The 72,089-nt window shown below is 33.5% G+C and overlaps 1 protein-coding gene across 2 annotated transcripts; it reads left to right on the top strand.

Moving 5' to 3' along the window:
- Positions 1-16,659: 16,659 nt before the first annotated feature.
- On the top strand, positions 16,660-43,790 carry LOC123551832 (uncharacterized). 2 transcript variants are annotated; one of them, XM_053541389.1, is made up of 5 exons: positions 16,660-16,684; positions 39,225-39,429; positions 40,036-40,176; positions 41,209-41,327; positions 43,258-43,790. In XM_053541389.1, the coding sequence occupies exons 2-5, from the start codon at positions 39,265-39,267 to the stop codon at positions 43,331-43,333; spliced, it is 501 nt and encodes a 166-aa protein (XP_053397364.1). In that variant the 5' UTR covers positions 16,660-16,684; positions 39,225-39,264; the 3' UTR covers positions 43,334-43,790. The 2 variants fall into 2 exon arrangements, with proteins under 2 accessions (XP_053397364.1, XP_053397363.1); XM_053541388.1 differs by lacking the exon at positions 16,660-16,684 and adding an exon at positions 26,620-26,731 and having other exon boundaries at positions 43,258-43,780.
- The last annotated feature ends 28,299 nt before the right edge of the window (positions 43,791-72,089 follow it).

Raw genomic sequence — 72,089 nt, 5'->3', positions numbered from 1 at the left:
CATCAAATAATACTACTTATTGATTTTTCTGATTCAAGATCCTCACAAGGTTCAATTTGTATGATCAGCTGAATATTCAAGTATTTCATTTGGATCAACTTAAATATACTTTTTCAATTAGGTTAAATGTATAATTAACTCCTGATAATATATTGTTCCTCGGTTATTAGCCAAAAAATTATAATTTATCATAATGTAATAAGAGTTTTTCGAAGTATATCATTAAAGTATTTGTTTTTCCATATCCAGACTATCCACAAAATAACCAATCTAAAACATAATCAGGCATAAAAGGATAAAATTGTTTAAAGTTATTGGATTTATCAATTTTGTATCAAAATTTGGGAATTCCATTTATATAATATAACAATATATAACATTAATTTACAATATCTTACATTAAATTTTCTCATTATTTTACATTATCTTATATAATTATAAAAATCAATCAAACTTATTGAAATAAGAAAAAAGAAAAAAACATAGTCGGGCAAAAGATGAGAGCTCTTAGAGAAGAAATAATGAAGAAAAAATAAGAAAAGCTACAAATCGGATATGAATACTGAAATTATAAGCCAATTACAGAAAAAATAGAAAGACAAAAAGAACAATTATCAAGTCAGTTTAAAAGCATTACCTGAATAAAACAACATTATTGTTACTTCCAAAAAGTATATCAGAATAATTTGACACACGTATTGCTGAATTAACTAAAGGAATGCACGAAGAATCTAAAAAACAACAAGCTTAAACCGACTCCTAAACATCAATAGATTGGGGAGATGAACCAGTTGATGGGTTCCTCAAGATGAACTTAAAGATAGAAGATTACGGAAGAGAAAAAAGGGACTAACTGAAGAATCATAAGAATTTCCTGAAATTGGTAGAGCCAGACCCGAAAGAAAAGGAATTACCAAAAGTAGATTTAATGCTTTCTGGCTAATGATGTTTTAAAGAATTATAAATATTCAACCGACTGAATAATTTGACTTTTTTAACTGCAGATGAATCAATCAGATAAAATAAGTAAAGACGATCTTGAAGCTACAATAGATAAGGTTACAGAAAATATAAGAAAATTAAATGTAGATCAATAACTGGCAAATCAAATTCAAAATATCCAAATAAACAAGAAAAAGTAAAAAAAATTAAAACATGATCGAGATGAACTCATAAAGTACAAGACAGGTTAATAATATTTTTGGTATGGCTCCTACATATGGACAAGGAATAAAACATCATAACCCATAAAAAGTTTCCACCAATGGACAATATTGTAATTTAATTATTAACTTAAATAAAACTTTAATCTCAAAACAAATTAATTGCTAAAGGATAGAATAACAGGAAAGGAAGTAATTAACACTAAAGTAGCTGGATGATTTAATTGATTTGATTAATAAAAGAATAACAATAAAAAAAAAACATCAATTCATTCAAGAAAAATATTCAAAGAAAAACAAAAAACAGGCTTACCTAACAAATAAAAGATCTAAGAAATTTAAAAAAGTATTTAGGGACAAGGATATGACTTTTGGTCCATGTAATCCTAAAGAATTGGTTGATGGACTTGGGAGTTAATTTGTGGTTCAATTGATGCTTGGAAATAAATATGCAGAACTAAAAAATGAAGGGATTAGAATAAATTGATGACTATTTAAAAATGAATTCACCTTACCAGAAACAACATGAAAAGTTATATAAAATTAATTTTTCTTGAATTTAGATTTTAATAAAAAGATATGTTTGATAATTATATAAATGGAACAAAAAATAGTATAAGTATCTGAAACAGTTAAAGATTAATAAAAATAAACCGAGTGAATTTACAATAAAATTCAGATAAAAAAAAATTTAGACGTTCTTTAATTTCAATAAAAAATAAAACTTTATGTTGTTTATGGTTTGGAAATAGTATTAACACAATGACCTATTCTTGCATAATATAAGTTATAATATGATAATAAAAGAAATCGTTATAATAATGTAAGGAATGGAAAGATAATTAAATTTAACAAATGGTTCTTACAGTTACACAGATAATATAAATTATATTATGGAACCATGAAAAAGTAATGTGATTATGAATTTGATAAAACAGAAATTGCTCCAATAAGTTTGGAATTTGATTTAAGTAGTTTTAAGATTTTGATTTCAATTAACAGATTATTTTCAGTTGGATGCTAGAATGTCAAATTTTCACACATTGCTTGTGTTTGAGAAAAAAGTACATTGAGAATACTGAATGGGGAACTAAATACACCAGATGTAACTAACTCAGTGGATACAATTTACATTCATGTGATTCTTATTGATAATTCACTTGTTGATGGGAAGTGTTTTATATTTTCGTGATATTATCTATGCTTTAATTACAGCAGAATTAACAAGACTTAACCATTTACAAAAGAACCAAAAAGAGTTTATATTCTGAAATTAATAAATTAATTATAAAAACAAATAGAATATATATTACAGAAGAAATTGGTAGAATACATAATTTTGAATGAGGTTGAAACAAGATTACACTAATTTAAAAAGAAATATGAAATTATAAATTTAGTTTTAAATAATGTTACAAAAAGTTTATGAAAAAATAAAGGAATATTACTAATTGTTGATGCTCACACAGAGAAGAAATCATACCGGACCAGGTATCTTTGACACTTTAACGAAATTGTTTTTCAAGCGAAGTTGCATCTTCAATAAGCACAGCTGGAAAAAAAGCTTTTGGAAACAGCAGGAAAAGCAGCACTTGAAATGAACAAAAAAGGTTGGAACAAAGTTGAAAATTTAGCTTGCAGCTAAAATTTTTGAAAAACATAAAAAGAAACCTCTCCCGCAGTTGGTAATTTAATTGCCAAGGATTACAAGAAAAGAATAATAGTAAAAATAATATAAAAGATATAATAGATAAAGAGGAGGATATTAATATGAACTAAAAAGAATATTGTCAGAATCTGGAGCTTTAGCTCGTGCTGGAACTTCAGCTCAACAAAAACGTATTAACCATTAATTTATAAAAAATAGAATAAAAGATAGAATAAAAAATAAAATATATAAAATAATATACATGTTTAAGAACAAAAAAAAATTGTGAAAGATATGAATTAACACCTATTCAATTAATACAGCTTTAATATCTGTCCCTGGGAAATAATGTTTAAACAACAAAAAAAACGGATATCACTTTACAATTATGAAAGAAGTGCATATTTTATGTTTAATGGTTATTTTGAAGTAAGTTTTAAAGTAAATAAGTTGCTAATGGTCTGATATTGATGAGGCTCAAAATGCTCTAATTAATATTGCCGCATCATTACATGATCATGTTAGATGGTTAATCAGAATGGAAAAATTGTTTATGATATGTAATAATTTATACAAATTAATAAATGTAAAAGAGTTTGGTTGAAACTATCTGAAGATTAAGCAAAAATCAACTGGAACAATGAATTTACTCTATTAGATACTACTGCTACTTGCTGCTGCTGATGTTAATTCGGGTTATGCATATTAAAAGGATTTAAGTCATAAAAAAATGAGGTTATGCTAAAATTCCATTAAAAAAATATTCATTTTTCAGTTTTAGAAACAAATATATTACCATCCAAGTAAATTCAAATACACTGCAGCTGCAGATGATATGAATTCATGTTTAGAGCTAAATGCTGCTGATCCAGGTAGAGTAAATTGTAACAAAATAATTCTATGGGGTTCCACATTGTTTTTTTAATGAATTTTGGACTATACCTAATTCTGAAGATTCACAACAGCAAGATGGTCATACCTTAGGGAAATGATGACGCAATCAACCTGATACACAACAGCTAATAACAACTTTAGAATAACGGCTGGTGTTACAAAACCACAACATGTATTTGTTTATTACAACGACTGATGATAAAAGTAATAATCAAGAAATGAAAATCCACATTATATTAGATACATTTAAAGTTAATGCAGCAGAAGAGATAATAATAGTATTTTGAGATTCTTGTCGTCTCGAAAGTTGTATGGTGTTTTTAATCCAAAACAGAATACCCCACGTATATCAAGAATATATGATGATGTAATAAATTATATATAAACAAAATCATAAGACTACTGGAAGTCTGCTAATAGATCAAACTTAATAGTTGTATGGATTTTGTTCATGGTTAACTTGGCAAAAAAAAAAGGAATAACTACAAGAAGATCCTAAGCAGATGTTCCATTAACAATTAAGTTAACTGCACTTCCCGCTGCAAAATATCGAATTTACGCAATGTATATGTATGAAGAAACAGTTGAAATAAATACAAAGGAAATGAACTTGTTATGGTTTAAATAAATAAATAAAAATAATATATAATGAGTATTAAAACACTGGGTTGTAAACAACCACACATCAAATTATATTAATATAAAATTAACCTTACAAATGGACAAAAAGCAAAATTTAGCACAAGCATATAATAATATAAAATTCCACATACTTATAGATTAAAACATGAACAATTACATTGAAACATTCCATTACTTTTAACAAAAAACACAAATTAATCAAATTAAAAAGCTGTTGGAATATAAGAAGGGATTAGAAATTACAATTTCAAAAAAAAACAAATGTCCATCAAGGTCAAAATGGTGGATTTTTAGAGCTTTTGGCTGGTTTGTTAGGAAAAACAATCTTCCAATGCAGCACAAATAGCTCCAAAAAATATTAGCCCCTCTAGCATTGTGCTTTGTCTGGGTTAGCCATTACTGGTGTTAGTAAAATACTTGGAAATGGTAATTATTTACAGTAGCTAATGATAAGAGGAAAAATGATATTCACCAAATCTTACACCTAAACAAAGAAATCACTAGTAGGATCTGGAGAGGAGATTAAATTAACACAAAAACAAAAAACAAGACGGTGGGGTTTTAAGGTATGTTGGCTGCTAGTCTAGGAAATACCTAATGATTACATCTTTGTTAAGCGGAAAAGGACAGGCAGGTAGACAGATTGATTCACAACGGAGGGACCTTACAGACGACTACCTATAGTAAAAAAAAAAATAAAAATTATAAACAAACCTATTCTAACCTTTGAAATTGAACCAATGGTAAAACAATTAAAAATTAAAAACAATAGGTGTGTAAAAGTAGAAAATAATTTATAAAAATTAAAAAAGAAAAGGTTGAATGTGGAATTATAAATTTTGGAACGACTCGGTTGTCCTGAACACATTGGGTAAGTTACTTTAATACTTTGTATTTCGATCGTTTGGACTTCCTCCACCAAAAGAAGTAATTCAGTATATACCAAATGTAAAATACCACAATTTCAATATCAAGACAAAACAAGTATGCTTTGCGGATATTATTGTTTATTTTTTATTAAAATGATACAAGATAACGTACGGGTGAGGGCGTTGTATGATTTATGAATACGAAATACTAAAAATTCAAAATCAAAGAGTAAATGAACAAACTATATAAATTATTAACTAATAAGGACATTTTATTAACTGGAATAATTAAATATAATGGAATAATCAGATAAAAATCAATGAAAAAGTAAATAAAAAAGAAAAAACAAATAGAAAGGCAATTTAAAAAGGAAAACACCATTGTTTTAAACAAGTTATAACCCAATATACCGATGGTGGATTATATCAATGGAAAACTTAAATGCAAGACCTGGTTTGGTTCAAAATGGTAATACAGTAAGAATTAATTTTAATTGCATTTTAATATTCTAGTTGATTGCAATTAAATCAGATAAAGGAGAAGCTAAATTACAATAAAAAATAAAGAAAATGTAACTACTTCAAGTACGATGTAAAAAATAACAGAAAAATGAATCTATTTCTATCATTCTTCTAATTTTATTTAAAATAAATGATGTTATTTATATAATTCTTTAAACGTTAAAAAAAATTCAGTTAACAATTTATGTTCTATAAAAAAAATTTAAGAGTAAAGCAAATGTAACAAATCATTATCAAACTATACTTTTATCGTCCATACACATGATAAACGATGTTTTATTTATAACATAACTGGGAAAGATTACTTAACAGAACGAATAACTTTAAAGGTGTGATTACTTTGGGTTGAATTAAACAAAGTATCTTTATAAATTTTATGAACTATTGTTTTACCATAACCACAATTTTTTAAATACCTTTACAATTTTTAATGTTAACTTCATTTTCTATAAATAAGATACATTTAAACTTCTAATCCGACAAATTCAACAATGGGAATGGCCCCGGGGGCAGCTTCATCTTAAATTTTCCAATTAACTTTTTTATTATTATCAAATAAAATTTTGAGTTGTTATCGTAATCACTATTATCAAATAAATCTTTGTCCTTATAAAAATCCTCATACATCTTTGGTTTTTATTTCATAACATAATGAATCAGTGTCAGTGAATAGTAATTTACAATTACCCTCGTACTTTTTCTTTAATGTAATTATAATGAAAATCATACATTAAATATTTTGATAAATCTAGAATGCACATTCCAACATAACAAGGTCTGTTTAATAACAAACTTTCTTTTATTCTATGAATACCAAAAAGGTTAGAGTTAAACATCGTTGAACTAACAAATGAAGGTTTGGCTATGTATTTTAATAAAATATTTTCATCATGAGTTAATTTAATATTAACCCTTTTGCGTAAATTCTCCATCGTCTTACCGAATACAGAATTGTTCATTAATTTAAAAAAGTCCTTTTCAAATGAATTTTTTGCTTTAGATCTTTTTTGAGTATTAAAATCAATATACTTTTTTAACCAAGGACTTTCGTCAAAAGTTAATATTTTATGTATTTTTGTTACTTTTAACCCAAATTGTGTATATAGTTCAAGATTTTTATAATGAACTACATAATTTTGTTTTTTCATTAAAGTTGGAACTAATTTTTTTACGTTACTTTTTCCTATTTCAAATTCTGTTTTAATATTTTTACTATAATCAGAAAGCCATTGATCTGGTACTTTAATTTTTTCAGGAGCTAAAGGATAATCATTGTGAGTTTTATGTAATTCTTTTGGATATTCAAGATTACATTCAACTATAAAGTTACTTTTACCTTTTGCAATTAATTTCTTAAATTGTTTTTCGGATATAAATTTAAAGTTTCCAGAGGTTAAAGGTTGACACATAGCCCAACCGTAAAGGTTATTGGCGTCGAGGTACATAATGTATTTGCTTTCTTCTTTTGAATTATAATCCTTCATATATTTATTGTTTGCTTTACTGTATCTGTTTGAAATATAACTTATTCCTCCTCTCAGTCCCTTTTCAATAAAAAGATACATATCAATATCAGTTATTAAATCTAACTTAATTCCAGTCATTTTTAACATTGCATCCCAAGCTAAACCAGGACTACTAAAATAATGACAAGGATCTAATTTGTAGTACTCTAAACATAGTTTTCTAAAATTTTCGAATACATCAGCTAAAAGTAATACGTCAGTTTTTAAATATTAGATCATGATATTCTCCCATTGTTTTAATTTTAAATTTATTCCAAACATTTTTACATGTTCATATTCGTTGTCAGATATATGTGTTTCATTTAAAATTGAATAAAACTCTTCTTTAGAAGGTAATTTTGTTTCTTTGAATTTTTTAAATGAATCCATGTAATCATATGGATAAACACCTTTTGTTTTTAATAAATTAATGCTTTCACAATCAAATTCTTGAGATAAATATTTAAATTCTGGAATATTTTTTACTAAGTTATCCGATGATTGAGACATAAATTGGAATGAATCAATAAAAACCAAGTCAGAAATCATAAATGCCATATTTTCTTTCCATATTGTTAGGAATAACATTAATTTCTTTTTTAAATTTCCCTATTTGTTGCATAATAAAATGACCGTCATAACCTCTTAAATTATGAAAAATAACAGGAATTTATGTGTTAGTTTAAAATTAATATTACATTCTGAGTGAGCACTTCCTCTGAATTTTCCTGTTATATGACAATGATCCCGGACAGGATTTTCATTTTCCTTATATTCTTTTTCACAGATATGACAAAACTTTTGTTTTTTAAATTCACTTTCATCTTTTTTAGACATTCTCAAATCTTTGTTAAAATGTTCTTTAAATATTTCTTTACAATATTCCTCTTCCTCGAGCATTTTTTCAATAAACTTATAAACTGCATTAGGGCCTCTATAAATCTGGGTTGGTTTAGTATATTTATCGTCATAACAACAAACAACTTTATAGCCGTAACCACAATCTATATGATTTTGATATGGTTCAGTAAATGAAGATTCAGTTGATGGTAAAGCAGTTAAAACTTTTTTAGTTATTGATTCAAAATCAGCATAGATTACAAAAGGTACTGCTAAACCTTTATGATAATTTTTAAATTGTACTTTACTTCCCTCTTTTGGCATTTTTACACCTTGGATACCATTAATAGCTAAACAATTTGGAATATGTTCATTTAATATTCTTTCTTGAGTAAAATGTTGTAAGCAACTCTTACAAAAATGTTTCTTGTTTGTATTTTTTGTTTTGTTATTCATTAATCTATTAAAGTCTTTTATCCAAACATAATGTTGGACTACAGTGGTTTTAACCCTCTTACAGTCATCATCAGTTATTTTATCATTTATTTTATCATTAGTAATTAGCAACATGTCACAGTGTTCTTCGTATTGATATTTTGATATGTACAATGGATAAATTCCCGTAGGTTCTTCATATCCAAATATATTAAATGATATTTCATTTAAAACTTCTATTTTAGATATTTGATTTAATGTAACAGGAAATTTAATCCCAGTATAATCAAGATCGTTTATATGTTTTTTTATATTTCGAAACTCTATGAGGGTTTTCTTTAACAGGAAATTTATAAGCTAAATGACACCATCTAAAACATTCATTATCATCGTTCTTTATATTTATTAATCCTTTCATTGAATTTTGTAGTTTATTTGGTAATTCTAAATAACTTGAAGCAGCCAATGGACTATACTTATATCTATTTATATAATGAGCATCAACTGACTCTATTCTCCAGCCACTTCCTTCAGAAATCCAATTACCAATTCTATTTATTATTTCATCAAAAGCTTGATGTAAAGTTTTTTTTATTTCGTTTGTGTTAATAATTTCTAAAGCCTTTGATTGAAAATAAGCTGATTTATATATTGTATCAGTTTTATCCATTTTTGCAAATGTTATTTTTAAAACAACATTTATTTTTATACCTTTTAAAGTTTTAAGTTCAGATTTAAGTATTTCCTAAGAGTCGTTTATAGTTAAATATAATTGATTTTTTGGATCTTGTCTATATGTAATTTTAATTTCAAATTTCTTATAATATTGTTTTGTGGATCTCTCGATTTCCATCTATATATTATATTTAGAAAAAAAATCTTCAAGCAAAAAAGAATAAAAAAATAATTAAAAAAGTAATAAAAAAAATAATTAAAAAAAAATAATAAAATAAATAAAGTTTTTAAATTATCTTTAAGAAGAAATAAAATATTTAAATTTATATCTTTTTCCATTAACTTTTGATATTCCACATTTTACTCGGTTTGTCCCTTCACAACACATTTTATTAACCCAGCATTTATACCAAATTCTTTAGATGCTTTGTAAGTGCTTTTTATGTTTTTTTCTTCATTAGTATCACAATCGGTTACAAAAAACTTTTTTAGGATTGTTTCGATAATTATTTGGTCTGGAACAATCACATAATCTTTCATCATTTTCTTCTTCAGTTAATAGACAACCACAGTCCCATTCAAATAAATTTTTTTTTTAAAGATAAGGATCTATAACATTTTGTAATTTATCAATAACGTGATTTTTATATTCATCGCTAACTATTTGATCAAGTTTTGATTTAATAACATTTCTTCTTTTAAGAACTTTCTTATATGAATTTTTATCTGGATTCATTATTTCTCCTAAAGTGCTAGATAATTTTGGCAAAAATCATTCTATCTACCTTTCTATTAACCATCTATATATAATATACTTATAGAAAAAAATCTTTTAAAAACGCACCTAATGAAATATTTTGGGATTTGAGAAATTTGTTTATATTATCTATATCTTTTGAATAAGATTTTAAAGTCATTTTTTCTAAATTGTTATCAACTGTTAAAATTTAAATACCTTTTTGAAACATTCTGTTTAACCATTCTTCGTGTAATTTGTATAGTTTTTCTAAATAATCTAAACCAACTTTGTTTTCTTCCGTTCTGTTTCTTTTTTGAAGTCTTTTAAAACATATTTCTGGGTCGGTTTTAACATAAACAAATCCATCAATTGGATTTTTCCGTATGGTTTTATAATATGATCAGTTAAGAAAAGATTGTATACTGCCCACTCGGGGTCATTTATAACACCGTTGTCGTGATGTTGTTTTGTTAAAAACGTTACTGTTAGTTAAATAACAACGTTCAAGGACAGAAACACCATCAAACTGTTTAGCAGAAGATAACATTTTTATATGACTGTTTAAAGTTGTTAGCTGAAAAAGGAAATAATATTTGGAAGGTTCTTGAGCAGCAAGTTCAAAAGGTTATATGAATTATAATTTGCCCAAGCTGGAACCTTCGGTTGCACGTGGATCCATAACATTTTGCCATTCGTGAATTGGTTCTGGAATTATATTAAAATTAGGATTATATTCTTTAATAATATCTAAAAACGTACTTTTTCCTGATGCAATATTACCTTCAACTGATATAATTTTTCTCATTTATATAAAATACTTATAGAAAAAATCTTTTTAAATTTAAAGTTAATACAGCTCTTCTTCTTTTTTACTTTTATATCCGTTAAGTTTAAATTCCTTCATATGCATTTCAAGAGGTGTTGAATAATTTTTTTCTTTCTGCATTTCTAATAGTATTGTAAAAATATCCTGAATAACTTTATTTGGATCTTCTTTATTTACTTTTCCAATCCGTGCTTTTGTTATAAGTTGTTTTATTTTTTTGATGATGTGTTTTTAAAATAAATTTCTTGTCGTCAAGTTTTAGTCTGTTAGTAAATATGGTAATTACTGATGGAACAGCACCAGCAACTGCTACAAATATAGGAATAGCTGGAACAAGTACTAATGCAGCTGAACAACCAAAAATACCTGCTGTAATATATAATCCAGTACTTACTCTTCCGCAAAACATTATAACTTTTTCTGTAAGCAGCAGCTAGTTTAGTTAAGTGAATAATTAATTGATCTATTGTTTCTATTCCATTATTATTAGAAATAAGATTTTTTATTACTCATTTATATAATTAAACTTTTTATTTTCTAAATTAAATTTGTTCAAGATCGCTAAACGGAACCCAACTATTAAATTTTTCATTGTAACCTTTCCATTTTACTAAAGCTTGTTTTTTCTTATAGCCTCGTCTGATAACTTTTTCTATTCTAAAAACTTCTTGTGTAGTAGGTAAAAGTTCTTGTTCATAAAATGAACCTTGAATTATTTCATCATTTAAATCTTTAATAGTGTATGTTCTGGGATTTGTATTATTAATTTTATAAATTATAAATATTTCCTCTGTCCAATTTGGTGTATATCCTTTTTCAAAATGTCTTTTAAGTTTACTTAAGCGAACTCGATCACCAATTTTAAATTTTGCTTTACTCTTTGGTATCTTTAAATCACCATATAAATTAAAGTAAACAGTACCTTTATTTAAGTTTTTACTAGCTTCGGTTGGTGCCATTTTTATACTAGAATGTTTTGTTTTGTTATATTTATTAACCATATCCTGTAAATTATCTAAATAAGTATAAGTATTATTTGCTGTAAAATATTTCCACATTATTCTTTTTAAACTTCTATTAAATCTTTCTATTACTACAGCCTTTCCTTCATTAAATGTATGATACATATTAATCTTATTTTTATTCAAAAATGATTCAAACTTTTTATTATAAAATTCTTTTCCTTCATCCACCCATAAATTTATTGGTAATCGCCCTTTTAAAATTATTTTTTTCAAATGCTTCTGTAACAGATTCTCCGGTTTTATTCTTTAATGGAATAACCCAGCATATTTACTGAATATATCAATAACGGTTAACAAGTACTTACACTCCTTTATTGTATTTTGAAAAAGCTTGCATGTCAAAATAAATCAGCTGACCAAGTATCATCAGTGTCATTAACTATTACCCTTCGTTTTTTGAAATTTTCGTTTAATAGGTTTGTGTAATTCTTCTGCTAATTCATCACTCCAGCGGTAGCTTGGTACAGTGATTCCGGGGGTATACTCTACCCCCTTTTCCCGTTTTTTGACTTTCGTTTTTGTCCGAGACCAAGTTTGTATTTCGTTTTGATAGCTGGTTTTACAACTAAATGTTTTGCAATCTTTTCTCCAAATGTTTTTGATTTAGTGTTATTTAAATTGGAAAGCATTTGCTTATCACATGTACTCTTTTTTACATCACTATCATAGCAAAATTCATGGTCCATACATACTGCATCCAGTTCGTGACAGGAGGTCCGTTATCTAAAGGATTTCCTGGTCCACAATAGTTATATCCTGGAAGTGTTAAACCTTTCTTAGGTAATAAAGGTAACATTGCTTTGTGAATATCTAAATTACCTGCTTTGATAGTATTTTTAACAAATTTTGATTTCGTTTTTCCGCAAGACGAACAGGTAGCTTTTATTATTTTTCTCCCATTTTTTGTTGTAATATAATGGGGGTTTATATTATCAGTAAATCTTCTTTCTTTCAAACAATATATTTTATTTTGTAAACTCATTTTATATTATATATGTTTAAAATTTTTTAGTTGGTTTAAAACCTGTGGATTTTAAATTGGCCGGCATTGACCAGTCCTGACCAAGGGTCAAAAGGTCAAATGGGGTTATACTGTTTTCGCACAAACAATTACTTTACTACTCAGGCCGTCGTCAGCATTTCTTCTGCATCATTTTCTAATCTTTAGCACTGTTTTCAGTCAGTCAACTAGTTTTCCACCGTCCGACCTTTTGACTTGTGAGAGATGTCTCACGTAAAGCTCGTGCGGCTTTGAGTGATTAATGCACTAAAGTTGAAATGGATACAATTCAATGAATGTATTTAAGCCTCTGGGGTTTTTTTTGTTGTTTTGTAATCAAGGTCATAATAAAGTGTGCATTCACGTCAACATAACACAAAACGCAACATTAAAATAAGTATCGGGGTCTTTACATCAAGATATTATATAGGTCTCAAAATTCATATCTAACGTTCTCTTTAAAGACGTGCCACAAAATATCTGTATTCTTTTGTATTTCCACGATGTTAATTATACATGATTTGCATGAAAAAAAGAAGAGAAATACAAGTAACTATTTACAAATTAACAGTGACATCTATAAGGCCAAGACGATGTTTTAATGTCTAAATATATTATTGCATTAATGTGGCAGTATGCACAATAACTTGATATTAAGGTGAATTTAGACCACACTTTGTTTCTACAGTGTAAGATAATTATTAGTCTATGCCGTCTTTAAAACTATACTCAAAAAGATTGACTGAATAAGTTGCTGATGAAGTTGGGAAAACACATTAATTCAGGGAGGGCCTAAAATTATCCGAATGATTTGCACGAAGATCACGCGGGAAAAGTAGGTCACTAGGTTGTGGTGGGTATTTAACGAAACATACATATGTTTTTGATATAAGTTGTTTCTTCTTTTTTCGAGGTGGGGAGGGTAGTGTGTGTGTGTGTGTGTGTGTGTGTGTGTGTGTCTGTGTGTGTGTGTGTGTGGAGTGGGGGGGGGAGGTAGAAATATAACAGTACATATAGTAGATGCCTGGTATCGTATCCTCGGTCCAATACTCTTTAACTGGGAGTTTTCAGACCTGTCTCAAAATGCTTCCGTATGGCACTGATAAATTTAAAAGCCGTTATAAACAGCCACGATGGCCACCGTTGACGGACTCATAAATTTGGCGCACTGTGCCTCACGCGCCATAATCATAATGGCCCTGGCTGACCGGAATTTCATTTCCATCCACACCAAATTGTATGGTGTACAGTGAGTTAGGTATTATGCCTTTAACTCTGCAGACCAAATCTCGAGTATTATGTTATTGGAGCAACTTATTAAATGCTAAAGATGATAAAATTTGTAAAAAAGTGTATCATATGAAAACTATTCTGTATTTGCATAATAGCAATATACTTACTTCTCCTTGGATATCTTTTGTTAAGACTAATCTTGACAAGCTTGGTTTGTCTGAATAATTTATTAACCAAAATGTTGCAAACTTTTTAATTCACTGGTTAAGACTAGTTTGCAAGATCACTTTGTACAAAATTTGAATAACTCTGTTGACATCTCTCCTAAATGCCTTGTATATCTTATGTATACAAAAAGTATATTGTTTTGAAAAGTATTTGGATATTTTTCCATATTATTTGCAAATTTCGAACTATGAATCATTCTTTACCTATTGAGAGAGGAAGGCATTATAACATTGAACGATGTGAAAGAAAATCTACATTGTGACAAAAATTTAATTGGGGATGAATTTCACTATTTGAATGTGACTATCTCCTTGTTCTCAGTGTCAGTAGAAAACCACCCTAGTTCATTCAAATTAGATGATCTTATGAATTGCAAAATTAAGACAAAACCAGCATTATTTTGTAAGACCATTTTGTCTCAATTCAAATAATTTCATTCTCCGTAAAATATACTGATCTCATAATTGGATGCACATGTACTGTGTAACTTCTAGAAATGTAGTAACATGATATAACTATATAACTCTATTTTCAGATATACAGTATGCTGCATTGCTGTTTTGTACACTTAGCAATGTCTTTATAAATACTGGTTCAATATGTGTATCAATGTTTTCATCCCATGCATATTATAAACCCTTATGTGGAAAATAAACTTGAAAATCTAAACTTGAGTGTCAGCACGTGCTGACGTGGACGTCACGAAGCATCGTCATTATGGCCGGTGGAAGGGAGCTGAATCATTTTCAGATCGATTGTCAAAATCAATAATAATGGCACCGTTGTCGTGTTGATGAAACAACAACAAAAAAAAAAAAAAAAAAAAAAAAATAAATGATGCTTACTAATTTGTGGAAAATATGTAAAATGAAAACACCAAGATAAATTTGAAGCGAAGGGTCATAATAAAAAGGTCAATAAACGGCTGGTGTGTGCTTCTATCCACACCTAATTTCATAATGGTCCCTGGGCAATTGTGACACAAGGTGGACCATATGGCTAAAAGGCACAAACAAGTCGTATTTTAACCTCTTAGTAAGAAGTTACTAAGTCTAAACTAGATCTAGTCTAAGTCTTGATTAGGAGAACTTTTAGAAAATCTAGTCTTAATTAGGACTTAAGTATGTAGTAACTTCTGACTAGAAAATACTTACTAAAGACGAGTAAAGTCCTAATTCGGAGTAACTAAATCCTAATGAGTTGTTATATAAGTCAATCTCCTAATTAAAAATACTAGTTTCATAGGCGTAGGAGCGAGTTTAACTTTGTGGGGTGGGGGGGGGGGGGCTTGCAAACCTTTTCGACCAGCGCCGGGGGGGGGGGGGGGGTGGGCAAGGTATCCCCGGTGCATTATTCATGACAAAGCCTCAAAGCCTTGTACAAGGGCCAAATGGGCCATAGGCCCCCTCAAGCCCCTATGTTTTAGCAATCATTGAGTTATTCTGATGAGACACATACGACTGGGCACTGAACTGTCTTAATCAGTCATATTATGTATTGTTCTAATTAAGTGTGCCATTTTTTTACATTCTTCTGTTGAAGCCCTGGACATACAATCAATTAGCGCTGCATTTGTCTAATTGTGATATAAAGTTGTGGAAATATCATTTCCCTTGAATGGACAATGAAAAACAAAAAAAAAAGATACATAACGTTTACATGCGTAAAAGGCTTAATAGTTACATAGATTTTGCAGACGCTCAAACCGGAACTGTAGTGATTTTTTGCGCTCAATGATATATTATTTTTATAAAATGTAATCAAACAATCCTTGGCGTGGCGCGTACAGATTTCAGTACTCACACTACGGAAAGAGACAAGTCAGAATACAAGGGAAGGCCAAATGCAAATCAGAAATCAGGTTGAAAAGAATTATATGATGCTAAGTAAATGTTATATTAGACTGCAAGTTATATCTCTTTTCCAAAAATATTTGGGGGGGGGGGGGGGGGCAAACTATAGTTTGGCCACCCCCTCCTAGCTTTGGAGGGGCCTGGCCCCCGCTGCCCCCCATTCCCCCCCCCCACCCCCTGCTCCTACGCCTAGGAGTTTATACTCATGTCATATATCTCATAATATTGATATTTTATTATGTAAATAGTAATCTTAAATTTACCTTAAAACTGCTATGTGACGTGGCCTAGTTTGGGGTCTTCAGCAACCGCCTCTGTTTAAAGTTTGCTGTTACTAGTGCGAATGATAATTCTACATGCATTTTCGCAAGCTGTAATTTACACCTAAATGGGCATATTACGTCATACCCATGACGTTGTGTAAGTTTATTTATAGTCGCCAAAGGTAACCAACACAGGTTCCCGGCGTCACTGTGGGGAACCCACGTGGCCAGAAGGTAAGTTACGGAGCCCACTCTGATCACCTCGGCCTTTATGCTACGCAATAGACTAACGGAGATTCCGGAGATGGCCGAGGCTCACTTCAGGTATTATTTTTGGTCATAACTTTGTTAATACTCGATGGAATTTCATGAAAAAGACGAATGCCTTCCCCTTTAAAGGACGAACTCTCGATGCTGGTGAAATTTACTCTAGCATTAATCTACCATTCTGCCGAAATGAATGAAAACGATAGACCTTTTTCGTGGCAGTTTATCCTGGAGTTTAACAGTTATGCCGTTTGTCCAAACACTCCAGCACAGTGCGGCGTAGCCTTACTCATTTGGCTTATGGGGATGACTTATTTTATGATCTGATATTTTATAGTTGTCATCCCTCTGGCGAAGGGACGGAGACAGTCAAAAGTTATCACGCTGTCCCGAAACTTCCTGTTATTTGGACTAAGTACGGCGGGGAAGGGATACTTTTCAAAGAGTTACTTCCATAGACAAAGCAACCATATTTTTATAATACTATCAGGGTTTATTCCTAAATAAATTAATTTAAAACAGTTCCGAGTGAGTCGCTATGCAACGTATTTATGTGGATACTACCCCGTTGCCTAATTCCTAATATAAGGTGTCTGCTATTATTCTTCTTGGTTGCATTCTTTGCTTCCTAAGGATCTTTTTACAGTTTTTATTAACTATCATAACAGCAATCTTTAAGTGCCATGTGGCGGCTGTAAAAAGTCTCCCCGTACTTGGATTCAGTGTTGTTATATTTTCTGGTCCTTTGGGATCATGGAGTCCATTCAACATATGTGTAATAGAGTTCCGCTTTTTGGTTTTCTTCTTGGTTGCATTCTTTGCTTCCAAAGGATCTTTTTTACAGATTTTATTGTACATTGTACATCGTCTTCAACATTCAATATTTTCATATAGTAAACATATATGCAATTATATGAAATATATGTATTGTATGAGCATAAGAAACTATATAAAGCATGGTATACAAATCAAATATTAATACTAAGGTTATACGATTAACCAAACTTAACCATGAGTCATATTAGTTCTGTGAGACATTGCTGCTTTAATATAATAAGCTACATCAGAAAGGTCTAATACGTATCAGTTGTTCCAGGCTAAATTAAGTAAGGGCTTCTTATTATCACGTGCCAACAGTTCAATAAATTATAACATACTTGGCTTTACGTAGTAGTATTTTTAATATATTTTTACGTATATCTGCGTATGTTTCCTTTCTTTTTTTTTTTCTTTACTTAAACATTGTATGAGTTTATCACGTGACCATGAAATTATTATATAAAATTGTATGTATGTAACGAGATACTATATATGTATAAGTTACTGAAATAAAATTATGTTCTTCTATATCATTGTAGAGTGGACATATCAAAACAAAATGATATCCAGCCTCAATATCATTCAACTCGCAATATCTACAATACTTTCATTTCTAACAATTCTGTTTACACCATAGCGTCCTGTCTGTACAAATAATGCGTGAGAGGACATAATAGCTCATTCTAGTATTAAATGTTCTTAAACTACATGGTATTATTATGATAAGACGGAAGTCGTGAATTGGATTTGGGGATGGGAGCACTTACATAGTATTGGATCTAGGCCTTTAAGTTCCGAAAAGAAATTTAATATACAATTCATATAAAAAATTATTTATTATGGCCCATTTTTTTTGCTCAAATTTTCAAAATTTCGGCGCTAATCGAAATCACTGCGGGCACTATCTAATGTAAAAATCAAAATTTCAACACATGGGCAACGCGTAGAAATTCCTTATGAATAATACGTTTGTATCACAAGAGCATATATAAGTTGTTGCTCATTAGTCATATTATCAGCTAATTACTTTTCAGTTCTTAAATAACATTGAATTTGTTATTTTGGCAATTACCAATCTGCCGGTCTTTTATATATATTGAAAAGTTATTTTCTTCTTCTTCCTCTTAAGCATGTTATTGATTTAGAAACAGCCAGGTGAAGTTTTTCCTATTTGATGTTTGCTTTTGTTTTCAATAATTTAAAACACACCTCTAGATTGGAGTTTGAAGAATTTAAATCATGGAAGTGTTTTTCCTGCGGGTAAATCAATAAGCTGTCGAGATTTCACAGGACAGTCTTTTAAATAATGGAAATGTACGACAGTCGATCAATGCTGTCCTATACTGTAAAATCATTTAATTTCGTGGGCATGAAATTTCGTGGTTTTGGTCAAAACGGCAATTTCGTGGGGATATGAATTCGTGGATTTCTAACTTTGAACATTAAATTAATGGGAATTTTACTTGTTCGTTGGGATTAAATTTCGTGGATTGACTCAGTCATGAAATCCATGAAAATTAGCCCCCCCCCCCCCCCACGAATATTAATTATTTCACAGTATTTCATTAGTATGGTGGCTGATTTCTGCCATTTCGTGTGTTCTTGTCGGCGAGGCGAAATGTCGAAGTAATGAAAACACGAAAGGTCGAAATAATGCATATTTGTTCCTGTCAGCGGGTCGAAATATCTAAGATACGAAAACACGAAAGGTCTAAATATTACACGAATACACGAAGTAACGAAACATTGAAGGCGAAATAACGAAGTCTTAATACCCGCCGACACGAAAAGTGATTAATACAAAAGTTCGTGTGTTCGCCTCTGAAATTTCGTTATTTCGCCTTCAATGTTTCGTTACTTCGTGTATTCGCCTCGAAAGTCGAAAGGCGAACACACGACAAATAAGCACTATTTCGACCTTTCGTGTTTTCGTTACTTCGACATTTCGACCCGCCGACACGAACACACGAAATGGCAGAAATCAGCCACCGTAATAACCATGGCATAACCTTTAGTCAGTATATTATAAATATTATACACTAAATGCGTGCGGTCATGCAATAATATGGTGGTATATTTCTGCCACGAGATAGCTTGGTAGCTATCGCGATACATAAAAAGATAACTTGATAAAGTTTTCTGAAAAGATTATCTCAATAGTCGAAAGTTTCGTGTAAATCTTATTGCGATAATTTACATTAGTATCTCTATATTTTTTACGTATGTGCCCACTACGGAAACGTTTATGGGCCTCGCAATGTCGCGTTAGATAACGCAAATATCGACATATTTTCGCGAGAAATCATCATATTATCACAACAAGTCGATATATTTTATTGACTTATTGTATTCATTTTTTCAATGTTTAATAGTTTTGCTCGAGATCCGCGTAAGCTATAAAGATATCTCGACATAGTATGACGATATAAAACGCCCCTTTCTTGATTTACTAAAGTGAGTTCTCGTAATATATTCTAGCATAAAACTGCTGTTCTTGTCACTTTTTGGGGGTGTTTTAACAAGAGAGAAGACGTGTGTTAACAGAGAGATTTTCGCGCTCACGTGCTGCTATAACACCTTTTTATATATGCGCGTTCCGTGGCAAAGCGTAAACGTATTACGGCTCCAAACGAATAATTCAAATGGAAATGACGTCAACGTGAAAAAACAACCCAGATATTCCCGCGCTTTTCATGGAAATTTAATGACGTTGAGGTATAATGTATTCATTTATTAGGTTTTTCCGCGTTTTATGCTAGAATAGCGTTAGCGCATGTTCATTTCGTGTTATAACATCTTCAGAATCCCTCGGGATACGTTGGTACCCTCGCCCTACGGGCTCGGGCACCAAACAATCCCTAGGGATTCTGCAAACGTTATAATACGAAAAACATGCGTTATCCCTACATAGTAATTGCTCTCTTTAGAAATATGAAATTTGGGTTTACAGGCCCGTAGGAAGTATTTTCATATTGGGCGGGCATTTTCAATACCATGCTAGTAAGACAAAAGGCCTGGTGCACAGTAAAGTGCCCAATTGGGTTAGCATCTAAGTCAAAAAATAAAGTTTTTACTTTGCTTTGAAAAATACCTTTTTTCTACACTTCAACATGTTGTGCACAAGGATCAGTACCCAAATAGATAACTTTTTGTGAATTTTTTTCAAAAAAGTGGATTTAAGTTGCCATGTCGGGTTGGGGACGGACATTACACCTTCATTTAAATTAGATTCCTACTGTAAATGTTTTATACAAAACCAGTTCTTTTACGTGTATTTTCTAATAGTTTGAGGTCACAGATCAAGAAAAAATAAGCCTTAACTCTTTGCTTTTCCATTTTTAAAAAAAAATAGCTAATTTCTTTGAAATTACGATTATTTTCTGTTAATCGTAAAATTCACTTTAATATAAAATTTGGAAAATGGAACATTTACAGCAGGAAAACACCTTTAAAGCAATTAATTAATACAAACAACAAAGTAGAAACATAAATACTCTTATTTATATTACATTTAAGCAGAAAATATCATAAATAAATAGTGCCGGAAACGGGGGACGGACATTACATAAAATGACTGGTTCAGCTTTTATAACTACTTTGGAACATAAATTACTCTGAAATTCAAATTTCTTAACTAAGGGAACATTTGTGTCATTTCAATAGGTAATATGTCTATAAATATAGTAAATGGTTTTACTAAATGATAAAGGAGATTCATTTCAGACATTCATTGAAATAGCAGTTAAAAAGCGAGCGAGATTGAAGTATTTCATTTTTACTTATTTGCAAAAAGTATTCTACTAGTATTAAGCAATATTTGGCAAAATCAGCTTTACAATCAATTCTTCACTGCATATTATCATATATATGCAAGTACTGTTCTGTTTCAAAGAAAAAAACATACGTACAGTACAAGCATTCCCATAAAACTAATCCATACCTAACAACCTTCAGTAGAATAAAAGCATATTAAATGTAGATGACCATAACATTACTGTATCAGTTTAGCTTTCTATCAGTGCTGTGTTAATGGTACAAAATGAAATAATGATAACATAATAATGTTCTATGATTGAAAAAATATAACACTTTAACAATTTTTATTTTTTTATTTATTTTTTTTTTGTATACTTGTACCAGTCTTTTATTTTTCACGGTTTAATTTAATATATGCTTTTTTTTTAAAGGGGGAAGTCCTTGGCAAAAAAGGCAAAATATATCCTTACTAAGGGTTTTAATTTTATACAATACACAGGATTATAACACTTACATCAGAGAGTGTTGTTTTAGGTAAAGATTCCATAATGATCAATTAAGATCCAGTTTAGGGGTTTTATGGTCCCTTGTATATTGGCACCCTGTTGAGAAAGTGTGATTTTGTGATCTTCTATGGCCACCTGTGTTTTATGGCATGTTGTTGCCATCTCAATAGGTCACTAATTAATTATGTTGTTTTAATTAAGGAATGATTATGATGCATCTTATGACCATTTATTGTGTAGATGAAATTATAAGAGAAAATATAAGAGATAAGAAATATACAGTAGGGCACTAGGGGAGGGGGATCAAGTGTTAATGGTAGCATTTCAAAACGTTTTTGTAATTACTAAGGGACAAAAGAGGGGCATAGTTTTCTCGATATGATGTTAAAACCTATAAATTACAACACTATAAATTTCAAGATGACAGAAGACTAAAACTCTACTTACTTTTTTCAACATGTAGTTTTAGTACAAAAATGTAATGTCCGTCCCCCAACACTTTAAATGTGCTTATAGATAATATTTGGCAAAGTTTTACCTTATATATATACTCATTAGTCTTTTTTCATGTTTTTGCACGAGTTCTTTATATGAAAGTAAAATTCATGTATGAAACTGATTCATTTTGCTGAAGATTTCAACAAATTTTGACATTTTTTTACACACACTGTGTTTTTAAGAAAAAATATCACAAAATAATGTATTTTACTGATTTTAAATGCATTTTTTTTAAAAATTTCAGTTCTTATTGGTAAATCAGAAATAAAAGGAATTGAATTTGATAGAAAATAACAATATATATACAGCATTCAAAATCAATGATAAGTGGGGACGGACATTACGGGGACGGACATTACAGATAACTTTTACACTTTGTCAATATCTAAAAAACTGCTTGATGGATTTCAACAACTTTTGGAAATGTTACTCATGTCATCATATGTAATAAAAATGTGCTGCAAATTTCTAGTTTTATAACACTTAATGAAGTTTATGGTAGGGGGACGGACATTACGGATTTTTTGTCACAAACTAACTTTTGATGAGATATTCGGCTATATTTATTTACAGACTTGATGTACAGAAATGATACTTTGACTATTTCAACTTGCATATTTTCAAACTTTTCAAGGCCATCTCACATGTTCTAGCACCAAAAGATACTACTTTTTTCTTCACTTTTTTAAGTATAGCATTTTCAGATTTCTAGGGCGTTACATCCATACAACTTTGGTTCAAACCATGATTCTCAGAACAAGAATTACAGAAGAACATGATGTTATATATCAAATGAAAGCAAAGATATTTTTCTTTCACAAAATTTAATAGTGAAGATGTAAAAAAGAACAGAATTTCTGTGAGACAGCTTACAAAAATGATGAAATTTTAGATGCTAACCCGTTACATGCAAAAATGGCTAATTTTTGCCTACTTAAACTTGTTGCACTACTTTATTTCTAAATTTTCATGATAAATGTTCACCTCCACATCTACATCTGTATCATACCTTACTTATAAACTTTATTTCATAGTTCTATCATGTATTGTTTGAAAGATGGGGCTATGTACATGATTTTTTGCTGAATTGGGCACTTTACTGTGCACCAGGCCAAATCAAATAGCTGGAAGTTTAATTAGTAGAATAAACGCAATTTTGGAAATTATTTTGGGAATTGTAGCACTGACCCTGTTCCTAGAAGCCTGGCTTACCACCAATATAAAGTGACCGTAGTGCAGTTTAAACTGTACTTTAACAATTACAGCACTTAGTTTGCAATTTTTGGGAGCGCAATGTCCTAAGAAGCGGTTCCTAAAAACCACAGTAACGTTACCATGATTCGTTTGAATTCTGACAACACACAAAAGATATATAAATGTACACAAAAACAAGTTCCATATTTCCTGCCATGAATAAAAGTATACACTATTCAAGTTGACCACTTATAGTATGTAAGTTCCTAATCCATGTGAGGTGACAGATAGCAGACAGTGTTACAAACACATTGGTCCGTCAAATGCAATGCTACAGATATTTTAGGATATCCAAGCAGTCTTAATTTTCTTCAGATAAAAACATCAACATTTTATTTATTTATTTCCTTTAATCAATTTTTTAAGGAAATCCGACTGTATTCTAGATGAACTTATTTATATTTTTAATTAAAAAAAATTGTTGTTATTTTCGGACGTTTTTTAATGAAATCCATTCATAAAACATAATCATTGTATTTCTTTTAATTTGAATATTTACTTTTTCTTATGAAATCCATGTTTAACCTAGATCTACTTTATGAAAAACATCATTTTTGTTATTTAATACAAAGGTTTCTTGGTGTTCATTTATGAAATCCATAAAAATAGAAAAAAAAAATTCAAAGAATTGCTTCTCTTTCACAACATCTGACGGACGTCTGTTGTGAAAGTAAAACTGTAGATATTTTACTGTGAGGTTGTTTTCTTTTTTAATTTTCTTTATCTGTTTAGTTTGTTTGCTTTTGCTGTTTTGGAAAAAAATATGCACTCAGAAAATATTTATAAAAATGTGTTATGTACTAGTGATATGTTATTTGTTCACAGACAAACCAAACTGTGTATGCAGTTATTCTCTGCTTCATACTATCTGTCAACGAGTAGCATTAAAGCACTTACAAATTGCCGTAAACCAGAAATAAATTTTTAGTCTTGCTATAACTAGCAGCTTTACCGAATCCCTTTATAGAAAGGCAAAGGATCCGCCGAGTGAATATTTGGTGCCTAAGTACTCGTAAACTGCCTATACACAGTGAATCCGCATTTTATTCTGGAATTACTATACGTTTTTATTTTATATTTATGTTCAATGTTTACTCTGCTTGACAGTCCGCCAGCTTAGCTCAGTAGGGAGAGCGCAGATCTACGGAACGTTGGGTCGTGAGTTCGAGCCTTGGGCGAGGCGTATGTTCTCCGTGACGATTTGATAAAAGACATTGTGTCTGAAATCATTCGTCCTCCACCTCTGATTCATGTGGGGAAGTTGGCAGTTACTTGCGGAGAACAGGTTTGTACTGGTACAGAATCCAGGAACACTGGTTAGGTTAACTGCCCGCCGTTACCTAACTGAAATACTGTTGAAAAACGGCGTTAAATCCAAAACAAACAAAACTCTGCTTGACGAGACCCAAGATCCACGCATACATACTGAATCCTTAACCCAACCTCACCTTTCCTACGCCCCTGGTCACTGTCATTGAAGTGACTTTGTTTATATATAGTCGGGTTAAGACGAGAACTTGCGTTAGAAAATCAAGAAAGGGATGGTTTATATCGACATAATATGTCGAGATATCATTACAGCTTACGCGGATCTCGAGCAAAAATGATTAAACATTGAAAGAAGGAATGCAACATGTCAATAAGATATATCGACTTGTTGTGATAATATGTTGATTTCTCGCGAAAATATGTCGAAATCTGCGTTATCTAACACGACATTGCGAGGCCCATAAACGTTTCCGTAGCCCACAGTTTCCATTTATTGGCAAGATAGCTATCTCGATACTTTCAGCGGTTATCTTAATATTTCCAACTTTTCTGTGAAACTTTTCTCAATTAGACTAAAGTTTCCTGGAAATAAAAAAAACATATCTTGATAACAATAATTTATTGCGATAATGTTTTCAGAAAAATGCACTTTTAGTTTAGAATATTATCGTGATTGCTATCAAGTGAGTTTCGAAAATGATATTATCAAGACTGCAACAGACAAACACTTTCGCTTAGTTTGCCACAGAGAAAGTTTATAGATTAATCAAGTTATCTCATTCTAAACTAAAGTCGTTGATCAAAAACCGTTTTTCTTTTTTCTTTTTTTGGTTACAAAGACATTGACTGTCACCCGATTGACCCCCAATTACATTCCCAACTTTGTGTCTGATAAAAACTATCTACACACCAAGTTTGCTAATAATAGGTGTACACAAACTTTAGATATTGAGTGGAAACCATTTTTGGTGATTACAGTGAGAAGAAAAATCTGCTTTAGTAACTCTGACCTTGACCTTGTTCCAATGATATCAAAATGACTTTTTCATCACAAAAACAGTTAGGCATTGACCGGTATTTGAACTGCGACTTATCCGTTCTACATTAGGGAAGGTAACTTTGGACCAACGTTCTAGGGATTTTCAAAGTATTCAGAATGATTAAGTTATGCTGACCTTGAACTTGACCCCACTGAATCCATATGCATTCAAAACCTTGGGTTTCCTATAAGCTATATTAATACATACGTATATTATTGAGCAGAATCCGTATTGTAGTTGGAATCCGTAAGCCGAAGAAAATAGACTGCTGCCGACATGGACACTGAATGAGAAAATGGGATATTGTTTACCGACCTGGCAATATACTGTTTTTGTAATTTATTAATTTAATGACAGTGTTTGCTGGACTGTACATGAATATACCCCAAACTGAGTACAAGAAGACTTACAGACGGGCCCTTTCACTATGTTATCGGATAGAATTATTGGTAAGTCCAAAACATTCTAAAATTTTATTTCTGTTTCTTTAAATGCATGTAGAATAGCGAGGTTGGAGCTAAAACTAAGGACGTCTTGGCGCTATGTCTGTTTGAGGCACCCTAAGGGGAAATTATTTTAAATAGTCTAAAGTGGCAATATATCTCATACTGTAAAATTATCAAATATATTTTTCATATTTCGTATCAGAATATTTGACGGACATACATTTTCAACGCATATATATGTGTAACTGGGGGAAGAACGGGTAATATGTATTTTAGTGAAACCCAAATTTACCAAATTTACAATAAACCAGAACTAAGTATTGGTTGTCACTCTGCCCCTTGAGTGCTTTCCAAATATCTCGTTACAGCAATGCTACGTAATACATAATGCATGAAAAGAAACTGAAGCAGTAATGCATGAAATTAACGAAACGAGACATTTCTTCTCTTTAAGAAGAAACACTAAAACTTTTGCGATACGCAGTAAACGTGGAGAAGGCTAACATTAGAAGAAGGGTAAGTTTAATTTTTGTTGTATAAAAATATATGTTTTACATCATAATTGTAAAATACTGTAAAAATATCCTCCTACGTTTGAATTGTTTCTTCTAAATGGTTATTCTTATACGATGCTTTAACAGGCAATTAAGCTAACGGTCGAATAACTTTTATGATTATATTTCGACATGTTAGAATATGTTTGAGCTACTGAACATTTAAAAGTTTTAGCAGTAAAATCAAAACACCATACGAGTGATAAATATTTTGAATGAAAGTTAAACTGTTTCAAAGCTGGTTAAAGTTTGGAACAACTAAGCTGTGAATACATGTCAATGTAAATCACTTTTACTGTAGAATTAAATATTTTTCTTGTGTTCATGCATGTGTAGACCCTGCTGAATGACGTACACATTGATAAAATCCCCAAATTCTTGCATGTGTAAGAAACTCCACAGGTCGCATAAGAAGACAAAAATGAAAATGTTTCAGGCTCGGTTTGATTGAGCCTGTTCATGGAAACAAACCAAGCCGGAAAAAGACACACATTGAATAATGCAAAGAAGGTTTATTCATACATTAAAGGCAAAGTTTATATATGCACATACACACACAAAATAAATACATTTTAATCTTTATAATTGCACGTTAATATGTTTCCGTACCAAATGGTTTGGTATTTGCATAAATAACGTTTAATTACATTTTCATTCGAAAATATGTCCACCGGATAGGAAATGATCTAACTAAGAAACTGAGTACATATAAGTACATGTTTCATTCAAGAATAAGAAAATGAATGCTTTCAAATAATCCTGCTTTCAATTTCGGACTTGACGAGTACACTAAAATACGCGCACGAATGCAAAATGATAAAGAATGGGTTCGCCAATATATGAAAGTCTCGGCTAAACTAGACAAATTGCTTGAAACAGCAGATACTGGTATTGTATTAATCAAACAAATATCCTCTATATGTAGAAAGAAAATTTAGACACTATTTTCAATCGATTTCTAGTTAAAGCATTGCCTTACTTCAATCCACTTTTGAACCGGCAGTAATTTGATAGCCAGATCAATCTACGTAACAACATCGTTTGTAATAATTGAACAAATTCTTTTGAATGCACTGCGCTGCTTTTCTCAAGAGTTTCGCCATCTAATGTCACTGTACATTAAAAATGTTAACAACATTTTTCGTCGCGCTCCCTATTGGAACAACCCCATTTTTTTGTAAAGTAAGGCATTTTAAAAACAAATCAATAAAAGAACATATCAAAATAGATTGATACGAACGTATGAGTAATAATGCAATTACATGTTGGCAGTGTACTCCGCCAGTGAAATAGAACTTTGTAGAAAATGAACTGAGAAGTAAAAATTGATGAAGTTTCATTTTGTTATCCAACTTACGTATATATTATCATACATAACATGGTAAAATGTACTTCTACATAAGTATCTAGCGCGGACTCGATTTCATTGACAGTAGTTTTTTCATAATCGGTGTTGTGCCGCGTTATTTGTTCTTTATTTTTTCTAATTTGTTCTTACTGACTGTAGTTTTTCTTCCATCCTTCCAGATATCCCAGTTTGTTTCATATATATAATCGCATTAATCAATGTATTAATGTGTCTGTCATCATTATATCCGAAACAATACAACAAATTGAAAAGCAGAATCACAGATGTTGGCTTATTTTAACGGTTAGTCCAGTTTCCTATTCAAGAGTCCTGTTGGCAGCAAAGTAAAAGTCCTTTCGCAAATAGATCCCTTTTGAAATTTTCATTTTTTTTTAAATATAGAGAACCCCACATTTGACATCATAGTGTTTTCCATGGTATATCACGGACAAACGAGCTATCTTATTTCAAACTGGATTCCAATAAAAAAAAACTGGTCAAAGGTTTAAATTTTCTTGATCTAATATTTTAGCTGAAAGAAACTTAGTTCTGGGTGAGCTATTAGCGTGGGTAGATTGTCCGTCGTCCACATTTTCACAACATTTTCACTTTCATATTTTTTCAGTAACATCAAAACTTTATTACCCGCCTACCAGCCAAAGATGACTTCGGCTATATCGATGTTTCGATGTGCGACATTTTCCCTTGGTCTCGACGAAGTCGAGATATTGAGATTTGACTGTATTTCATGACCTGCAAAGTTTGATGTTATTCAGAGTTCAAGTTCTGCATACCTTAAACAATTTCCACTGTCAATATCTTGTGTTCGACCGTGTATCAATCAAATATGTAAAACCAATGTGGCATGCGCTGTAAGGGCGAAATACGAAGTGGTTGCTACATGAAATATTTGTCTTCTTGAAATACATTGTTGCTAAGGTTAATGTTAGATATAATATAGGTAAAGTAAGATCAGTTTCAAAATTTGAAACTGGTGACTTTTCATCCAGAAGTTGTATCAAATTGAGCTATTTTCAGTGAGATACACATACACTGCTTTGGCAATGCTTATACAAAGAACTCGCAAAACAAATTAAAACCTCTTAAAGCACCTTTAGGAACATTTAGGAATTTTCAATACGCTAACAGGCATATGGGAATTAAACATAGCACACTACATGGCAATTAGTGTCATACAGATAAAATAGCAAAACATGTATTCCAAGAACACATCTCCAACAAATAGAAATCCTACAGCACTTATCATGACAAAAAAAAAAACGAAACAAGTTCTTATGATCCATTTCTTTCATACTTAAGTAGTGTATAAGAAAGTCATTACAGCCAGATGTCAATGAAATATTTTTACTTCTCTTAACTACATGCATTGCGCTTTATCAATAACCGTCTCCTTTAAATATCAATCTGTAAAATGCACGTTATGCTCATTGTTGAATTTTTTTCATTGCCACAAGAACTTTTCTGATTTGAAGACAGCTTGTAAAAGTCCATTTAAATTTGTAGAGACTAAGAGAGAGAGAGAGAGAGAGAGAGAGAGAGAGAGACATTTCGTGCCCGGAGCATAACATTTAAACCATTCAAGGTATTGGCTTCAAACTTGAGATGTAGGTAGGTGGTGATAAGTCAATGTGCAAAAACATAAACCTGGTCTATAGGTTTAGGGACAAGGTCACAAATTCAGCTCAATTTCAGATATGTCCGTCATATCTAGTGTCCGGAGCATAACTTATCAATCATTCAAGGTATTGACTTCAAACTTGGGATGTAGGTAGGTGGTGATGAGGCGATGTGCAAATTGCATAAACCAGGGTGGTAAGTCAAAAGTCCAGGTCAAATCTGCCCATTATATTTCGTGTCCAGAGCATGACTTAAAAACTGTCGCAGGTATTGTCTTAAAACTTGAAATGTAGGCAGGTGGTGATGAGACGATGTGCAGAATGCAACAGTTTATATTTACAACCCCCGCCCCATGCAAAAGAATCATCTATTTTGTTGCCCTTTAGTACAATGTCACCACCACCGCACACACATCCTGCTCCCATCCTTTCACGCCACCACCAAAATACTAGATCATTGATTTTTGCCTATTCTTTAAACTTTATCTTCACTCCTCTATAATAACCATTCAGGCGTATATTGTCCCGCTTGATGGAGCTCTTGTTATATTTTACATGTTTGCCTTTCTAATTCTTGATGGTTTGATTTGCACCTTCCTACGTTGGTATGTTAAGGACATGCATTTATTTATCTATCTCGAGCGCACGATATCTTATATCCAGCGCATGACATCTTATCTTGAGCACACGAAATCTTATCTCCAGCGTTCGACATCTTAGCTAGCTATTTTTAAACATTAATTTTTTTTTCTGCATTCTCAAGGTTGACGTCTGTAGGTGTTCGTTTGTTATTGATCAGAAACCATTTTCAGTCTCAAGTTAACTGTGACCTTTATCCCTGATCTACAGACCCCTAAAACAATGAGGCTCATCCAATTAAAGGAGGAAATCATTCTTTGAATTCGGACGCCTGATGGTTAATAGTGGTAAACATGAACGGTGGTGGCTAATCCCTATGCTATTATCTGTTTTTAAGCTTAAACGGATGATTGACTAAGTAACATGCTTTACGTCTGATACTACTGCAGGTTTTCTAAAAAAAAACAAAAAAAAAAAAAAACAACAATGTATTTTGGTCAAAAGTGGAAATCATGCAACACTAAAATTTAACAATAACTACCAATAACTTGATTTAGGAGAGAAAAAAAATGCAATGAAATTTGTTTTATAGGTAACTGCTTGTAGGCGGATTTCAGGGTTGCATATTAGGTCACTAGAGTCAAGGTCACTGTTGCTAAAAGTAGAAAATACGGTTTCCGCTTAATAATTAGTGTGCATTGATGTATTGAAAATAAACCTGTCATGAAGCTTATCTGCATACTAATGCCATGTGCAAAATCTATCGCTTGTAAACATACCAATACATATGTTAGTTAGCATTGCGCACCGGCCTTCCATAATTTGCATTAAATATTTAGTAAACTGTTGACTATCAATAAGGTTAGAAGGTACTAAATGCTTCCGCTAATATTTATTTTATGTAAAACTGATAATGTATAGAATGTTTCTATCAGCATTCACAGCGTTTTGATTCTTGCGACACTATATTGTCTTGAAGTTCTGCCTTTATCCAATCGCAAAATACCAGAAAATATTGGATGCAATGAAACCCTGGTCAAGTGTGTGACACAAGCGATAAAAACGCTAATATTGCGTAGGTGGTCTCCAGGAAATATCTGCTTTCATTTTTATTTTACTCAGCAGCTTCAACACAATATAGTATGCACTTAACGCATCTTAAAATAAAAAGAAGGGATCACACCATATAAAATCATGAGCTTGCAATTATATATATACATATGCACACATCTTCTGTGCATGTACAATGCAGATTTAGCTTCGCTTATGCACAAGTTTAAAGTTAATTTTTTAACAATATTAAAATTACATCTACAAATATTTGCTCATTCAGTGCTTAATTCATGTTAGATATTCTCTTATATGGCGTGTAGTGTGTTGCAATATTATATCTTGTATAATTTTTGCCTTTCCTATATACTTATTCTGTGTCTTAAAATATTTATTGTACAAACAAAATATTTTTTCAATGTTTTCATATTTTTTTTTCTATCCTTTGAATATTTATTGTAAAACTGTAAAACGTCTGCAATGCAACAAAACATGTATTCAATGTTTTCAAATTATTTTTTCAATCCTACAAAATATTTATGGCAAAATAATAATAATTTTGAGTAAAAAATAAATATTTATTCTATATACTTAAAATAATTGTCTGGGTAAATTGCTATTTGCGGCCAATCTGCGGACAACCGCGGCACATTTTATTAATACGCCGGTTTAAAAAAAAACGGACGTATTATGTGATGTTGCCTGCGTTCGTCTTTTCGTCAGCCCGTGCCCGCGAAATGATGGTTAAGTGACTGCATAACGGTACTTTCTCTTTGATGTCATTCATTCCGTTCTGTTTATGTGACCTTTTTCTTTTTATGTGACTGTTAGAACAATAGAGAGAACAATGGGGGTGTCACATAAATACCGTTTCGTTAGAACGTCCGTCTGTCCGCCCGTCATGTCCGGAGCATAGCTGAATAACCTTGCAAGGTATTGACTTCAAACTTGGCATGTTCATATGTGGCGATGAGACAATATATAGAGCACATAAATCGGCTCTGAAGATCAAAGGTCAATGTCATAAATTGAGCTCAAAGATCAAATTTGTAAGTTTAATTTCGTATCCGGAACAAAATTATTAACCTTTCAAGGTATCGACTTCAAACTTTGGGTGTAGGTATGTGGTGATAAGACGATATGCAGAGTGCTAAAACCAAGGTGAAAGGTCAAAAGTTAAGGTCACAGCAAGGTCAAATCTCCTCATCATTTTTCATGTCCAGAGCATATACATCCCCGGCCCACTAAAAACATACTTTTCATTTACACCCCCACCCCAATCTACATTGTACCCCCGTTCCCTGTCGCACCAACTTCCCGCCCAATCAGTTTTTTTTTCATTTAGCTTCATGCTCTTTAGTATTCTGTCACAGCCAAACCCAAACGACTCCCGCATCCTTTTTTGTAGTTCCTTGCTCTTTAGTAAACTATCTAAACTATTCTTTAATTTTGCTTTCCTCCTTCCCTGAAAAAACATTTTGGGCAACTATTGCCCTGCTAGGCGAAGTTCTTGTTTGGTATATTTCTGTTATCGATGATATGATCTATACCCTCTAACGTTTTTTACTGATAAAATAAGTGATAAGCATAAAATACATGTAACTTTTTTCATTGAGGTAATAAAATTTGGTCGCATGGCCGCGGAATAGGGATGTCCGCAAAATAGCAATTTACACAGAATTCTTTCGAACAAATACTTTTAAGCAGAATGAATATTTACGTTTTACACAAAATTATTATCGTTGCATCGGATAAAGTTTTTGTAGGATTTAACAAAAAAAATTGGAAACGTTGAATAAACATTTTGTCACATTGCACTTTTGTTTTTAATTTCACAATACATATTTAAAAAGATAGAAAAATATATATAAAAACATTGAAAAAATATTTCTGTTTTACAATAAATATTTATATATTTGAAAACATTGAATAAGTATATGCAATAATTATAGAAGATATAATATTGCAACACATTACACGCCATACTTTTAAGATACTTTTAGTATTTGATATTCCTTTTCTAAATGAACAACTAGATGCTCTTGTCTAACTAGCTTGCTGTTATATTAAGCTAAATTTTCATATTAGAGTGTGGTAATAACTTGTCAACATATAGTGTTATTATGTCAATATATCATGTTATTTTGTCCAATTGTTATGTTAACTTGTCCGAATAGTCTCTTGTTATGTTAATTAAGTAGGCATGTTATCATATCAATGTGTGGTGTTACTTTGCCAAAACAATGTCTTATTATGTCAAAAAAGATAAGTTATCTTGTAAAAGTATCATTTGACCTTGTCTAGCTCTTTAAGATAATTAAATGTACGCTTTGTTAACAAGATCACATGGTACTTTGACATGATGAAATAGCTTTGTGACATAAGAAAGCAATTTTTTTCGGACAAGTTAACACCACATTTTGACAGGATAACATCACTAGTTTACTTTTGAAAAGTTATAACCCCCAAGAAAAGTCCCCACATAAGACAGCTACGGCGTTCATAAGTGTTTATGCCTTTTTCATGTACACAAATGAAAATGTTCTTTGAAGTCCAAAGCATTTAAGGCAGTTCTGCCCGTTTGGTAAACCGGAAGAAATGGCGTTACGTCATTTATCCGAAAAACGTAGAATAAAGCCTGGATTCAGCGTACGGAAATGAAAATCATTTTATGAATTAATGGTAACCCGTGAGTAAATTTATTACAATGTCACTGTTACTATCTGTCTGAAGTTAATATATGATATTAAAACATCTGACACGTTAAATAATTCAAAATAATGTCTTTAATGTCTTGAAATTAGCTTGAAAATTGCGTTTCACTTTAATTATGAGTAAATATATAAAAAATAAGCACACGGACCTATACATTTTATTTCACCACATTATAGGCCATACCTTTATTTACGACTGTGAAAGAAATTATTAAAATCTACATTGTAGAAAAAAATATATTCGCGAAAACGTTATGAAAGTTGTGATTTTCCCATAGACTCCCATGAAGTCCAGTTTTTTTCAAATCAGTCTAGCAAAACAAAAACCAAGCACACGACCCTAAACTTTCTAAGAATATTTTGAAGTTTTGAAAAATCAGGGTTTAGTCAATTATTACATTATAGAAAAAAATTCGATCCCAACGTGCAGAACTACCATAAAGAAAACTTTGAAGAACCATGCGACTGGTTTGAATAACGGAGTCGAATTTTGCTTGATTCTGAGGATTTTTAACACCTGATTAAATGAGATATGACAAACACAAATTATACTTTCGCCTTAACAAGTACTTTCTTAGTAGGCACACAAGTCTTATTTATTTTCTTTCAATGATTATACATATTATTATTATTATTATGTATAAATATGTACTGCTCTGGACGGTCTAAGTGCTATGATGTATTTATAGTACATACTTATAAAGTTTGTGATCATTACAATACTAAATTTGAAAGCTTTTCAATGTTGATGTACAATGGCATACTTATGATACACACAACATTTTACAAAGTATACACTAGTGGTATACTAATTGTATACACGCACCATGGTTGACGATATAGCATACTATTGATGACCAAATAGTATACAAAACAATGCTATACTAATTGTATACTTAAATAGTATACTTGGGTTAAAAACCATTCTTCAACAGTATTTCAGTTATCTAACGGCGGTGAAATAGTACATACAATTAGTTGTTGATACATTTTTATTTGATGAACGTGTAAATCACTGGAGGCACAAGTGTAAAAATCATAGTTTGTATCACATGGACCAGGTTTAGAAATTCTTATTGAACAACATGTTTGAATCACAGTAGCTGTGCTGTTCCTTAGTCAAATTAGCAGCTGATTTCTCCTGAAATAATCTTGAAGGAGTTTTGGCAAATACCAATCTACCGGCCATGTCATGTATATATCTTTAAAGGGCATTTTCTTCTTCTTAAGCTCCTTATTGATTTAGAAACAGCCAGGTGAGGCTTTTTTTATTTGATCATTACTTTTGTTTTCAATAGTTCAAACATACATCACAAGTTTTGAAATATGAAGAACATATATTATGAAAGTGTTTTTCCTGCGGGTAAATAAATAGAAAACAAGTGAATGAAGTATTGCCATGCAATACAAAGTCCCCTACTGGAAGGCACCTAATTTTCTCTACTGCAGTATAACATAATGAACTGATATCTGTCAATGATGTATAAACAATATTGTACTATATATACAATATAATATAACAAAGCACTTGGATTAAAATTTGCATATATAAAAACGTACAGTTGTTTTCATTTGGACTTTTTTTTTGGTCGATTATACAAAAAATATCATAAAAGTTATTTATAGTAACAACAAAGTGAAATAAACCCTAAAAAAAAAATCTATAAAATTTAAGTCCACAAGAAACTCTTTACCTGGTAGAGATAGATCAAAATACACCTAAAATTTGGATGTACCGTGCATGTTGTACCACAGAAAAGTGGTCTCAATTTTTCCCTACGGCCAGTAATAAAAAAGTTACAATATAATCTATTTATAGTAACAACAAAGGGACATAATTCTAAAAATGGTGTGCCTCATAGTGGTGAACATTTCTACCAAGTTACATCAAAATCCCTCCATGCATGAAGAAGAAATGCTCCGGACAAACTCATTCTTGAATTTGACCTTTAACCTCTAAGTATGACCTTGACCTTAGACCTAGGGACCTGGTTCTGGCGTGTGACAATTTGTCTCATGGTGGTGAACATTTTGTGCCAAGTTACACTACAATCCCTCAATGCATAAAGAAGAAATGCTCCAGACAAAGTCATTCTTGAATTTGACCTTTGACCTCTAAGTATGACCTTGACCTTAGACCTAGAGCCGGGGCTTTGCTCACAACGTGTTGTCTCATCCAGGGAAATGTTTGTGCTAACTGATATTTAAATCCTGTTTTGCATGACAAAGTTATAGACCGGACAGGAAAAAAATCTTATTGACCTTTGATCTCAAAGTGTGACCTTGACCTTTAAGCTAGGGTTCTGGGTGTTGCGCATGACACATCGTCTCATCATGGGGAACATTTATGCCAAGTTATATTGTAATCCTTTGATGGATGACAAAGTTCTGGACCGGACAGGAAAAAAACCCTATTGACCTTTGGCCTCCAATTGTTACCTTGACCTTTGAGCTAGGGGTCCGGGTTTTGCGCATGACATGTTGCCTCATAATGGGGAACATTTGTGCCAAGTAATATCAAAATCCCTTCATGGATGACAGAGTTATAGACCGGACAGGAAACAGACCCTGTTCATGCCATGTTAACATTTGACTGCTAAGTGTGACCTTGACCTTTGAGCTAGGGGTCTGAAAGTTGTGCACAACACATCGTCTTATTATGAGGTACAATTATGCCAACTGATATTAAAATCCCTTCATAGATGGGAGAGTTATGGACCGGACAGGAAAAAAGCCCTGTTGACGTTTGACCTCAAATTGTGACCTTGACCTTTGAGCTAGGGGTGCGGGTTTTCCGCACGACACATCGCCTCATCATGGGGAACATTTTTGCCAAGTAATATTAAAATCCCTTCATGGATGAAAGAGTTATGGACCGGACACGAAACAGACCCTGTTCAAGCCATGTTAACATTTGACTGCTAAGTGTGACCTTGACCTTTGAGCTAGGGGTCTGAAAGTTGTGCATGACACATCATCTTATTATGAGGTACAATTGTGCCATGTGATATTAAAATCCCTTCATGGATGGGAGAGTTATGGACCGGACAGGAAAAAAGCCTTGTTGACCTTTGACCTCCAATTGTGACCTTGACCTTTAAGATAGGGGTCCGGGTTTTGCGCATGACACGTCGTCTCATCATGGGGAACATTTGTGCCAAGTAATATTAAAATCCCTTCATGGATAAAAGAGTTATGGACCGGACACGAAATTGCGGACGGACGGAATGCGGACGGACGGAATGACAGAATGACGGAATGACGGAAAAGCGCATTCCTATAGTCCCCGAAACTGGTTTTCAACCAGTAGGGGACTAATAGACTGTCTAGATTTCACAGCACAGTCATTTTGGAAATGTACGGGAGTCTTTAGACGACAATCGATCAATGCCAACTTATATTTCATAATTAATTATTCAAATATCTCTGAAATTATAATATTTTATGATATAGAGGATATTTGTTAAAATAAACGCGAGTGGGTAAATATATATCTAGCGTAGACCACTTCCGGTCTGATTTCAAATTCTTAATGTATAGTTATATTTGAAGGAGTCTTTCTTGAGACTATTGTATGAAGGAATAAATATTTTGTGCAATTATAATATTTTACGTGGATATAATATTCACCTACCCCTCCGACATTTTTCGAAAATTTAAAAAGGAAAGATCTCACTTAAATGTTGCATCCCGTCAAGGAAATGATATGTGTCAACATCCTATCTATCTAAAAGTGTGTGTTGGTGCATTGTGCGTCATCTAAAGTATAATTAGTGTTCTAATATCATGAATGTCCCAAGGTAAGAGGAGATAATTTAAGCTCTTGCATCTTTCGAAGTTGTATAAAATATACATGTGTGTGAGTGCCATAAGAGGTAAAAAAATGAAAATTATTTTTATGGCTTTTCAACACAATCCTTTGGCATTATAAGCAGGTATCTTTACAACTTAACATCATTTTGTTGGAAAGATAATTGTATCCAAAGGTAGACATCGTAATCCCGAAAATAGCGAGCATTGGACTTTCCTATTCCCCACATTGATTCAAACCTTAATAAAATACCCAATTCTTAACGAACATCATGAAAGTCAGTACATTTATGTAAAAAGGATATATTTCTATGTTTCATTTTGTATTTTGAAAGTTTCTGTAATAGTTTTATCATGAAGCAGAATTTTGCGGCGAAAGTGAGATTTAGGTGGGTGGATGTATACAGGTGACCGTATTTTAAAGAAAACTGATTGATATCTATAAATTATGTCGTAAAATGTTCCTGATAAACACTACTCTACGCACTGATGCATAATTGCCAAAATATGTTTTTGTTAAGTAGTAGTACAGTTTTATGTTTCTGCAAGTATTGATAAATATCTTTATCTTTACTAAAGTATATTTTGCAAAGAGTTTTATAATTTATAATTCATTAACTTTCGCATTCAAGTGTATTTTCCGTGACTGTGAAAATTATATATTCACCGTTTCAATTTGACAAACAGTGAAAATATCAATTTTGTTTTACTGATTTATTTCCGTATTTCACGAAAAAAGCATTTTCCTTGCTATGCTGTTATTGATTTGGAATCTTGTGTCACCCGCTTTGATGTTAGAGGTATACACAGATTAATTTGTCTTTACTACAGGTAAATCAGTTATTAATAATTATGTTCAAAGGCTTTCACGATTCCAGCTAACAGCTATTATAAAGAACCAGATGTTGTCGATTTTGACACTTGCCGCGGTTGGTAATGGCTTTACGTGTGGGAATATCAAATGATAAACGTTTAACACTCGCTTTCATTTCACTAGCCTAAAGACTAATTTTTATTCCATTTTTCCAAATTTATTCTAGCATTGTAATTTGGACATTTGTAGCCAAACGTCAAAACTTTGTAGGACCAAAATAATGGAGGATTAATGACAGTATATACCTGAAATAATGCCTAAATGGGACATGTAGTCTGTCTCTGTGATAACTCCTTATACTTAAGGTTGACCATAAGAACCTATGTATTTTAGATATTTTGTTCCGTAACAAAATCACAAATTTGAAGTATTTAGACCCACTCGGTTTTCAATAGAATTAACATTAATACATATATTTTGTGTATTTTATTGTTTTATTACAGTGAGAGGCAAGGGCTTCAACGCAATATATAAGGAACCACAATGCATGTCATGGAAATAGCACTTTGTGGGACATTTGTTATCATTTTCGTTTCAAGCGGTTTGCTATCTGCAGTTGTGTCTGGCCGTGAAATAATAGTTGTGAATTTTGAAATGTTGCATTACCACCCGCAATTAAAGAAGTGCGCAGCAACTAGTCAGAACAAGGTAAAATATTAGAAAGTTCTTAATTGAACAAAATATTGTAATAGAAAGCAGGTATTTTCAAGAATTTTAGAAACTATTTATAGTTTTGTTGTCTACAACTATGTTCAAAGTTTTGAATGAGCATAATAGTAAACAAGTTATGTGACACAAGTATCTTATTCGTGTGTGATAGCACATAGCGCGTGTGAGTTACATGTAAAAGGTATCTTAGAAATACCAGCAACAAAGCAATATCTTTATTTAGAACTATATCAGAAAGTCTACGATGCTGATTGTGATACATCTAATCAATTTAGATGCGTTCTTATATTTATTTATGACCTATTTCGACTGACACTTTGACTGATAATTGGACTCGGTGTTGTTATATTTTCTGGTCCTTTGGGGTCAAGGAGAACACTCACTTTTACTAAAATAGAATAACACTTAGGGTGTGAGGGATGTTTCACATTTCATTACCTCTCATGTACAGGCTCAATCAAATCGGGTCTGCTGTTATGTTTCTAGGTTGCGTTATTTGCTTCAACAGGATCTTTACGAAGGTTTTATTTACATGATTGTGATTGTGTAACACTTCTGAACCCATGAACATTTTTCTCATACTAGCCTGAGTACGTTGGTTGTCGTGTATCTGTGCAGACAGGTCAATGCGAAGGATTAGACTATAACTGGGGATTGCATCCAACAATGGAAAAAGGATATGCCTATGCAAAGAAACTGCATGTTCAACAAACCTTCCAACCACCGGTGCACTTTCTAATCATCTTTTATGTTTTGTAACATTATATACTTGACTTATTGAATCGCTTGTTACATGACGATTGCTTTTTAGATAGCATATATGAATTTACATTTGGTATATAATCAGTATATGGTAATTTGAATTCGATTGTGGTAATGAAAAGGATTTATTTGCTTAAAATCAGCATTCTCGATCCCATTAACATCAAAATGACTTGAAATCCTAAAAAATTTGTTACACTTTTTGAAAGATAATGCATGGACCCTGAGAAGACCCTGCAAAAAATTCACTGTATTAGAATCTTTAATGCTCACACGCGTAACACTTAAAATAGAACCTTGTGGAATGCCTTTTTCTGGTCATAATTGTGAGAAAGGGTAGAACCAATACGTATTTTAAAAGTGCGATCAGATAAAAATTGAGATATAAATACTTGAAAATGACCATTTAAACCTAAGTCATCAATTTCATTCATAATCCCATATTTCTATATTGCATCATAATTGTTTTTTTTTTCTAAATGGGGACGTCAGTGTTGTCATGTGAAAATAAACATGATTTTTTTATATTCAAATTCAAATTTAAACGCTTGAACTTGATAGAGTAATGCTATTGTTATTTTATAACAAACTGTCGAAATTATATTTGTTTAGGAACATAAAGCAATTATTTCTGACAAAAGATGATGCATTTTAATGTCGTCAGTGTGCATATTTGTTTTGTTTTTGTTGGGTTTATCGTCGCACCGACAAAAGTGTAGGTCATATGGCGACTTTCAAGCTTTGATGGTGGAGGAAGACCCCAAGTACACCTCCGTGCATTATTTCATCAAGAGCGGGCTCCTGGGTAGAACCATCGACCTTCCGTAAGCCAGCTGGATGGCTTCCACGGGTGAGGCTCGAACCCACATCGGTAAGGGGCAAGTGATTCTAAGTTAGCGACCTTAACCACTCGGCCACGGAGGCCCCTCAGTGTGCATAGGTTTATTGTATTTATTATGATTTTATATCAGAACTTGTTTTACAATAATATTTTAGATTAGGCTTGTCAAATATGATGACAGCCCCACTGACATCAGAGTGGTTCCTGTTGTGCTGAATACTGGAGCACAAATAGATATTTCTATCTCGGTCATGGCGCTTGATGAGTTGAGCTCGTAAGTACTAGCATTATGATATGGTACAAAGTCTCAATTAATGATGTAGGGTTTTTGCAGTTTGTTGACTACGGTACGGCACGGTACAGTACGGTACGGTACGTGAATCATGCGCACCGGTATATTTTCGAATATTACCATAAGAATCTGACACAGTTAGGAAATATCTAATTTGAAACATTATTTTATTTGGATAGACAAAATAATATTGTTTCGTGTGTTTGTTGAAAATAATATTTTGCCAGGTTTACCTCATTTTCGACAAACGACGAACTTTAAATATTCTGCTGTAGTCTTCAAACTGAATAACCTTACAACGAAGACTGTATTCCTGTTAAAGTAAAATATACTTCTGTGACTTAGATCTGATAATATGGCGACACGTACCGCATCACGTACCAAAATATCGTGATAAATTAGGTACGAATTTAAGTCGAGATTGCAAACCTTTACATATCCATGTAACTTATATAATTTTATACTTATTTCTGTGTATTTTATTGCAGACCTCGTTTTTGTCTCGATTTTTAAATATTCATGGTTGTTTTGTCCTGCCGTAGATTTTAAACACCGTTTGGCAACACATGACGACCTTACTCTAGCCTACAAAGTTAAGAGGTGTGTGATTCGAAGTGAGCGACCTTAACCACCCGTCAACACAGGCCCATTTTCCATATTGTTTAGATTTTATTCTATTACTGCTTGAGCTTACAAAAAGGTATGTGATTTGAGGTCAGCGACCTAACGACTAGGTAACATAGACTCTTTTATCATAATTTTCAGATTTTTTAATTTTAATTTTAATATTCTAAGACGGCTGCAAACTTCAATGATTTTAAATCTGTGTCTTTTTTTTTTGATCAGTTAGCAACACAAATTGTTCACCTTTAGTTTTGTTTTTGTTTTTGTTGGATTTAACGTTGCACCGACACAATTATAGGTCATATGGCGACTTCCAGCTTTTATTGTGGAGGAACAACCAAGATGCCACACCGTGCATTATTTTAACCCGCGTGGGCAACTTGGTATAACCACCGACCCTCCGTAAGCCAGCTGGATGGATTCACATGAGTTATTCAGCATCCCAAGTGAGTCTCGAACCAAAATCGGTGATTGGCAAGTGATTCGATGTCAGCGACCTAAATCACTCGGTCACGGAGGCCCTCCGTCACATTTAGAGAGCACGCAATGAATTAATTCAACAATACGCATATGTTTAAACTATGCAATTTGCAACTAGCTTTGCCATTTTTAACAATTTTGAACAACTATTTTGGATAAAACGTCGTGTCAAAGTGTGTTCTGTTTTTTTTTATGCCCCGAAGGCGGGTATATTAAAATCGCATTGTCCGTCCGTGTGTGCAAATTCTTGTCCAGGCTGTAACTCTGTCATCCATAAAGGGATTTTGAAATAGCTTGGCATAAATGTTTACCTTACCATAATTAGATGTTGTGTCATGCGCAAGACCCAGACCCCTAGCTCCAATGTCAAGTTCACACTTAGACGTCAAATGTTAACAGGTTCTGTTTCGTGTCCGGTTCATGACTCTGCAATCGATGAAGGGTTTTTAAAATTACTTGGCATCAATGTTCCCTATAATGAGATGACGTGTCATGCGCAAGACCAAGACCCTCTAGCTCCAAGGTCAAGGTCACACTTAGAAGTCAAAGGTTTACATTATTTGTTTCTTGTCTGGACCATAACTCTGCCATTTATCAAAGGATCTGAAAATAGCCTAACAAAAATGTTGACCATATTTGGAAGGTCCGTCACGCTTATGACTCGGGTCTATCAGGTCAAGGTCAAGGTCATAAAATGATTCATACCTAAACTTCTCTGGCATATTTTGCGCAGACAGCTGTAGCATTCTTGGGCACGCTTCGGAGGCATTTGTCACTAATAGTGACATCTCTTGTATTTTGTTTGCAGGACAGATGAGTTATTTATTCTGAGGTTCTATCATTCTGAAGTAACTTTGGATAAGGATATGTTTCAGATTAGGTAGGTTTAGCTCCATTTTAACAGAAACTATTTTAATTAACACTTTGATTCATTGATAATGAGACTCAATGCGGCTAACATGATACTGGCCATTAATTCTCTTTTTTTTTTTTTTAATTATTTTTCAAATCAGTCTTCGAATGTTGAGCAAGTTGGATCAGATATCAAATGTAAAACTTTTTATGTCATTACTTACATGTTTTGGGTGGGTAATATGTAATGATTTTCACAGTGGTATGTACAGGCCATTCTGAAAATAATGACAATTGCGCCGTTCGGTAAAAAGTTGAAAGGCATGAAACTCCGGTGTGATATGGAAGATACGTGAATTACGCCTTAATATTGCAAAATCTTATTGAAATATGTCATACCGTTTTGGATATATTTAGTTTTGTATCAGGTGTAGTCATACACACTAACCAAACTTTGTAGCTATGAAATACGAACACAAATCTGAAATTAGAACGTATATTAAAGTACGTTGTTCTTTAGAAATATCTGCGAGGCAGATACTCAAGAACTCCATACTTCATATGGTGAGTCTGAAGTATCAGAGGAAACTGTTAACGGGTGTGTACGAAAATTTAAATGATAGTCAGGCAGTGCTTAAAGACACAGCTCGTGCTGACAGGCCTAAAACAACAGTGACGTCAAAGAACATTGCTGTTGCTGACTGATGAAGACATCAAGTAACTGTGTCTGAGCGTCTTTTCTTGGCATGTCAACGGTGAGAACTCATGAGGTTCTCACCAAGCGCTTGGGTTAAAGAAAGGATTTTGCCCGATGGGTGTCTCACATATTAACCGAGGAGCAAAAGGCCATAAGGGTAAAATGTGCTAAAAGGTTTTCGCCCGATGAGTTTTTTACATATTAACCGATTAGCAAAAGGCCAAAAGTGTTAAATGTGTTAAAGATGGAGTGAACATTTTTTTTTTAATTTTGCTGTTCGCACAGTGTTACATTTCCTCAAAGGAGATAAGACCTTAATAGATTTCAATGAGCAACGACGTTACGTTGACTACAGATAGCGGCTGCAAAAAGGTGACCATATACCACTAATTGCGAAATGTGTCAAAGAGGTTTTGTATTCCATATTCTTTAACGCAAGGGGTACTGTTGTACAAATTCCTACACCGTCAAGAAAGTCCGTCACTGGAAAATATATAGAGACAAAGTCCGAAAGCTCATAAACTAGAATATAAGTAAATCCGTCCAAGGACTAGTCTTCGCGGTCACTAGTTGATCCATGACAACTTTGCTGCTCACAAATGTGCCATTTTCAAATTTTTCCGAGTGATAAAAAAGGGGGAATTAATCAATTATCCCGCTTATTCACCAGATCTAAGTCCTTGTGTCTTTCTCTTCTTTCCAAGACCGAAAAGATGCTGGCTGGGCGTAAATATTTACCGATTAAGCACTTGGGCGCTGTGTTTCAGTTACTTAAGACTGTACCAAGGGGAAAGTACTCTGCAGCGTTCACCTCTTGGATTTCTCGACTGCAGAAGTGCGTGGAAGTCAACGGCGAATACTTCGAAGGGATAAACTAAATTTGAAGTGTGTACACGGACTGTGCATTATATTTCAGCACGATTGTCATTATTTTATTAGTATTAGTATCATTACTACATGCCTTATCTATATGTTCTACGTTATCAGCGGTTTGTTTTTGATTCGAAAGTACTAGGCCTATTCTCTTTAGAAAATACGAACATTGTAGAATAACTGTCAACAAGATATATACATTTATACTAAAATACTTTGAGAGTATTAGGTATTTTAAAAGGGATAGGAACTTTATCGTGTAAAAAAACTACTTATTTTTTAAGACAAAATATAGAGAGTATCGCGTGACGTCATCGATAATCCCGTTTCTGCTCTGGTTGGCAAATAGTTTATCATGTTACGCTGAAACATGGAGAGTTGAAGCTCACAAAAGATACATCAAAAAAACTAACTTTAAATCGAAATTAGATTCCAGATCTTTACTTTCTGGATGGATAACAGATCCAAAGAAATGGTCAGATAATATTGCAATCGGAGATATTTACTTGTAGCTTATTGACAGGGGAGACAACATGAAGGCGTTCAAATCTCTTGAAGCTTCTAAGTACTGGTTTCGATCAATGCGATTGTTTACGGTACACAATTGAATACTTTTAAGGGAGACAATTGTTCAAATTGTGCTTGCAAATGCACCATCTTAAATGCGACCAAAAGGAAGCACTAATACGCATACATACACGGGAAAAAAGCGAGACATGATGAATGGGTTCACCTTTTTCCTCCTGAAAATATCCTTTTAAATGCACAGTGCTGAGCAAGGGAGCTGTTACAATTTATCACCTCTTTAGTTTAAAACAGCTAGAGATAAAACGTGTGACTTCCAACACAGGCTCTACCACTAGGCTAATCAGGCAGTGTAATGGTCAGGATGCAGTTTGGAGGTGGTCTTCAAAATTTGAGATCAATTATTTATGAGCAAATTATTCTTGATATAGTAAATACACAAAAGTGACAGATGCACATTGTATCCAGTCATGTCATCTAATAACATATTATATATTTTCGGTTTTACATGCACCTATCTTTATTTCGGAGACAATCTCAAGAATATACAATCTATATTCTTAAGCGTTGGATATATTCAGACTAGGCAATGTGTGTAGTCATGTTGCGGCCATACTTTTAAAGAGGAAATGTATTTGAAGCTCGGCCTGACTAGTTGGAGTTCGGTCAGCGCTGCTTGTGAATGGAACAAGCATTTTTGAATCCGTAAAGAGGTAATTTAAGCAAAGCTTATACACAATTCACCTTTTAGTACTTTAATACAATTAAGGAATAAATACACTTTGCAAGCGCCATCAAATAACTTATTAGGGAATCGATCCTACTGATTTTCATCGCGAAATAAGTAGGTAGTATGCGATACATACCGAATGAGATATACTCTCGAATTAAAAAATTTGGTCTTCCGGCACGTGCACTGGACGTCTGACTTCGGATGTTTTGGAAGAATACGTTTTTTTCCATGTGCGCAACAAGTCCACATAACTTGTCTGAACCGCAACGTCTTGCACATTAGTACAAATATGGGCAGTACCCCCAAAACCTTTAAATTGATACAAACGCATATTTCTGTGCAAGCTGATGGACTGTAAACGACTGAAAAGAAAACGAACGACTAAAGCGGTAAACACGAGTTATTTCCCGTCAAGACTTACAATAAAGATAGGACGCTACTGTACCGAGTACCGCGTGTTGTATACTGGAAATGGCATATCTAGAGGTAGATCTACATAAATTTGGAATTAATCGGATGGAGAGTGACACTTATTCTGCTTCACCCGGACTATGGACGGCTGTCCAGTACAGGATTTGGTTGGACCAGCTGACATTTTGAGAAACATGAGTTAAGGTTTAAGTAAACGCCTTTGAGACCACCCCTCAGGTAAATTTTCATTTTGGAAATTATACCTGACAGACCCGTAATATTCATAACTTACATATACAGAATTGTTCAGAAGGGGTAGAAAATAATTTCTGTAAAGGTTACCTTGTTAGGTAACATGTATTTTGTCTTACTTTGTCTTACAACACATGTACTCCGACTGTCCACATTCTATTTTGTAAAAAATATCAAACTTCTTTTTCAAACATATTTTTTCTCTAAATTTGTTTCTGTTGTGTGTCTGATATATTTACCTAGGTACTCCGGGAAATAAAAACTGATTAACTCATATATTTTTTGAAATATTGCAGTGTTTGGTCATTTTGACAACTCTACTTTCACTTTCATTTTGCAACTTTTGTATTTCTTCAAACATTTCTATTGTTTATAACACTTTCAACTCTCGGAGTACCTGGAGAAATATGTTAGACACACAATAATCATAAAAGTAATGACAAAATACTTTTGAAAAAGAAGCTGGATATCTTCTACAAAATAGAACATGAACTGTCGAAGTACATGTGATATAGGACAAAATGTGCTGTTCAATAAAATATAACCTGTCTTGAACGTTTCTTCTATTTATTATGAATAGTTTGGTAAATTCTATATGATAAACCAAGGTATATGTAGCGTAAAAAACTAAAACAAAAATTCACCCGAGTGGTGGTTTCAAAAGACTTGACACGAACCTTAAACTTAATTTCCAATTGTAAACAAATACCCCAACCCTTAGGAAGACACATGCCATGTATAGCTTTGTTATTAATTTAAAGCTGAACAACTTTAGAATTATTTCTTGGTTCATTGCATTGCCTGTACTGAGTTCAGTTAAAGGTTCTGCCCTTGAGATTAATAGTCCAACAAATTTGATGCGATGCCGATCCTAGGAAATATTGAGATATTGGCCATAAAATGATAAATTCAAATAAAACTTACATATATCGAAAGGGGATTCAATTCCTCATTGATTTATGTAATAATTATCAAATAATACCAAAACTTACGAATTTTCTGGTGATTTAAACCTATGTTTTTACTGTACACGATTAATGTTTACCGTGTATATACGCCAATATGCGCAAGCGATAAAACCAATAACTTTACGTGATTGTGTACTGTCATTTACCCCCCATTGTTTTAGTCCTACAAAGTTCTGACGTTTGACTACCCTTGAGATATCAGGTCCGTAGGAAGAATTTTAAGATTCGGGGAGGAGGGCACACGGTATAGTATAAAACCCCTCACCTTTTTCTCGGGCTTGAATCGCAAAGCATTGCACGTAGAATCTGATCAGCTGCCTTTTAAACCTATCACAAAACTTGCACAATTTTTACTATTTTCAAGAGTCTCACGGTCAGTCACAGATTGCTTTTCCCCATGAAATTAACCCTGGGTCTGTAGATATGGTCTCAATGTACAGAGTATGGTTCTACTGTTCCAATGTCACATTGTTTGTAGACAGACTGAAACCACTTGTTGCAGTTCATAAGGTATGCATTTCCATCTTTTTAGCTCATCTGATTTTTTGAAAAGAAATGATGAGTTATTGTCATTACTTGATCGGTGTCGGTGTCGGCGTTGCCTGGTTACGTTTTATGTTTAGGTCAGCTTTTCTCATAAACCATCATAGCTATTGCTTTGAAACTTGTAACACTTGTTCACCATCATAAGCTGACCCTGTACAGCAAGAAACATAACTCCATCCTGCTTTTTGCAAGATTTATGACCCCTTTTGTACTTAGAAAATATCAGATTTCTTGGTTAAGTTTTATGTTTAGGTCAGCTTTTCTCCTAAACTATCAAAGCTATTGCTTTGAAACTTGCAACACTTGTTCACCATCATAAGCTGACCCTGTACAGTAAGAAACATAACTCCATCCTGCTTCTTGCAAGATTTATGGCCCCTTTTGTACTTAGAAAATATCAGATTTCTTGGTTAAGTTTTATGTTTAGGTCAACTTTTTCTCTTAAACTATAAAAGCTATTGCTTTGAAACTTGCAACACTTGTTCACCATCATAAGCTGACCCTGTACAGCAAGAAACATAACTCCATCCTGCTTTTTGCAATAATTATTGCCCCTTTTGGACTTAGAAAATCAGTTTTCTTGGTTGAGTATTATGTTTAAGTCAGCTTTTCTCATAAACTGTCAAAGCTATTGCTTTAAAACTTGCCACAGTTTTCACAATCATAAGCGGAAACATAACTCTATCCTGCTTTTTGCAAGAAGGATGGCCCTTTTTAGATTTAGAAAATCATGGGTACGACAATATTTCTATTATACAAAAACATCAGATGAGCGTCAGCACCCGCAAGGCTGTGCTCTTGTTTCTTAAGTTGCGATTGTTAGCTTACCAGAGCACGGTATACTGTGCAATCATAAGAAGTATTTGTGTGGATAATTCTTTGTGGATTTTCGTGGTTGTATCAGTTCACAAAATCAAATCCCAAGGAACAAGTAAAGTCCCAATTCTGTTTTTTTTGGAAAGTGAAAATCCATGATTTCATATCTGAATAAAATAGTATTTTGGGGCCAAACCACAAAATGTTACACCCTCAATATAAAATGATTTTACAGTACTTATGGTTAGCTATTGTTATTGCATGGATTCCATCATCATGTTTTTTGTCAACTATTTTACTGATAAGTTGTTAACACTCCAGAGGTCAGACTTTATTTATTTAATTGAACTTTGTCAGTATAGTTGCCTTATAAAATCATTAACAGGACCATTACTTGGTCATTTTGAGTCACAAACTAAGTTATTTGGTCAAATCGTATATACATTGTTAATTGTTTGCCTAATCATCATGAAACTTTATTAGAGTGTTTATATGTTTATGGGTTCAGTTTAAAAAATAAATGAATTAAAAACAAAACTAGGCCAATAGGTTGAATCATTAAAAAACCTAGTCTGATGCTGCTGAACAATTTCTTGATAAATGCTAAATGTCAGAATATGATGTGATTTCACAAATCTGACCATCGGGTGACCCGCTACAAATCTACTTGATTGGTATCTTAAACGATGCCATCCTATACCAAGATACTTGGTTGGTCGCATAAACATGGCCGCATGTGGATGGGACTGGCTATTCATATATTACTGCATAGAACATTTTGCAAATCTCTTTCTTAAACGTAATTGGTCTGATTTTCATATAAACACAACTCAACCTGTCATAAGATGGCCGCCAGGGGGAAGGCCAACTCTGTATAGAAACAACTGAAAATATTTCAAAGCCCTTGTTTAGAATCATATCCATTTTGTAGGAGAAATATTGATGTTGTTATTAAAGATTTCTTTTTTTGCTCAATTTTTTGTTAGGATCTTTTTTTATCAATTGACACTATTGATTTGTGTTGTTGTTTTACAGGTTTTCTTCTTGAGAGCAGGTGGCTTAGAATGGAAGGTTAACCAAATCAGTTCAAAGAAACAACAGAAAATATGATGAAAAGAAAGAAGAGCAAGGGAACTTGAATAAAATAAACTTTTAAAAATGTGAATTGAGGATATAAGCTGAAAATAAATTTATAATTATGCATATTCTCTATTTGGATGGCTACTTTATTTATTTGTGACATACAATTAAAAGTATTGTGGAACTTTAAGCGAATTTATAAGGAATAACATGCTGTTTTGTTTGTTGCCTATTTGCATATCATATTGGTGCTGCACATTTTTTTAATAAGAGCCTTTATATGACATTATCAGTTAATTGACTGGAACCATAAAAAATGTGTTAATCTTATTATCTTATTTTATCATACCTGTATTTAGTAATTCTATCCATGAAATCTGTTTTTGTTGAAACAAAAATGATACATTGTAAAATACAGATTAAAGCAATTCACTTTTTCTTTATTTTAGTTTTGATACAAACTTATTTCAAGTTTCTGTCCAAAAGCATCCAGTACTGTACTAAAAGTTTCATTCACAGATAAGCTGTATTTCATGAATGGACAAAACAAATTCTGTGATCTGTCATCATAATTAATCTTGTGTATATAGATAAAACTTAATCAAGCAGATAGCGTATTCAGTGAATAAAGTTTTAATGCAAGGCCTTCCCTATTTCTGTATAACTGCAAAATAAGTATTTGGATTATCAAGCATAGTAACAAAGAGTGAGTAGTTACAAACTTAGAAGCAAGACCGGTATAAAAATTAAACCTGCACAACAAGGCTGATTTGTCTCTAGTCAATGCTCTTAACCTGCTGGGATGCAAATAGATTCGCGCCTTTGTGTCTGTCTATTCAAGTCTTGTTTGCAGAGAGTTACCATGTAATGATTTGTAGCACAAAGTGAGCTATTTTGACTTGTCATTATCCGTCCGTGTATGTCAACAGTCGCCTTGTTAACACTCAGAGGCCACAGTTGTGACCATTCGTTATGAAATTGGTCAGAATGTTTATCTTGATGATCTCTAGGTCAAGTTCGAAACTGGGCCATGTTGGGTCAAAAACTAGGTCACTAGGCCAGATCAAAGGGAAATCTTCTTTACACTCTAGAGTCCACAGTTTAAGTTTAAAACTCATGGGAATTGGTCAGAATGTTTGTCGTGATGAATTCTAGGTCAAATTTATATAAGGGTCATGAAGGGTCAAAAACTAGGTCACCCGATCAAATCAAAGGAAAAACTTGTTAACACTATAGAGGCCACATTTTTTACTCAGTCTTCATGTAACTTGGTGAGAATGTTTGTCTTGATGATCTCAAGGTCAAGTTCGAAACTGGGCCATGTTGGGTCAAAAACTAGGTCACTAGGCCAGATCAAAGGGAAATCTTCTTTACACTCTAGAGTCCACAGTTTAAGTTTAAAACTCATGGGAATTGGTCAGAATGTTTGTCGTGATGAATTCTAGGTCAAATTTATATAAGGGTCATGAAGGGTCAAAAACTAGGTCACCCGATCAAATCAAAGGAAAAACGTGTTAACACTATAGAGGCCACATTTTTAGCTCATCTGATTTTTTGAAAAAAAATGATGAGTTATTGTCATCACTTGAGCGGTTGTCGGCGTCGGCGTCGGCGTCGGCGTCGGCGTCGGCGTCGGCGTCGGCGTCGGCGTCTGCGTCGGCGTTGCCTGGTTAAGTTTTATGTTTAGGTCACCTTTTCTCCTAAACTATCAAAGCTATTGCTTTGAAACTTGGAATACTTGTTCACCATCATAAGCAGACCCTGTACATCAAGAAACATAACTCCATCTTGCTTTTTGCAAGATTTATTGCCCCTTTTGGACTTAGAAAATCAGTTTTCTTGGTTAAGTTTTATGTTTAGGTCAGCTTTTATCCTAAACTATCAAAGCTATTGCTTTAAAACTTGCAACACTTGTTCACCATCATAAGTTGACCCTGTACAGCAAGAAACATAACTCCATCCTGCTTTTTGCAAGATTTATTGCCCCTTTTGGACTTAGAAAATATCAGATTTCTTGGTTAAGTTTTATGTTTAGGTCAACTTTTTCTCTTAAACTATCAAAGCTATTGCTTTGAAACTTGCAACACTTGTTGACCATCATAAGCTGACCCTGTACAGCAAGCAACGTAACTCCATCCTGCTTTTTGCAATAATTATTGCCCTTTTTGGACTTAGAAAATAATTTTCTTGGTTGAGTATTATGTTTAAGTCAACTTTTCTCATAAACTATCAAAGCTATTGCTTTAAAACTTGCAACAGTTTTTCACCATCATTAGTGGACACTAAACATCAAGAAACATAACTCTAACCTGCTTTTTGCAAGAATGATGGCCCTTTTTAGACTTAGAAAATCATGGGTAGGACAATATTTCTATTACACAAAAAAAATCAGATGAGCGTCAGCACCCGCAAGGCGGTGCTCTTGTTTACTCAGTCTTCATGTAACTTGGTGAGAATGTTTGTCTTGATGATCTCAAGGTGAAATTTGAAACTGAGTCATGTGGGGTCAAAAACTAGGTCACCCGGTCAAATGAAAGGAAAAGCTTGCAAGTTGTTACTACACTAGAGGCCACATTTATGACCATATCTTCATGAAACCTGGTCAGAATGTTTATCATGATGATCTTTAGGCAAAGATCGAATATCTGGATCATATGGGGTCTAAAAGTAGGTCACGTGGCCAGATCAAAGGAAAATCTTGTTAACATTGTCAAGACCACATTTTAAGTTTGAAGCTCCTGAGAAAGGGTCAGAAGTATGAATATGGGTCATCTGGGATCAAAAACTAGGTCACCCAATCAAATCTTTGAAACTATGTGTGTGCAATAGGGCATGCATTTTGACTGAATATTCATGAAATTTGATCAGAATGATCTTCTTGATGAAATTTAGGTTTAGGTCGAATATGGGTCATTTTTCATTTGATGTACATGAAACTTATCAGAATGTTTGTCTCAATAAAATCTCAGATGAGTTTTTGTCTTGGTCACATGGGGTCAAAAAACAAGATCAACAAGTCAAATTTAAGAAAAAGCTTGTTTACACACTAGGGGCCACATATTTTATTCAATCTTCATAAAACTTGATCGGAATGTTATCATAAAGTCTTAGATTGTTTCGAATCTGGGTGTCACTTGGGTTGAAAACTAGGACACTAGGTCAAATTAAAAGAAAAGCTATTTACACTCTAGAGGCCACATGTTTGCTCCAATCTTCAGGACACTTTGTCAGAATGTTTGTTTTCATAAAATATTGGACGGGTTTTAATCTGGGTCATGTAAGATCAAAGACTATGTCACTAGGTCAAATCAAAGAAAACGCATGTTTACATTATGAGGCCACATTTTGGTCCAATGAAGATTGGTAAGAATATTTGTCTCCATGAAATCTCGTACGGGTTAAGAATTGGGTCAGATAAGGTCAAAAACTAGGTCACTAGGAAAAATTGAAGACAAATCTTGTTAACAATCTAGAGGCCACATCTCCAATCTTCATGAAGCCAAGTTAGAATTTTTGTCTCCTTAAAAACTTGGTTGAGTTTCACACTGGGTCATTTGGTGTCAAAAACTAGGTCACTAAGTCAAATATGTTTACACTGTTATGGTGTTTTACTCAGATCAAGGACCTAGGGCCATCTTGACCCTCTTGTTTAGTTTGTCCGAGTTTTAACTCTCCTGAGCAGAAAGGGCTCAACGTGAGCTATTGTCAGCACAATGTGTCTGTCTTTGTGCTTCATCAACAATTTGACTCTTTGACTGTTAACACTCCAGTGGGTTACCAGTGGTCAAGAACAAGTTCATTAGGTCAATCAAAGAAAAACCGTGTCAACACTGTAGAGGTTATATTTTCTGTTTGGTCTTCGTATTTTTTTTTTCAGAATGTTAGCCTCTTTGTAATTTAGGTCAAGTTTAAAATCTGAAACCGATCATCGGTTAGAAACTAGTTGACTAGATAAACGATGCGATTAATCAATAAATTAATTGGAAAAAAAATGATAAAAATCACAATGACAGCCAGATTTGAAAAACTACAAAGTTCACAAAAAATAGAAATAGTTTGTATTGTAAAAGTGTATAGTGCGCATATTGTCAACCCTCAGAAAATACTGTTGAACTCGGCTATATTTCGGTGGACAGTATTTCCTAAGGCTGACGATCTAGAACAGCAGACATTCATTCAGTGGACATATTGAAAAGTTATTAGCGCTGCATTCTGTACAACAATTCCACAAGTGTGTGACGATCAAGTCCCACAACAACAGGCGATTCTACTAGTCCTCATTAACTGACGAGTGAAAGGACTTCATACACAAATAACTTGCAGTAGATTAGAACACTTTTATATGTACAGAAAATGTCTTTTTAAAGCTAGATGATCTCAGGCTTTTATTCCTTGTTGTATCATCATTGGAAAGCAAGGATAACTGAAATGTGTCTGAAATATCAGAAATAAGTTCAGAATGTTTCAGAAAATGAATGTTCTGAATTCACAACAGAATATGCATAAAGATTTTTCAAGAATTCATTACATCTTAAAACAAGCGAAATAAATCTTTTACACATTTTCATTGTGAAAATATGTCTAAACATAAGCTGGTGCATGGCAACGATCATTTTCATATGGTGCAGCCTTTCAAGACCCAGATCCTTTAAGAGTCTTTCTCATAAATTGATTTCTACAAATTGAATGTTACATCTGAATATTTATAAATTGATGTCTGAATATTTCAAAACTTTAGCTAAATTAACCTGATTTTTCATGTAATTGGACTGAATTGTGTCATTTTAAGCAAATATTCAGCACTAAGCAATAAAGAGGTTTTAAGATAAATTCAGAAAATGTTCAGCAAATATTCAGATTTTAATTCAGAACTTTTCATTTTGTTTCATAGGGAAACAATAAAAAATAATCCAAAAGTCAAAAGTTGTTTTCTTACGTGGTACTCGATATGACATGGTACTGGATGTGACGCATGCTAGTGAATGCGATGCTGATATCACTACTCGAAAAAGGATATTTACGATGTTTGGTATTTGCATGTCCATGTGCAATAATCCTGGAATGTCTGAACCAAGAACATTTCACCAAATTTGTAATACATATTTGTTATTGCGACACGAATTGTCATATTATTATCAGCATGGACGACCAATGCAGATTCATTTTGAAACAAAGAAATATAGTTTTCAAACGCTGAATAGCCGTCTCTCAAAATTATCTGTATGCTAGGTCCAAAACATCCAGTCACTGCTTTATCAAATGTTCTCCCACCAAATTAACATCGAGTGAACATGCACATATTCAGGACTCAGTCTCAGGGTAAATTGTCGGGGAGATAAATAGCGTGGTCACAAAGTGCACGTATGCAATGTTTCCAAAGAAAAAGACAAATCAACTTACTTATCAAATTATCCGCCCTTAGGTGATGATTTGTAAACAAAATCCGCCATATTTACCCGATATACACAATTTTCTCACTTAAACAACCGAAAGACACCATTTACGTCCTACCTCCTGATATAATTCCATGAGGTTTTTGACAGACTGTTTACAACATACTAGTATGCTCCTATCTTGACTTTATTCTTTAAAATTATTGCTATTCATAGTACTTATGTTCTATCGATTGTTATGAGAAAAGCCCGAGAAATCGATCGAAATACACATTAATCTATGAGACCTCTTCGGCGTAAATTCGGGTTATAAGGAATGTCAGTTTAAAGTGACCTAAGTAGGAGTTGACAGATTTGTTAAAAAGTCATTAAAGTTAAATGATGATTTACCATACATAGTCTTTGTTTAGAACAAGAAATTTAGACATTCTACAGAGTCTTCTAATAATAAAAGATAATAGGTAAGGGTAGATTTAAACATCATTTAAAAACATCATTTTGGGGATATAAATTTCCCGCAACTTTATTTAGGGTGGTATAATAATGAAGATGTTCGAGTAAAAGTGTCTCCAGCCGCTTATATTCAGTCATTCAGTCAAATATCCTGTCTCGACAAGACACTTTGACATCAGTTATTTGCATTGTTTGGGGTGGTGGGGGAAGGGGGCAGCTGTTGGTATGTATCGCTAAGCTATATTGCTAAATAATGTGGGTTCGAACCATCATCTCTTTCTTTAAAACATTTGATATTCATGAAAGGAATGTTTTTTTGCAAAATGCTTTTTTAGACTTAAGGTTTGATCCATGTAAAACTGTACCTCCTTTTGAAGAGTATTCTATTCCTAAAATAATGCTTTGACATAAATTTTTCAGGGGGCATAGATTCAAGCCCTACTGGGACCATTTTTATATACGGCATATTCCTTTTTTCTAGTAAGCTTTTACTGTTGGTAGTTATCGCTAAGCTATATTGATGAAAAGTGTTGGTTCGGACCCTTGTCTCTTCCTTTAAAATGTTTAATCTTCATGACGGGACTGTTATATTTTCCAAAATGTTTTTTAGACTTAAGGTTTGACCTATGTAATAGTGTACCTACTTTTGAAGAGTACTGCATTCAATTCCTACAATAAACATACTTTGACATAAATCTTTTAGGGGGCATAGATTCAAACCCAACTGGGACCAAATGTTTTTCATTATATTCCTTTTTATTCTATATAGAAAGCTTTTACTTTTTTTCAAAACTTGTAATTGATTTATTGTACAAAAGTGAAAGTGATTTCTTGCTGTTCAAAGTGAATTTACCCCTGAAACAGAAGGGGGCAGAGTTAGACATCTTTAAAAAATACTTAGTTACATGTGGTAAAAACTTTCTATTTTGTCCTTACTCTTTAGATTACATGTTATGGAAGAAATGTAGGTAGAGTTTACTTCTGTCCCAAGGTTATTATTTAATGAAGTGAGCAAATTTAAAAACAGATCTTAATTTTTCAGTGTTGTAGTTAAAATTCGGTCTTATTGAATCCTTTTACTTGAGGCACCCTAGAGAAATAATATTCACTTTTTTTTGTGATTTGTAATTGTTTACGAATAGTTTGAAGTTTCTTTATCAAAATTAATGGTAGAATGAATTCATTGCAAACGTTTTGGGTAGTGGCCATCACTTTGAAATTTGTCTCTACCTGAGCTTGAGGAAATATCATGAATTATGCAAAATTTATATAAAAGAAACGGCACGGTAAAATCTGTTTATATTTTGATTACAAGTCTCTCACTGGATACATTATATTGCTGAAACATTGTTTTGGACATTTGAAATATTCACCATTAGCTGGGTCAACCTTGTACTCCCAAACTGTATTTAATTTACATGCAGATATTGCTTTTTGTTGTTTCTACAAAAAGTGTAAGAGATGCAAGCTTCAGCTACTTCAGTAGCAGCGTCTTCTGGAAGACTCTTTTCATTCGGCGTCTGAAATGAAAGATGCCTTTTGTACCGTATTTTTGTTTCTGTATGTAGCGGTTTCCTATGTTCACACTTGTTACGACTGAACCATCACGCTTGCCTGAATAAAAAGAGTCTACATACTTTAGAACAAGTTAGTTTGTTATTTACTCATATATAGCATTTGCATAACCCAAGAAAGTCATTTTTGTGTTTTAACTATTGAACTCGACAGGCCACAGATACTTAGCGGGGTCTGGATAGTGTATCTCTAGACCCCAACCCCATCCCATAGAGCCTGTTACAATTATAAAATTTGATTATCAAATTCTAATTTTATGAATGTAGTTGTTATCTTACCATACGATATATACATAAGGATTATCTTCCTTAGACCATTGAGTAACACGCAAAAATTACTAAGCGTCTAGACGATCATGATCAACCATGCGTAGTTTACGTCACTAGACTCTCTATACTCCAGTTAATTGAAATTAGGCGACGTTGAAGTCCCTAAAAGAAAATACCGAGGAAGAGGAGGGTGGGTAATGGTATGGTAAGTTAACAACTACATTCATAAAATTAGAATTTGATAATCAAATTTTATAATTTCATTTCATTCCGTTGTTAACTTACCATACAAAATATACATAAGGATAGATTAAAAAGCTTACCCAAACTGGAGGTGGGTGTATTTTCTTCTCTATCCATAAGTGAATACCCAAGATAACATCTAGTCCTCTGAATGTACAAGTAGTCTAACTAAGCTACATCACTGATACCCACTATATACATGTTAACACCAAAATGTACATATTCAAGTTATGAAAATAGGAATTCCTTTCCACAAGGCAATGCGCAGGAAAGTTGTACCTCTGTACACATATACCAAATCCAAAAAGTCTTTGGGGTTGAAATTACAGTAGAACACTAGAATAAATCTTTCTCAAATAGAAACGTGTGAAGGTAGACTCATTTTTCCAGTCTGCTGCTTCAAGAATGGAGCTCATGTTCGCACCCTTAAATAGAGCCCATGAAGGACCAACTGCACATGCGGAATGAGCTGTCAATTTTATAGGTTTGTTGTAAGCCATCTGTATGGTGTTTAACTTGGTTTTGAGGTTCAACATATGATATGAATAAACTAGTTTCATCTCGAGGTTTTGATCTACGAAAAGGTTCTATCCTTTGTAAATATAGAGCCAATGACCTTTTAGGATCTAACTTCTTTTCGTCCTTGAAGGCTGGAAATCCAAATCTTGTTACAACAATGTGACGGTCTGTCCTGCTTAGACAATCCCTGTCTCAGAAAAAGAATTCCCTCGCTATGTACAGTGACGTTTCCAACTCCTAAACTTAGCAACTAGAGGTCCGAGCAACGTCTGAATGTTGTGATGGCTGTAAGAAAAGTAGTTTTTAATGTGACATGCTTCAAAGAATCATTACGTAATTGCTCAAACGGCGGCAATCTAAGCATTTTAAGAACTCTGTCTAAATCCCATTCTGTGGCTAATTTTGAGGGAGGTGGTCTTAGATTGAAAACATTACCTGACAACATACGGGAGTTCCCCCATTTGTACATTATCAATGGGAGGAAGGCAGCTGAAAGCATTAACCTCTAGCCTGCTATTGTTCTGTACTGTAAGCCCTCATGAAAAAGTGTGGTTAAGAACTCTGCACACTCAACTAAGGAAGCAGTAAAGGGATCTTTATCCCGTTCACTATACCAGCTACTAAACTGTTTGAATTTACTAGCATAGTCTATTTGCGTTCCTGTTTTCCATGACGCTGTGAGCAAATTCTTATCTGCTTTAGAAAAGCCTTTTGTTTTGGAAATCCTGTTGAGAGCAGCCATTCTGTTAGTTTGAATATTTCTGGCTTTGAATGAAAAATTTTTGTTTTGGGCTGAACTAACATTTCTTTCTGCACTGGTAACTGAATCGGTATTGCAATCAGAAACTGTAGAAATGAGGTGTACAGTGACGTCTTGGCCACTGAGGTGCAATTAGCAGGATCTGATATTTAAACTGGGACATACATGTGTTGAAGAAATTTGGGGATAAGGCATATCGGAGTCAATGCATATGCTATCATCCTGTCCCACAATATGGCCAGTGCATCTGTTGCAAAGGCCTGGTTGCGAGGGAACCAAGTGCAAAATACTGGGAGTTTTGTCTGACCTGATAAGTACTTGTTGATTCTTGAGATAAGGCAAGAAATGTTTTACTGTCCTTAACACAACTGTCATTTCTAGGATGTTTCTATGTTTGTTTGATTCTTGTTTGGACCAAACTCCCTGAAAAATTTCTTGGCCGTTCTGGTGACTTCCATAGTCTGTTTTTGACGAATCGGTGGTTATTGTAACTGTTGTAGACCATTGCTGCAGGGATCTGCACTTCAGCGTATTTGCTCTTTGTAACCACCATTTCAGATCAAATGAAAGGTCAAAGGTACAATTGCCATTAGATCTCTGGATAGTGGCTTCCAATGTGCCAGTAGATGCAGTTGAATTGGACGCATATGTAGACGGGTATAAGGCATTATCTCTATACACGATGCCATTTGACCCAGAACATGTAAAAACTGGATAGCACTGCTGTTTTTCTCTATGGGAATCTTGACCGACATTTCTAATTTTGAGATTCCTTCTATAGTCGGGAAAACAAGACCCAATCTTAGATCGAGGAAACTACCCAGGTAAGTTATATGTTGCTTTGGCATCAGAAAGGACGTCTCTGTATTTATTATGAAACCTAGGTTTAGAAGCAAGTCTAGTAAAGTGTCTCGATCGGACAGAAGTGCTAGCTTTTGGCTTTACACTACTATCCAGTCGTCCAGGTACGACGCTAGTTGTATGTTTAGCATTCTGAAATGAGCGGCGACAATTGAAATTATTTTTGTAAAGACCAGGGGGCTTGTGTTGGACCGAAGCATAGAGCTGAAAATTGGTAACACTGATTGTTTGCACAAAACCTTAGGTATTTCTTGTGTTCCTTGTGAATTGGAATGTGCATATAAGCATCCTTGAGGTCTAGAGAAAAAGCAAACTGGTTTTTCTTTACTAAGTTGAGGACTTTTGTAAGTGTGTCCATTTTGAAATGTTGTTTCACAATGAACCTGTTCTCTCAGATTGATAACCGGTCTTAGTAAAACCTCTGTAATTTGTTTTTTCTCTCTCTTGCTTTGCCTTCAATTTTTGATCAGAAGAAGAGCCAAAAACTTCCTCAGCGGACAAAGGTAAAGTGTTCACAGTAGAGGAGTAATCTTTCAACTCATTCAAACCTGTATCATACAGAGCGGCACTTCTTCGTAAAAGATGATTAAATGTTCCAGTTCTTGCCACTTGATCAAGAGTTTTAGTCGAGATACCAAAAACATCTCGGATTATCTGTATAGCTGAATATAAATTACATTCCTTTTGTTGCCGGCATTCTAACAAGGAACATAAAATCTGCTGAGAATAACAACAAATTATCGAATATTGAAGCCATTTGACCATGCAAAGCTGAGCGCTCCACGGAACGCATTGGTTTACTAAAAAGAAGTCATATCTATAGCTGTCCTTAAAGCTAGTCAGTTTATTAGGGTCTTCATATGACTGTGATAAAATACTCTTCTGGGCATCATCCAGCATAAATCCCAACATCAGATTTTTGCTTTTCGTCTGAGCATCTTCACCAAACATGCTAAGCAAAGATTTATTTTTTTCCCTCGTTTACAGCCATGTATTTACTGAAACGTCTATCCCGAAAATCAGTGTCATGTTCACTGTTTTCAGCAGACGACATGATCGAACGTCTATCAGATTCTACCTCCGAGAATCCACTATTCCGTCTTTCTGTCTCACTGACTAAGACAGACACTGCATCATCTGTACTTTGCTGTTTTCTGTAAGCCCCTATCTCATAGTCTCTGTCAAGACTATTTTCTAGAAGTGACCAGGATCTTTGAGCTGCACTACATGCCTCGTCTGTGACCGATATATTCTAAATATCAGGAGAACTTTTTTGAGCACCAAAGTCTCATCGTTCTGACACGGTTGAGATTGAGACACATTAGCGGAGAATAAATTAGCCAACATGTCCAATTTCGAGTCGAAAGCCGATAAACGCTGTTCAAACTGCGAATTCAATCTGTTTTCAAGTAATTCCAACGCATTATCGTCGGCCTTATGAGTCTTTGACGAAGATTTACCCCCGTTTTTCTCTTTACGTGACGGAATCTTTTTTTTTTTCGTATTTTTGGGAGTTTCCGACTCATTTTCGGATACTTTACCCTCTTTTTCCTTCAGGATAGTAGCTTCCGCCATAATTTTCCAAGCACAGACACTCAAATAATTTTAAATGAATAAATCCAACAAAGAAAATTCACAAAACGTGTAAACGTTTTTCTCAGTGTAAAACACGTGTGACTGCAATGGCGCAGAAAAATTAACTGGAGTAAAGAGCGTCTAGTGACGTAGATTACGCATGGTTAATCATGGTCGTCTAGACGCTTATCAATTTTTGCGTGTTACTCAGTGGTCTATGGGAGATAATCCTTATGTTTATTTCGAATGGTAAGTTAACAAAGGAATGAAATGAAGTCTATATATTAGCCACTTGGAGATAAGACAGCGACTTTGATACTTACCATAAAACATATTTCAGTTGAGGCCCTATCAAAACACATTTTCCAAATCCCATGCCACTGCAAAAAAAAAAAAAAAAAAAAAAGGAATACTGTATGTCTGTGCGTGTTTCTGTTGGAGCATTTTTTTCCGTACCAGTAGCGATTATCTCGTCACAAATAATAATTTATCATATTTTAAGTGGATTTCGAAAATAAATTTGTTTAAATAACAAAAAAAGACACTAATTTCATAAGATCAAATATCGCCCCTTGCCGGCGGGGGGATAGAAAATGCTGGCTGTATCTCCATGCAGAGGGGTACGACTCCCCCGAAAATGGAGCCACCTGTTTGCCGTGGGTGGCGGCCCGTAAGCCGGAGAGGAGGGTCCTGGATGTTGAGGTGCCCCATGGCATCCCGGGGAGATGATGCGTACTTGTTTGCATGTGCGCATCTTCTTCCCGGGATGTGGGTGCCAATACACATCTTTGGCCTCTAATTCGGTGTAGACGTTCTGGCGGTCGTATTGGCCCGATACGATCAATCGGCTAGTCATGCCAAGCCCTAGGAAATCTCACCTTTACGTTTACATTTTCTATTGCTTATTTCAAACTGCATCTTTATGTGATAATTTTTATATTTTTCACAAACACAACTTTGGAACAAAATACGTTACACAAAACCTGTCTTTACTCTGCTGTATTGTCACATTTTACTGCGCTCAATAAACTTCATATTACGTTCACACAAATGTATTTAACAATATATTTTCATATGTACTTCAATCTATGTTTCCTAGAAAGCGGTGGCTTAGGGCCAATCGGTTGGGTAGAGTAACAATCCCTTGAATCCCATGTTTGCTTTTCTGCATTCAACTGGTGATATGAACAAGATTGAAAAAAACCTGGCCGAGTATATCACTACAGTATCCCTAACATGTATGAGCTGGATATCCGCTCTGTTTTCATGTTCCCTTGTTGGACTCCGCGGCGGGGTGGGGGCTGCGAGTGACGAATTTGAAACATTTAATATGGAAAACCAAAATAAAAACGACCGCATACCGAAACAGATTCTGACGGCACGGAAGGTGAAAACCCTCACCGACCAAACATTTCCAACATGGCATTTCCGCGATTTTTTTGATCCAGTCAACAGAAAAAACATTCAAAATGTAAACCCTTTTCCCCCCCCCATTTATTTTTAAAAAAACCCAACGAAGGATTGCTGGGTCCCCGAAATCAGTCAAAAAACGGGCGAACTGGTGATCTGCTTTTTGAATTTGGGAAAAAAGCCTCACATTAAAACAAAAATTTAAACTTTCCGAAACTTCTTTTAAAACCCGGCCATGTAAGTGCTTTGCAAAACCCTACTTTGAACCCCTCAAGGGGGGTCATTGGGTTGTCCGCCCTTGCGGGGGTTTTTTTGGGAGAGGGAAAGATTGGGGAAAGGCCTTTCAGATCAACATGCCCACGCTGCTGACGTTAAAAATCAGGCGTTTAGGAAAAGAAATTCCACAAATACTATTATTCTTTTTTTTGGCCCACTCCGTTTTTTCCTTCATTCGTAAAAGTTTGGATACCTCATCACAAAATTTTTAACAACATATTTTCCCTTAATCCCTCTTCATGCATTTTTTGCTTTAAGTTTGGGCCCCAAGGGAAAAAACTGAAAAGGGCCCTTTTACACTTCCCCAAAAAATGCGGACGGGGATGGACATTCTCATGACCACGACACTTGTAGGCCGTCCATTGCGTTGTGTGAACGGAAAAACGGGGCCACTTTCGGGCCAAGTCTCGTTTTGAAAAGCCCTGGAAAATCGAAAAGGAGGTTTTTCATGTAAAATTTCCCACACGGGGCATTTGGTTTTCCCCGAAGCAAAAAAAAATTTTCCAATCCAAATTTTTTTAAAACCATCCCCAAACCCACCGTAAAAAACTTATTAAACCAATAATAAATCGTCTCTAGCAAATCAACACAGTGCATTAAATCCCTGAACCCCAAACAGTTTCAGGGGATCCCTCAACAAAACCCCAACTAAACTTCTTTTACCAAATGAAAAGCCTAAAGTCCCCGAAAAACCCTTCAGGGGCATTTTCACCCAAAGGGCAGTTTGCAAAACCCAACACTGCCACCAGCTTTACAAAATGTTCCTAAGAAATTCAGGAACGCGGTCGTCACGACAAAACTTTTAATCAAACACAAATTTAAACGGGGGTGAGCCCAAACCCCCCAAAAAAAAAATTTGACTTTGAGAACTGGGGTTTTGGGGAAAGGGGGATAAAATTGATCCCAAAAAAAACCCATAAAGGGTTTCCCTAGATTAAAACCGGGTTTTAACGGGGGAAAAATTGATAAACAATCCCCCATTATCTGCCCCCCCCTTTTTTAAAACCGCAAAAGGAGGGGAAAATAAAAAAGGTTCCCTCCTGAGTAAATTTGAAAAACAAATAATTTATTTTCCAGCGTTTTTTTTTTATTTGCCTTTTTAAAAGGAAAAAGAAAAATTTTTCCGGGAATTGCCGGGGATTAAAGCAAATTATAATGAAATTCCCCTTCTTTTAACCAAAAAAAACCCTTCCTTATGTCCCTTTAATAAAACATTTTTAAAAGGGAAAACGGACAAAATGCTTTAAAAAATTATTCTTGTATAACTTCATAAACACAAACCCTGAAAGGGGCTTTGGGTTGGTCATCTTTTTTTAAAAAAAAATCATTTCCGCACAAAAAAAAATTTTTAAAAAATTTAAAAAGTTTTCCAATCAGTTCCCAATTAACTAAAATTACATCGCCCGATTACTATCTGTTCGATTTTTTTTACCTCCCAAAAAAAAAAAAAAACTTGAAGATTTGATAAACCTTAAAAAAATTTCCAAAAACCTTTTTTGCTTAGGAGTTTTTTAATGGTAAACAGGAAAGGGGGGCTTTTCTGAAGCAACATTTGGGGGTAAAAATTATTGAAACTTTTTTGAAAGAAATGCCCTCTGTTTTTTTAAATTTGATCAACCCAAAAACGTTCTTAAAATCCGAACAGGTAATTTTTTCTTCCCCTTAAATTTGCCCAATTTTGTCAACCAAAACATCTTTTTTGAATTTGAATAAAAACGGGATAATTTTGCAGGGTAGTGACCTTTTTCCAATTTTAAATTTAAAATACTTTAATCTGCCTCGACCCCCCCTTTCATTTTTTAAAATTTAAATAAAGCTGATTGGAAGAAATTTTTAAAAAAACGCTATGTAAAAATGATTTAAACTTTGGAGTTTTTTTACTAATTTTTGATCCTATTACCCGGAAGTTTTTCGCTTCTTCCGAAATTTTTTGCCCAAGTCCTTTCCAAAAACTTCAAGAAATGGTAAACTAAAAATAACCTTTGGTTAAAATGTCATTTTTAAACTGCTGTTCAAAAAACGTAGACCCGGCCAAAAAAAATTCTTTTATACGGCCGACAAAAAAAACTTAAAAACAGTTGGTTTAAGAGAGAAAAAGTTGCAGAACTAAAAAACAAGAAAAGAAAAAAATCATGGCTTTAAAAACCTTTTAAAATTTTAATTCTAGGTCATGGGTTTTAAAAAAGTCGGGAAATAAATTTCCGCAAAATAAGGGGAAAAAGGAAAATCTTAAAATTTTTCCCATCTTACAAAGAAGACCATCAAAAGGCATCTAGAAAGGGGAACTTGCCAATACACATGGTAAAATTTTTTTTCAAAAAACTTTTTCATCAAAAAATTTTATGATAAAAGGTTTCAAAAAAAAATGACTAAAAAAGAAAAACCTTTTAAAATTTTAAATTAAAAATTTTAAAGAATTTTTAAAAAAATCTTTTTAAACCACGGGAATTTGCTTGCGCTTTAGATAAAGGGTCACGATACCGCAGCTGGCCCGGGACCAAATTCATTTATCAAACTTTTAAAAAAAATTTCCCAAAAGAATAAATTTACCCCCCTACTTGAAATTTTATAATATTACATGGAAAACTGGAAATTTTTCCGATTCCTGGAGAAAAGGGTAAAGTTATTCCAATCCCAAAAAAACCCCCCCCCCCCCGGGAAAAAAATGGGGGGGCCCCCCCCCCAAAAACCCCCGTAATTAAAAGCCCGATTTGCCTTTCCAGTTTTTTTGGGAAAACGCTAACTTTTTTGGATCAACCTAGACAAGTTTGGTTTTCTTGAATCTAAAGGGCCTTTTAAAAACCTTTAAAAAAAGCGGTTTTCGCAAGCACGCGCACAACTGATCATCTTGTTCGACAAAAAATTTTTAAATTCGTGATGTTTTGTTAAAAAAGAGCTTTTTGTGCTGTTTTTTTCGATTTAGAAAAAGGGCCCATGAAACTACATGGAAAAAATTTGGGATTATGAAAAGGGTCCCTTTAAAGACTTAGGTTTTTAAAAAGGGCCCCTTCCCCAACCCCTTTATATCGAAAATTTTATCAACGCCAATTTTTAAAATTTCGTTTGGTTCACCCTTTCGGGGCTCTTTTTTTTAGCAAGAACAGGGAGGGTTTCCCCAAGGTTCAATTTTTTTCTGTTTACATTTTTTGCAACAAAATTAATAATATTTTGAAATGTTTTTTCAACCCGGGGGGAGATTGTTCATTTTATGTTGAAAGACTTTCTAATATGTTTTTCGTTAAAAAAAAAAGGTAGATTTTTAACGCCCCCAAATTTCAGCAAATTTTTTGAACAAAGTTTTAAACTTGGGGGCCCTGGAAAATGGTTTTAAAATTTTTTTAATCAAAAACTTTAGTGTGTCCATTTTTTTCAATTTTCGGAAACAACATTTTGACCCGAAACTTTTTTCTAAATGGTTCAAAAATACCCGTTGTTTTTACGAAGCCAAAAAATTTTTGGGTTTTTTTTGATAAAAAGCTTTCTTTTTTACCACACTAAAATACCCTGAAAGCCAAAAGTTTTTTAAATCGTTTTAATTTTTAAAGGTTAAAATTTTAAATTTCTGAATTTTTGGGGGCAGATCGCAAGGTTTTTTTAAGACTGTATAGAGCTTTGATTCGAACCAAACTAAAATTACGGTTTTGTTTTTAAAGGTCAAACCAAAAATCGTAAATTTTTTGTGCTGGTACTTTTTCAAAAATCAAGGCTTTGTAAATTTCTCTTGGGGCATTTTGAACATTTCCCGTTGAAAGCTTTTATGTTTAAGAAAAAAGAACCCCCCTTTATACGAACTTTAAAAACTTTTCATTGCAATATTCTCCCGAGGGGAGCTCCAAAAAATCCCAAACCCCGCTCATAAAAAACATATTTAAAACCCAAATTAACCCCCTTTTGTATGAAAAGGGAAAACCCCCAAAAAAAATTAAACCCTTTTTTGGGTTTCGCATTGATAAATTTTTTGAAGGAAAAAGAAATTTTTAATTTCAGGGTGTAAAAGATAATTTAGTTCTGAATTTCACCCCCGGATTTTTTAATTCTCCCAAAATTTTTTTTTGATATTAAAACCGCATTTAAAAAGGGTGGACCAAAACCCTAAATATTTTAAGTCCAAATATAAAAGAAAATCAAATCGGTTACAAAGATTTTTTCCTATTTATACAGGGTTTTAAAAGAAGATTTTAAAGGGGGGATTTTTCCGCCGTTAGCCCCTCTGCATTTCCCAAACAAAATTAAAGTTTACCAAAAAACGCTTTCAATTTTTTTTTAGCAGAAGAAAAAGCAATTTTATTTGCCCCTTAATTTTTTAAATTTTAGAATATAATGAAGAAAAAGTTAAACAAACTTTTCCCCACTCACTTTCTGTATTACAATCAATACACAAACCCTTAAAAACAGAAAATCCTCTCCCTTTTTAAAAAAAAAAACCCCGGGTTTATGAAATAACTTTTAAAAAAATCCTTTATATTTTGTTGGGAAATTTTTTAAATCCCTGTTGGGATTTATGGAAAGGGAAAAAGCTGAAACTGCAGGGAAAGAAACCTTTCATTAAAAAATCTAATTGAAATTAAACCCAAAAACTGATTTTTTTGGTCAAAAAATCAACAAATACATTTTTAAAAAAATGGCAAGTCCTCGTGGAAAAAAGGGTTTGTTCAATAAACTTGGGGAAATTAAACCCAAATTTAGGTTTAAAAACACCAAGGAAATTTTTTCTGTTTGCAGGGAGGGAAATTGTTTTTTTTCTCGTTTTTCGGTTTGGTTTATACTCGGTTTGGGTCATTCGTATTTGCCCGAAAATGGAAAATTTTAACCTTAATGTAAACCATGGGCAAACACCACCTTTCTTTAAACAAATTTTTTTTTTGAATGTTAGACTTCGATCCACAAACGCAACAATTTCCAATGTTGAAACCCTAAAAAAGCTGAACGAGCAAATTTCCGCCGACAAAAAATTTTGCGTTTTTGAAAGAAATAGGTATTTAAACATAAAATTTTGAACCTTATTTGATTTTTTAAAAAAAACCCCTTTTATACTTTTTAAAGTTTGCAAATTTTTTTTTTTACCTTTTTTTTTATTTAAAGCTTTTACTTCAAAGGTTTTTTTTTATGCTTTGCAATTAACGTAAACCATTTAACATTTTCTCGGCGATATAGGGCCCTTTTTTTTTCAATTTGCCGTAAAACCCAACCAAATTTATTCATTAAAAATCAAATATTTCCCTTTGGGGGGGGAACAATTGAAGAATGCACCCACCCCTTTTTCCAAAAATTTTTTTGAAAAAAAATCGAATTTCCCGTTCCCTTCGTTTTGTAACAAAACGGCCTAACGATAAACCTTTGGTTTTTAAATCCGAAATTTCCCCCTACCCCGAGACAACGCGACCGGGCAAAAAAGAAAACCCCCCATTAAGGGTCGGTAAAAATGCTGACTGGTTTTAAAAATTTAAAAAAAAAAAACCCAAAAAAAGTTAATAATAAATTTAAAATACTCAAAAGGGAAATATTCCCTTTTAAAAAATTTTTTAAATTCTCGGAAAGAAATTAAATCAGTTTTTCTAATTCCCCCCGGCAATACGGAAATTTTTAAAAAATGTTTGTAAAAAAAAAACTTTGGCCCTAATTTACTACATTCCCCCACTTTTAAATGACAAAATGATTATACTACCCGACGAAAACAAAGCAAACATTCCGGTTCTCTAGCCACTGCCTTTGATAAAATTCATAAAACATACCTTAGAAGGTTTAAATTTTCAGAAAAGGTAAATAAATAACGATTCTATACCACCTATTGGTTTTCAAAATGAAGAGTACCCTGATCAGGTGACAACTGCAATGGCGGACAAAATATTGCAGACAGGGGTACCAATTTGAAACTTGTGTGTATAACTTGTGTTCAAATTATGTTGCATGGATAATTTTATGCCAGATTAAAAGATAAGAGGGTCATGATGACCCTGGATCGCTCACCTGAGTAGTATGAGCTACATGTTTCAAAGAACAAACTGATGATAAAATATTAAGAAAGTCAGTAGGTCACATTCATGGTCAATGAAATTCAGTTTTACGATTGGTGTGCAAAACTGTGTATGTCATCAAAATTTCATGGCTGTATCTTAAACAAGAGGGTCACGATGACCCTGGATCGCTCACCTGAGAAATATGAGCTACATGTTTCAAATGTCAAACTGATGATAAAATTTAAGAAAGTCAGTAGGTCACATTCATGGTCAATGAAATTCAGTTTTACAATTTCTGTGCAAAACTGTGCATGTCATCAAAATTTCAAGGCTGTATATTAAAAAACAAGAAAGTAGGTCAGTAGGTCAAGGTCACAGTCAAGTGACATCATATACTTGGGGTCATCAGGTAATTATAATTAAACATTCTTGGAAATAGGATCAGATGATTTTTTAAGTATTTTTCCTATATAACTCATATAATAACTAAGTGACCCTTGGCGAGGCCTCTTTTAACCCCAGGGGTATAATTTGAATAATTTTGGTAGAGGACTATTAGACAATGCATCATACCAAATATCAAAAGCCTAGGTCGTATGGTTTCAGACAAGAAGATTTTTAAAGCTTTTTCCTATATAAGTCTATATAAAATTTGGGACCCCCAGGGCAGGGCCTCTTTTCACCCAAGGGGTACAATTTGAACAATTTTGGTTGAGGACCATAAGACAATGCTACAAACCAAATAACAAAGGTCTAAGTGTTGTGGTTTCAGACAAGAAGAGTTTTAAACTTTTTTTCTTAAATAAGTCTATGTAAAACTTGGGACCCCCGGGGCGGGACCATATTTGACCTAGGGGGATAATTTGAACAATTTTGATAGAGGACCACTAGAAAATGCTACACACCAGATATCACAGCCCTAGACCCAGTGGTTTTGGACAAGAAGATTTTTAAAGCTTTTCGTTTCGTTTGCCATGGCAACCAGAGTTCTGCATGTAATTTAATTCTTTGAATAACTTTGAAGGGGGACCACTCAAGGATCGTTTCTATGAAGTTTGGTGTAATTCTGCCAAGTGGTTTTCAAGAAGAAGATTTTTTTTATAAATTGTTGACGGACGGACGACGCACGACGCACGACGGACGCCGGACATTGAGCGGTCACCAAAGCTCACCATTAGCCTTTGGCTCAGGTGAACTTAAAACAAGAAAGTAGGTCAGTAGGTCAATGACACAGTCAAGTGACATCATATTACTTGGGATCATCAGGTAATTATAATTGAACAGTCTTGGAAATAGGATCAAATGATTTTTTAAGTATTTTTTCCTATATAACTCACATATATTAACTAAGTGACGTCCGGGCGAGGCCTCTTTTAACCCCAGGGGCATAATTTGAACAATTTTGGTAGAGGACTACTAGACAATGCATCATGCCAAATATCAAAAGCATAGGTCGTATGGTTTCAGACAAGAAGATTTTTAAAGTTTTTTCCTATATAAGTCTATATAAAACTTAGGACCCCCAGCGCAGGGCCTCTTTTCACCCAAGGGGTACAATTTCAACAATTTGGTTGAGGACCATAAGACAAAGCTACAAACCAAATATCAAAGGTCTAAGTGATGTGGTTTCAGACAAGAAGATTTTTAAACATTTTTTCATAAATAAGTCTATGTAAACTTGGGACCCCCGGGGCGGGGCCATATTTGACCCTGGAGGGATAATTTGAACATTTTGGTAGAGGACCACTAGATGATGCTACAAGAAGATTTTCAAATTTTCCCTATATAAGTCTATATAAACCATGTGACCCCCGGGGCGGGGCCATATTTGACCCTAGAGGGATAATTTGAACATTTTGGTAGAGGACCACTAGATGATGCTACAAGAAGATTTTCAAATTTTCCCTATATAAGTCTATATAAACCATGTGACCCCCGGGGCGGGGCCATATTTGACCTAGAGGGATAATTTGAACAATCTTCGTAGAGGACCACTAGATGATGCTACATACCAAATATTAAAGCCCTAAGCCATGTGGTTTTGTACAAGAAGATTTTCAAAGTTTTCTCTATATAAGTCTATATAAACTATGTGACCCCCGGGGCGGGACCATACTCGACCCTATGGGGATAATTTGAACAATTTTGATAGAGGACCACTAGATGATGCTACATACCAAATATCAAAGCCTTATGCCATTTGGTTTTGTACAAGACGATTTTCAAAGTTTTCCCTATATAAGTCTATATAAACCATGGGACCCCCGGGGCGGCCATATTTGACCCTAGGGGGATCATTTGAACAATTTTGGTAGAGGACCACTAGATGATGCTACACACCAGATATCAAAGCCCTAGGTCCTGTGGTTTTGAACAAGAAGATTTTTAAAGTTTTCCCTTTCAGTTGCCATGGCTACCAGAGTTCTGCATGGAATTCAATTCTTTGAATAATTTTGAAAGGGGGGCACCCAAGGATAATTCCTGTTTGGTGTAATTCTGCCCAGCGGTTTTCAAGAAGATTTTTTTAGAAAATGTTGACGGACGCACGACAGACGACGGACATTGAGCGGTCAAAATAGCTCACCATGAGCCTCTG

Source organism: Mercenaria mercenaria, chromosome 4, assembly GCF_021730395.1.
Source record: "Mercenaria mercenaria strain notata chromosome 4, MADL_Memer_1, whole genome shotgun sequence".
NCBI lineage: Eukaryota > Metazoa > Mollusca > Bivalvia > Venerida > Veneridae > Mercenaria > Mercenaria mercenaria.
Note: the sequence above shows the minus strand (reverse complement) of the source record. Positions and strands in the feature narration are given on the sequence as shown.

What these genes read in the sequence shown, in the direction of transcription:
- LOC123551832 (XM_053541389.1), top strand. Translation starts at nt 39,265, where the DNA reads ATGCATGTCATGGAAATAGCACTTTGTGGGACATTTGTTATCATTTTC. An exon ending in AACAAACCTTCCAACCACCG is followed by an intron (nt 40,177 to 41,208) that starts GTGCACTTTCTA and finishes ATAATATTTTAG; the next exon opens with ATTAGGCTTGTCAAATATGA. An exon ending in GCGCTTGATGAGTTGAGCTC is followed by an intron (nt 41,328 to 43,257) that starts GTAAGTACTAGC and finishes TTTTGTTTGCAG; the next exon opens with GACAGATGAGTTATTTATTC.